General features: G+C 37.3%; 3 protein-coding genes, 2 long non-coding RNA genes and 1 pseudogene across 10 annotated transcripts in view; 2 read left to right on the top strand and 4 right to left on the bottom strand.

Moving 5' to 3' along the window:
* Positions 1–2,232: 2,232 nt before the first annotated feature.
* LOC133730632 (uncharacterized) lies at positions 2,233–4,521 on the bottom strand (annotated as a pseudogene).
* A 10,885-nt stretch (positions 4,522–15,406) lies between these two features.
* Positions 15,407–18,364, bottom strand: LOC133733057 (palmitoyl-monogalactosyldiacylglycerol delta-7 desaturase, chloroplastic-like). The gene is made up of 5 exons (XM_062160668.1): positions 18,000–18,364; positions 17,585–17,725; positions 17,322–17,462; positions 15,929–16,035; positions 15,407–15,816 (listed from the first exon to the last, which is right to left on the bottom strand). The coding sequence occupies exons 1-5, from the start codon at positions 18,294–18,296 to the stop codon at positions 15,579–15,581; spliced, it is 924 nt and encodes a 307-aa protein (XP_062016652.1). The 5' UTR covers positions 18,297–18,364; the 3' UTR covers positions 15,407–15,578.
* Positions 18,365–23,506: 5,142 nt separating this feature from the next.
* On the top strand, positions 23,507–28,959 carry LOC133734156 (uncharacterized). 3 transcript variants are annotated; one of them, XR_009858119.1, is made up of 5 exons: positions 23,507–24,126; positions 24,206–24,367; positions 24,827–24,910; positions 28,199–28,292; positions 28,662–28,959. It is a non-coding gene; the product is annotated as an uncharacterized LOC133734156 (long non-coding RNA). The 3 variants fall into 3 exon arrangements; XR_009858118.1 differs by having other exon boundaries at positions 23,511–24,126; positions 24,206–24,317; XR_009858117.1 differs by having other exon boundaries at positions 23,513–24,126; positions 24,206–24,317; positions 24,833–24,910.
* Positions 28,960–34,860: 5,901 nt separating this feature from the next.
* Positions 34,861–42,031, bottom strand: LOC133731846 (CBL-interacting serine/threonine-protein kinase 3). Of its 3 annotated transcripts, XM_062159274.1 has the most exons (16): positions 41,864–42,031; positions 41,606–41,776; positions 40,541–40,770; positions 39,845–39,907; positions 39,121–39,192; positions 38,771–38,878; positions 38,602–38,682; positions 38,159–38,212; positions 37,939–38,064; positions 37,768–37,857; positions 36,663–36,785; positions 36,423–36,533; positions 36,006–36,119; positions 35,865–35,921; positions 35,711–35,785; positions 34,861–35,267 (listed from the first exon to the last, which is right to left on the bottom strand). In XM_062159274.1, exons 3-16 carry the CDS (start codon positions 40,709–40,711, stop codon positions 35,193–35,195), a joined length of 1,320 nt encoding a protein of 439 aa, XP_062015258.1. In that variant the 5' UTR covers positions 40,712–40,770; positions 41,606–41,776; positions 41,864–42,031; the 3' UTR covers positions 34,861–35,192. The 3 variants fall into 3 exon arrangements, with proteins under 3 accessions (XP_062015258.1, XP_062015259.1, XP_062015260.1); XM_062159275.1 differs by lacking the exon at positions 41,606–41,776; XM_062159276.1 differs by lacking the exons at positions 41,606–41,776; positions 41,864–42,031 and adding an exon at positions 41,349–41,469.
* A 2,225-nt stretch (positions 42,032–44,256) lies between these two features.
* On the bottom strand, positions 44,257–49,404 carry LOC133731847 (COP9 signalosome complex subunit 2). Of its 2 annotated transcripts, XM_062159277.1 has the most exons (11): positions 49,245–49,404; positions 49,059–49,151; positions 48,893–48,971; positions 48,428–48,743; positions 48,209–48,343; positions 46,257–46,444; positions 45,399–45,467; positions 45,223–45,313; positions 44,972–45,106; positions 44,702–44,814; positions 44,257–44,601 (listed from the first exon to the last, which is right to left on the bottom strand). In XM_062159277.1, the coding sequence occupies exons 1-11, from the start codon at positions 49,252–49,254 to the stop codon at positions 44,511–44,513; spliced, it is 1,320 nt and encodes a 439-aa protein (XP_062015261.1). In that variant the 5' UTR covers positions 49,255–49,404; the 3' UTR covers positions 44,257–44,510. The 2 variants fall into 2 exon arrangements, with proteins under 2 accessions (XP_062015261.1, XP_062015262.1); XM_062159278.1 differs by lacking the exon at positions 49,245–49,404 and having other exon boundaries at positions 49,059–49,161.
* A 17,171-nt stretch (positions 49,405–66,575) lies between these two features.
* The window catches only part of LOC133733260 (uncharacterized), an 18,390-nt gene continuing 12,876 nt past the window's right edge, over positions 66,576–72,089 (top strand). Inside the window, exons 1-3 of the long non-coding RNA XR_009857595.1 lie at positions 66,576–66,622; positions 66,979–67,178; positions 67,271–67,315. This is a non-coding gene — a long non-coding RNA (uncharacterized LOC133733260). The remainder of the gene's footprint in view (positions 66,623–66,978; positions 67,179–67,270; positions 67,316–72,089) is intronic.

The raw sequence follows: 72,089 nt of genomic DNA on the forward strand, positions 1-72,089 counted from the left end.
TCCAAAACAGGTCTAAAATGACTATTCTACCCCCAAGATCATTTTTTTATTTTTTTCTCTATCTTTTTCTCTCTTTTTTTTTTCTTCTCTTTTTTATTTTTATTTTTTTTCTGGTTCTCTCTCTCTCTCTCCAAGCTAGTATCCGACCTCTCCCATTTAATTCCTGGTCCCCGATTTAATGGCCTCTGACTGCACCCCCGACGACTCCTACTGTCCCTCCCCAGCCCAAAACTAGACTCCGACTCCGACTCTTCCCCCGGCCCAGCTCCTCAACCTCTCCTTCAACCAGGACCACAGCTGCTTTGCCGTCGGCACCGACCTCGGCTTCGGCATCTACAACTGCGACCCCTTCCGCGAGATCTTCCGTCACGACTTCGGCCCTCGCGGCGCGGTCGGATTGGTCCAGATGCTCTTCCGCTGCAACATCCTCACCATCATCGGCGACGGCCCCTACCCCCTCTACTCCCCCAACAAGGTCATGATCTGGGACGACCAGCTGTCCCGCTGCATCGGCGAGCTCTCTTTCCGCTCTGAGGTCAAAGCCGTCAAGCTCCACCGCGACCGCATCGTCGTCGTTCTGGTCCAGAAGATCTTCGTCTACAATTTCACCGATTTGAAGCTTCTCCAGGTGCAGCGCCGCCTTCATTTTGGACATTTATGGCGAAGAGAAGAAGCCAGAAAGAGATGGGAAATTATAGAGAATAGTGAGGAGGACAAGATCGATCTGTGGAGAGGGAGAGAGAGAAAAGCAGAAAAATAAATAAAAAAAAGATAGAAAAATTAGAAAAAGAGAGAGAAAAAAAAATTAAAAAAGGATCTTGAGGGTAGAATAGTCATTTTAGACCTGTTTTGGACCTGTTGTGTGAGAATTAGAAAGAATAAGGACTATCCAGTTTAATTTGAAAGGCGAGGGACTAAACTGTTTTTCAGGGAAAAGTTTGAGGAGTAACAAGTATTTAATCCCATAATTAATATCATTGTTTACAGAATTAAAGTTTCGTCACACCAAATTTATTATTTTCAAAAGAGAAAAATAAGAAAATTTATAAAAGAAAATAAAAAATATATATATGTTCGAGCCGATGAATATATAGTTAATTAAACTTTCCAATAATCCCTTCATTCATACTTGTGTCATAAATACAGTTTCATGGTCATATGTTCTCTTTTTATGAAAATTAGGTTGGATAAGTATGTAGCGACAAGGTCGTGGCTTGACTGTTATCCGGCTTCTAGGGTTTTGCACCTAAATCCTAGTAAGTCTGATCACATTCCCATTCTTTTGGAGGTCCGGGAGGTAAAGCACAGGAGAAAACGAAGGAAGAAGAGGTTCAGATTTGAGGAGTTTTGGCTTCATGATGACGAATGTCGTGGCGTGGTGGAGAACTAGTGGAGTAGTGAGGAAAGAGAAATTTGCTCCTCAGAGTTTTGCTGCATAGCGGAAGTCATAACAATGGCAAAGCCAACAAAATTTGCTTCCTACCCGTTCTGCTGCCAACAAGCTACCTCAGCTTCAGCCCCGATCATCCTAACCTGCAGGATTAACCCCTACACCGTTTGAATGGTGCACCGGGTTGACACACAACAAACCCGGTAAGCTTTAGCAAGCTCGTATGAGTAACTCAAAACAACTCACACAAAATCACGGGATAAGGCCCGCACAAATCACGTTTCAATCAAGAAACAAATCACACAGTCAAGTTAAGGAACAAAGCAACCATGATTCCTTCTAACATTCTATGTCATTTCCGTCGAAGGGACAACTTAAGTCACCACTCTGACAAAGTACCAAGGTTCGAAAAATCGCTAGGCGCTAGTCGGGCGGTGGGCTGGGGAGGAGCGCCCAGGCGGCTAGGTGGGTGCCTAGGCGGTTTTGTATTTTTTAATTTTTATTTAATTTTTATAGCTTTTATTTATGTAAATAAAAATATATAAATTTATAAAGACTCAAAGAATAATAAAATTGCACTTAAAAATCTAGAATATTCAAATTTTAAGAGAGTCCTAAATAAGCATCCATAAAGATTAAAGACTAAAGTGATAAAATTGCACCTAGAATGTTCAAATTTTAAGAGAGTCCTAAATAAGCATCCATAAAGATTAAAGACTAAAGTGATAAAATTGCACCTAGAATGTTCAAATTTTAAGAGAGTCCTAAATAAGCATACATAAAGACTTAAAGAGTTAAAGACTAAAGTGACAAAACAATTGCAAGCCTAAATAGTTAAATCTCTAAGACTCTAACTCTTCCTCTCCATATCCATCCAAGACTCCTTCGGTATCGGACTCAAACTCAACATCCTCTTCTTCTCCCTCCTCTTCCGTGTCCTCATCCGATACAAAATCTTCATCATGAAGCTCTCTTACCTCTACATTTCTAGAACTTCTCCTAAGCCCACTATCCACTCCCGAAGACTCTCCCTCCATTTCACTAATAATATCCGAGTCATCTTCTTCATCACCACCATCCACAATCCACCCTTGAGCCTTGCTAGCTTCATTACCAAGTAGCACATCTACACCTAACTCTTGAGCCCTTCTCTTTTTGTAGATAATCTTGGCATTGAATTGGACATAGACTAAATTATTCAATCTTGAAGCATCTAGTCTATTCCTTTTCTTTGTATGGATCTACATAAAATATATATATATATATATATATATATATATATATATATATATATATATATATATATATATATATATATATATAAGTTAGTAACAAATCAACCATTATGAGAGAGTATTCTTCTAGGCATTTGAGAGAAAACACTTACTCCCTCAAAAGTACTCCAATTCCTCTCGCACCCGGATGAACTTGTAGTTAAAGAGAGTATTAATCTTCTAGCCATTTTTTGCAATTTGGGTGTTGCATTTCCATAATTGGACCACCATCCAACTACATATGCACAAAGCCACAAACAAAACAATAACAATAAGTAAACAAAATAAATATCATGAGTTAAACAAAATAAATATCATGCCTTGTAATTTTCACAAAATAATGAAATAGTCTTAGTTTCTTACCCGGATCATACTTGTCATCATTCTTTGCACATCCCAACTTAGCTAGTGCTCTTCCAAATCCTCCCCCTTTGCTCTTATACAACAACAATTCTTCATTTGTCACCACACTTTGGGTCTCAAGGTCATCGGGAAAGAACTTCTCCACACAAAGAAAGAACCCTTCCATGACAACATGATCATATTGAATGTTTTCATCCTTGTAGAAGTAATAGGGGTTCAAGAGGTAAGCCGCCAAATGTAATGGACTATCAAGACGACCACGGCCTTTCTTATCAATAATCTCTATAATTGGCTGATAATTGGCCTCTTGATGTTTGAATGCCTCTTTAATGTCTTCCTTTGCCTTGAGTAATTCTCCATACAAAAAGCCCATTGATGGCTTTTTATCCCCATCCACAAGACGAAGCACCTTAAACAAAGGAGCAAACACTTTCAAGCAAAGTGTTACCCCATTCCAAAAAGAGGTGCTCAATACGGTATTATATGCCGCTTTCCCCTTGGCACTCTTAGAATGTTTGCAAGCGGTCCAATCATCACAAGCAACCATACACCTCAACTCACTCTTCTTCTCCATCAAGCTTTGCAAAGTTAGGAAGGAAGTGCAAATCTAGTGACTCCCGGCCTCACTATGTCTCTTTTATTTGTATGCTTCATCATCAAAGCCAATGTCTTGTGATGTGCATAGATAAAGATAGTGAATGCCTTTGCCTTCTCAATCACTTCTTTGAATCTTGGTTGGTTACCAATCCCTTGAAGCATGAGATTCAATGTATGAGTGGCACATGAAGTCCAAAATATATTTGGCCTCTTTATCTTCAACAAATTCCCCGCCGCCATATTGTTAGTAGCATTATCCGTCACTACTTGAACTACATTTTGTGCCCCAACTTCTTCAATGCATTTGTCAACATATTCAAAGATATAGGCCCCGGTGTGTGATTGATCCGAATCTTCCCTTGAAGAAAGAAAAGTAGTGCCTTCCTTGCAATTGACACACAAGTTCATAATGCTTCTTCTTTTTCGGTCACTCCAAGCATCGATCATAATGGAACAACCATTCTTTGCCCACTCTTCTTCATGCTTCTTGAGTGAATTTTTAGTCCTCTCAACCTCTTCCTTCAACAATGGCTCTCTTAGTTGGTATTGAGTTGGAGGTCGGTAACCCGGGCCAAATTGACCAACCGCTTCTACAAATCTTTTGAAGCTATCATTATCAATGGCATGAAATGGAATGCCGGCTTCATACACCCACCTAGCCAACCATTGATGCACACTATGTGTTCTTTCCTTCCAAATGGCATCATTAATGTTTTGTTGACGCGTCTTCTTGCTTCCATCAATTGAAGAATCGGGAGTGATTGAAGATGCAAACTTGTCTATAAGCCCAAGAAAGTGCGGCCTTTTTCTTGACAAACTTGGTTCTTCAATTTCTACATCTTCTACATCATGTGATTGAGAAACTTCAACTTCTTCCCTCACTTCCTTCTCATGCATATCCTTTTGCTTTCTCTTAAGTTTTGCTCCCTTTATTGCGGCTATGCATTTGGCTTTATCGGCATCCGTAGAATTAGGGCATCCGTAGAATTAGATCCTCCGGAAGATGCCATCCTATTTTACCCTATTAATAAACAAACAATGAAACAAATAAAACAAAAACAATAAAACAAATTCAACTAATCAACAATAAAATTCTTCAAGTCTTCAGTCTTTGACAAAGACACAAAGTCGGTAAAAGTCTAAAAGATATATCAACTATCAAGTTATCAACATTCAACAATAAACTCAACCAACAACAAACCAACAACTCAAAAGTCAAAAGCCAACATGTCAACAACAAACCAACAGTTTCATACTTTTATATCCAGATTCCAGAAGAAATTGAAATTCACAGACTAGCAGAGTAACGATGGCATTCATACAAATCAGATTTAGAAGCAGCAATTATCAGCATTCAGCAACAAGAAGATTAGTTATCAAACATTCAAACCCAGTTAGTCAGTTACCCAGATTATCACTTTTCTAGTTTACCCATAACACAGAACAATGAATTGGCATTCATCAATCTTCTGAAACTGTAAAATTGAGCTCAGCCCAGCTCAAATCAGCTACTCCATAGTCCATACACTCTTCTACCATATAAACCAATCAAATTTTCAAACTTTTCTTTCACTTCTCTTCCAAAACAATCAAAATTTCACTTTTTTCTTTCATTAATCAAATTCCGGAGCAAAACACAATCATCAAATCGCATCTGAATTCAATTTCTGAGATTAAAGATAAGAACTTACGAGAACTCCTGAAATGCATGGACGATGGGGTCAATTTTGGGAATGACAACCGGGAGTCTGAAGGCGGCGCGGAGCAGAGGAAGTCTGAGGTGGTGGAGCAGAGGCGCAATGGAGCTGCGGTGGCTCGGGAGGGAGCTGCGATGGCTCGGGGAGCTGCTGTGGAAGGTCGCGCAATTGAGCTTCGGTGGCTTGGGGGGAGCTTCGGTGTCTTGGGGGAGCTGCGGTGGCTTGAGGGAGCTGCGGTGGATCGGGGAGCTACGGCGGCCTGGGCGGCCGTTTTTTAGAACATTGCAAAGTACTATTTGCTAACTTAACCATCAATAAGCAAATCAAGTCTCATCTAGACAATAAAAGAAAGAATGCTCTCGAGACTTTCTTTCAAGATACATACTTATGAGTCTCCAGCAACCTCGACAGTTACTCCCATAAATTATAATGGTAGACAGATTAGCGCTCTAGTTGATCGTGCCCACTTGCCCGGCCAAAGGCGTGATTCCCTATTTCTGGCCTTGGTCACCATCTACGACATGTCACCATCTGTGACCTATGATTTTCAGACCCCATCTGGTCTCAGATCAACCATTGGTCACCATCTGCGACCTGTCACCATCTGTGACATATGATCTTCAGACTCCTTCTGGTCTCAGATCAACCATTGGTCACCATCTGCGACCTGTCACCATCTGTGACGTATGATCTTCAGACCCCATCTCGTCTCAGATCAATCATTGGTCACCATCTGTGACTCTTGGTTCAAGGATCAATACATTTAAAATAAGTCACGCTTGACTCAAAAATGTAACATCCAACGCACTACTTTTCAAACAATAGAAAACATCTTTTTCCACAATATTGTTTACTGAAAAGTCGCCTTCAACAATAATATGAACACAATCATGCATATTATTCATCACACATCACCCACAAGAATATATATATTTCACGTAAATATATATATACGTAGTCATTCGCTCAGGAATGCCTACTAATACCAACTATAGTTTGTAGTTAAATCAATAATGCCAAAACATTAATGGTAACTCCGTTCGTAAATGAACCTTGTGAGATTACTCACCTCGAAATTCCCGCTACGTCTTCACACCACTAGACTACTTACAGAACGCCCTCTGTCAAGCACCTAAGGAAGTACAGCCTTGATTCAGTCAACGAATCACAATTAAATAAAGTCCAAATCTCCAAATCGAACTAAAATCCCCAAAGTGGCGCCAATCGAGGCGAAACCACATCCGAGACCTCCTAAAGTCTCCGGAATACTTCCACGATCGATGTGACAAAACCACAAGTCGATCGGACACTCGGATCCTCACTGATCGAATAAATCAACCGGTATGAAACCATAAAAATCATAACAAATTCATACGAACTCCAAAAATTGCATATTATATATTGAAATGCTCGTATCGATAAGTAGAAGATATATAATACTAGAAAAAGTTCCTTACATGGCCGGAACACGTCCAGAATGCCGCCACAGGTGGTGGCGCACCGCCGGCGGCCAAAACTCAATATTTCACAAAACTCCCAACATCAAAGAACATCATCTCAACTCCAATTACAACTTTCATAACTACATCAAAGTCCAAATATAAACCAATCAATCGAATTTTACCTTAGAACAAATCAGCCCGATTGAAACCCTAGAATTTCAAATCCAAAATTCGACCTCCACGAGTTGAATCGATGCAAGCCACCTTGTGGAAAACATCTACGTCCTCCGAGCTCCAAAAGCCCTTAAGAATCACCGGCAGAGGTGGCCGGAATCTCCAGTTCCGACGAAGGCGATTTCGTCCCCGACGTGGCTTCTTCTCGGCCTTGCAACGCCTCCTACAGCTCGTATTTCACTTCGATTTCTTCTACAAACTTGTAAAGGAGGTCGAGACGAGAAAACCCCACTTTGTTTCACGTCAATCGGTGGCCGGATGAGGAAGAACGAAGCCGGCGAAGTGGAGAGGGCGAAATCGAGGACGGGACCGAAGAGAGAGAAAAAAATTCCCTTTTTGGAAACTTTCCAATATTCTGATATTTTTCCGGAAAAATCCCATATGTACCAAAATGGAAACTTTTTCCGACGGCCATAACTTCCTCATACAAACTCCGATTTCCACATTCCACATATCCACGAACTCGTAACGACGCTCTCTACGACTTTCGTGAAGGAAGTTTTCAGAGAATCTCAACGTATCAACAGTCAACCTTGAAACCCCCCCTAAATCCACACTCTTTGAATAATAATTTGTCCGAAACACTTTCACTCCATCCACGAGCCACGAAATAGTCCTATAACCACTAATTAAATTTCGAAAAATCCTCGGAAAATAATTACGAATTTCCGGGGCATCACATTCTACCCCACTTAAGGAAATTTCGTCCCGAAATTTAGACGTACCACTCCAACAAGTACGAATAAATCATCCCCACATCCAATTCTCATTTCCTCAACAACCTGCTCTTGTCTGACTGTGCAACATACTTAGATCAACAATGGATACAGGTACCCCACCTAGTTGATCAACACTCGGAACCTTTACCACACCGCTTGGTGGTAACCCAATCATTTCATGGATCTCATTCTCGCACACTATCCAACAAAGACTCTGTGACTGCAATACTATCCACAGATCACACAAGAATCCAAAATCCTGCTATCCTAACAGTATCTGTATCACTTCATCAATAATGTAACCCCTACGTTACAAGAATTGCAAATGAAAACGTCATTTCAATTCAAATCAACCAAAGCCTATGCATCACAACTCAATACACAATTTCACCATCCTCGAGCAATAATGAACTCATTTTCAAATATTGCTCACATTACAACGAAGCCACCAATACATATAATATTCTTCGGCCTCATGCAACCCCAGGCAGAATGGTCCATCTCACCGCAATTGAAACACCTCACTGGTGCCACCTACCCCACAGGTACAGCCCTAACAGGTGCAGCTGCTTCCCTAGCTAACGCTTGTTGATGAGTCCTGCACCTCTTCCAGAACTCACCCACATAATCCTTCACACTCTTAGTCCTTTGAACTAACAAGATGAACTCCCTTTCCAACTGCTCCCAGCCTCAAAAACTCCTTTACCCACTTCGACAAACGAGTGGCATCCCCAACATTGACGACCTCCACAATAGGTGGAACGGGCAGCTCAACATTCGATGCCTCGACCTCATTCTCAAATATCTTCAACAAGAGGAGGAATCCTGCCCTTACCTCGGGCTCTATCCCCGCCTCTGGGTCTACCTTGGGCTCTACCCCCGCCTCTGGGTCTACCTTGGGCTCTACCCCCGCCTCTGGGTCTACCTCGACCCCTAGCTCTGCCTCCTTGTGAATCCATCACCCAAGGAGCATAGCAACATGTGGTTAATACATGTATAACCCTCAAACACAAGTATAAGTCAACGCTATGACTAAATCAAGCTTAACACCACGTCAGAGGATACAATTCCATCCCCTACGTCAATCTCGAGTTAAAAATAAAGGTCATCATTCCTCAAAAGTCTTTAACTCATAGAAGCTACCCAAAGCTCCTACACTTACACCTCCGAGCCGACACTACCCTGACGACTCACACCCTAACGCTCACTACATACCCAATAACTGTATCAATACCGAAGAGCATCAGATGGGGATCCGCTGCAGACGGGCCATCACTCGAGGAGTATTGATTGTCACCAAATATGTACTTTACGCTCTGATACCAAACTGCCACGCCCCTGATTTTTAACACAAATAAAAATCGATATATAACCCCATAATTATACAAGCGTGATCGTTCAGTCATCAATACAAAATACATGCAGACATCTTCCCTTTAAACCAAGTACATATTGATACCCTGAACCCACAATTCCAATATTGACCCTCTCTATAGAGTCATATATTACATAAGCTTACGAATTAAATTGCCATCACAAAATAAAACGTAAATGCTCCTCAGAGTTTTGCTGCATAGCGGAAGTCATAACAATGGCAAAGCCAACAAAATTTGCTTCCTACCCGTTCTGCTGCCAACAAGCTACCTCAGCTTCAGCCCCGATCATCCTAACCTGCAAGATTAACCCCTACACCGTTTGAATGGTGCACCGGGTTGACACACAACAAACCCGGTAAGCTTTAGCAAGCTCGTATGAGTAACTCAAAACAACTCACACAAAATCACGGGATAAGGCCCGCACAAATCACGTTTCAATCAAGAAACAAATCACACAGTCAAGTTAAGGAACAAAGCAACCATGATTCCTTCTAACATTCTATGTCATTTCCATCGAAGGGACAACTTAAGTCACCACTGTGACAAAGTACTATTTGCTAACTTAACCATCAATAAGCAAATCAAGTCTCATCCAGACAATAAAAGAAAGAATGCTCTTGAGACTTTCTTTCAAGCTACATACTTATGAGTCTCCAGCAACCTCGACAGTTACTCCCATAAGTTATAATGGCAGACAGACTAGCGCTCAAGTTGATCGTGCCCACTTGCCCGGCCAAAGACGTGATTCCCTATTTCTTGCCTTGGTCACCATCTACGACCTGTCACCATCTGTGACCTATGATTTTCAGACCCCATCTGGTCTCAGATCAACCATTGGTCACCATCTGCGACCTGTCACCAAAGAATACCATGTTAAAATCATCTCAATATTGTGATCCTCTTTTAGCCATAATTTCAAATATATAGAATCATCCTAGACAGTTGAAAGGGCATCCTATGACTCAATACAAAAACAAAAGCAACGAATTTTTTTTTTTTTTTTTTGACATTTTTCAATTTTTTTGTATTTTTCAATATATGACTCAAGATGAAAATATAAATCCCTTCCCCCACACTTAAATATTGCATTGTCCTCAATGTAATCAATCAATAGCATGCAATGAAACACTTAAGCATAAAGAGATGGAATTTACGAAAACAAAGACTCAAAGAAAAACAAAAGATACAAAATAAAAGAAACAGGGAAGAAGAAGCAAATCTGCGTTGAAGGCTCCTCCACAGCTACTTTTGAATTGGGTTGCCTCCCAAGCAGCGCTTGATTTTAACGTCTCCTCAGCCTAGACGTGGTTTCCTCTTGTCCTCAGTTGGTTGGACCTTCAAAGCCTCGTTTTGGGTTTGGAATTGTGTTGCTCGGAAGCTTACCAGCTTCATGAAACTTGGTCATGAAGTCCACCACTTGTCCCATTTGCTTTTTGAGGTCAGCAATGTCCTTGGTGTGGTTCTGTTGTCCTTGAATCAAAGCATGTGTGGAACTAGTCAATGCCTGAGTAGAATTAGTCAATGCCTCTATCGTTTTATCATAGTGAGAATTTGAATTCCCTGAGTTCTGTTGAGGAGGCATGTAAGGTCTTTGAAAGGAAGGTCCTTGAGGACGTTGGAAACTGCCACCAAGAGGGTTCTGAACATTTTCATTGTTGGTCCACTTAAAGTTGGGGTGGTCCCTCCATCCAGGGTTGTAGGTATTTGAATATGGATCATACCTTGGACGTTGGGGACCCCCTTAGTTCCCTTGGTATCCTCCTATGGCATTCACAGACTCCCACCCACCATTCTCAATTTGAGGACATTGATCCGTAGGGTGTCCTTGGGTAAAGCATACCCCACAAGCAGAGGGTTCTCCATGGCCTTGAGTGCTCGCCACCTTGTTCACAAGAAGGGTGAGTTTGTTCAATTGATCCGCAATAGTAGGACTAGTGCTCACCTCATTTACCCTACGAGTGGTTTGTCTCACACCCTCATACTGTTGAGTATTTAAGGCACGATTAGCAATCAGTTCTTTCCCAGCAGCAGGTGACTTATCCACAAAAGCTCCTCCAGCTGCAGCATCAAGCATTTGCCTTTCTAAGGGTAGGAGTCCTTCATAAAAGCATGTAAGTAGGTTATCATCCTTCATCTGATGTTGTGGACATTGTGCAAGTAAGGAATTGAACCTCTCATAGTAGGCAGCATAGGACTCATCTTGTGCTTGCTCGATGCCACTAAGCTTCTTTCTGAGTGTTATGACCTTCGAAGCTGGGAAGTACTTTTCCAAGAAGGCCTTCATCATTGTGTCCCATGAAGTGATATGTCCAGCAGGAAGCTCATATAGCCAATCTTTGGCTCTGTCAGCTAGGGAGAAAGGAAATGCCTTCATCTTAAGAATGTTTTCATCTGCTCCTTGTGGTTGCATGTTTGCACACACAGACTGGAATTCTCTGAGATGCTTGTTGGCGTCCTCCATATTAAGGCCATGGAACATAGGGAGCTTGTGCAATAATCCACTCTTCAGCTCAAACTCTGCATTTCTTCCTGCAGCAGGGGTAGGGTACACAATACTCGTAGGAAGTCCTCCTTGGACCACTGATGTGGAGAGTTCCCTAATAGATGTCATTTTCTCTTCCTTGTCTTCTTCAGGTGGTGGTGACAGAGGTGGTGTACAGTTGGACGAAACCAAAGGTGAGGGTGTACGTGAAGGTGGAGATGGAGTAGGTGTAGATGATGTGGACTCCTCAGAAGAGTAAATCCTCTTCCCTTGCTTGTTAAATGTATATTCTTTGAATTGCAAAGGAGAAGGTCTTCTGTATTCAAGTTGTGGAGGATTCGTCAAACGAGCAAGTCTTTCTTCAATCTCTCGTGCACTAGGGATTTTAGAGGGCTCGGACATTCATGGAAATCCTGAACAACATTAAAATTTACACAAGTTAGTAAATTACAAAATACAAGAAATACAAGTTAATACTTTATACAAGAAAACGTCACTATTCATTATGCAACAAAACAAAAACGTAAAAAGTTTGTACAAGTAAGAAATGTATAAAACAAACCAATTTACACGTGAATATTATGTGCAAGTCTTCTACTTTTACATGGAATTGTTATAAACATAGTTAATATCTCAATTGATTCCAAGTTGTAAGTCGAGCCCAATAGAAACCACTACTATTGGTGAGCTACGATATAGGGATAGTCGCCTAGACATAAGTCTCTTTCCTTTGTTTCAGAAAGCCAGATGGCCAGATTAAGAGGTGAGTGAGAGGGAATACTCATTTTGGTGATACTACGGAGGCTACTCCCTCATTGAGGTTTACGCCCCTATTGGCTACTTCCACATTGTGGTTTACGCACATTCTATAGTATCTCTGAGATCCAATTGAACCCATCACCCAGGGTCTCAACCTAGGACACCATCTGTATAGGATTAGACTTCTTGTGGCCCAAATTTCTAATAGCGTCAACAACAAAGTTAGCTTCACGGAGGACATAAGCGAAGGAAATCGCTTCAAAATTGTTATCTAGACTCAAAATGTCCTTTAATTACAGGAGTACGAAGACGCCAGGGCGAAGCACACTTCTTATTGATGGAGTCAATAATTAATTTTGAGTCACCTTTAACTAGGATCTTCCGACAGTTGAGAATGAGGGCATGAAACAGGCCATCCCGAACAACACTACCTTTAGCAATGGGGACTGAAGAATGACTAATAGCATGAGCACCGGCAAACAAGAGGGAACCATCATGGTCTCTAATAACGAAGCTAGCAACAACTTCTTATTATTGACAACTGAACCATCAAAATTAAGTTTGGTAAAACTAGCAGGGGGGACCAGAGGATAACTTGAGAGAAAAAGCCTGGTTTATTGACATGGCAGGGGTTGTTTCTCATGTAATTCTCACCAACAGAGGCCGCAGAATGGACTATCATATTGGGAACTAGATTAGAGGATTAGAGTGTCTAAAAATGAAATTATTCCTCGCCTCCCAAATTTTCCAGCAGAACAAGAGAAGATTTCCAGTATCAGACTTTTGGTAATCCTTTCTAAACCAGGAATTAAAGAAACCAATCTTCAAAATATTGGAAGTCTGAATTGATAATGCCCGCAGAGCTCCAAACATTGACAGCAAAGGGGCAGGAAAAGAAGAGGTGGTTTAAATACTCATCCCCTGAGCTGCAGAGGGCACATAAAGGATCACCAATTATTAGAATAACGAACAAATCTTGCCCTTGTTTTCAAGCTTCCTATAGCTAAAAGTCAAGAGAAAATTTTGACATGAGGAGGAATATCTCTTTCAGAGATTAATTGACATTTACTTTTAATCTTGGCCTTGTATTACAAACAATTTTCTATCTTTTGGATTTATATTGGGTCCTTGACCCAAAGCACCAAAATTGAAAAAAATTATCTCACTTACCCCAGCAACAGTTTTTTTATTCCCACTAACCCAATTATAAATGAAATGACAGCTTTGCCCTTAGCATAATTAATAAATCACAACCACTGCCACTCATCTCTTTCATCTGTAGATGCGATCTCCTCTCTCTCTCTCTCTCCCTCTCCCCTCCAGAAGGCGCCGACCCGTAGAACTCCATCATCGCCGGCGAGGCCACCAACGGCTTCCTCTCACCGGATCCACCACTCTCACCGGATCCTTCCTTGGAGGATATGACAAGGCCCAGCCCCGATCCGAACCCGACACCTCCAATTCCGATTGAGATCAGAAGCTTAATCTCCGTCTCCGCCGAGATCGAGCTTGTCCTGGCTTACTTAATTGGCTTCTGTCATCTTTTCCAAACACTGCTTAGTTGCAGAAAGGTGAAAACCAACGTTTTATATCTATCTATATCCTATAATGTACAAGCAAGAAGAAGAAGAACGAGATCGAAAGTAGATGAATTACTGTATTCTTTTCGCCAGTGTTCGAAATAGGGGAAGAGGCTGGAAGTGTAGTCGTGGGCAACAAATTCAGAGTGATTTGGAGACTTCTGAGCTTGGAGTTGGATTTTTTGCATCGATCTCAGCGAGATTCCCATATAGTAAAGAAGTTGTAGGGCCTTTGATGCCTTGCATTTGGAGCTTCCTTCGGAGCCTCACGGACTTCAACCAGACTATGTTGTAGAGATGAAGAAAGAAGCCAACCAATCTAAAAAAATCTAGGGAAGAAACGATTCTGAAATGAAGAGAGAGCTCCATTATTTTCTCTCTCTGAGCATTGGGTTTCTAGCTAGCCAGGTAGAGTAGTGATATTTAATTATTTATAGCAACTGAACAAGAGTGGCTTTATATTCATATATAATACTCTAGTGTAAAAGTTACTCCGGGTTATGATGTTATCTATATAAGACTTCCCGCAACTTTTAAAATGTTGTGTTTCAAACTATAAATTGGTATATATTAGTTAGGTAACCCATAACAAGTTAATTAAAGGTCTATTGGGGGACAATAGACGTTTTGAATTGATGTAATCTCCTCTTTTTTTCCTTAATTAAAATTTTATTTGTCTAATTTTAGAGAGATTAGTTCTCATTTCGAAAACCGAAAGTTCTATTGGGGGGCAATAGACGTTTTGAATTGATGTAATATTCTCATTTTTTTCTTTAATCAAAGTTTTATTTGTCTAAATATAGGAAGATTAGTTCTTATTCTGGCGACTAAAAGTCCTATGGGGGGGGCAATAGACGTCTATTGGGGGGCAATACATGGGTGATAGTCGTCTATTGGGGGGCAATAGACCAAAAGTTCTATTGGGGGGCAATAGAGGTGTATTGGGAGGCAATACATGGTTGATAGACGTCTATTGGGGGGCAATAGACCTCTATTGCCTCTTTATTGGTGGGCAATAGATGTGTATTAGGGTAATAAACATTTCCGGTGAGGTTTTCTGAAATGTCCGATGGGCGGCAGCCGGTGACCGAAATCCGGCGAAAGTTGGCCGGAATCCGACGACCGGTGACCGGATTCCGGCGAAAATTGGCCGGATTCCGGCGAAGGTTTGCCCGATTCCGGCGGCTGGTGATGGGCTCCGGCGAAGTCTCCTATGGTTTCTCTCTCTTCCATTTTCTCTCTCTTTCTCTCTCTCTTTAAGTAACAAAGAGGTGAGGGGTAAAATGGTATTAAAAAAAAATTAAAAACAAAAAAAAAAATCTTAATGGGGTATTAGGGAAGACTCCGTTAGAGTGTATTGGGTAAGAGGGAATTAAAAAAACTTAATGGGGTAAGTGGGAAAAAAATCCCTATAAATGGGGTAAATAGACAAAATCCCAAATCTTAAACCATAAAGAGACTGGTGATTGGTGTTACGCGGCCCGAGTGGAATGTATTAATGCAACAAAACCGATTTCCATTATTAGCTATAGTACAAACTGACCATGCATTACATGCAAGAATTTTATTCACCAGAACATACATAAAGTAGAAAATTAAGATTCAGCGGGTAGTGCGTAGCTATCCATATCACATAATTAATTAATAGCAAATTAAGCAAACTAATTAATCTTCGTAGCTTATTTCATGAGAAGCGACGGTTGTTCTGGTCTCTAAAGTTTTGCGTTTCTTATGAGCTTCGGATGGTAGTTTCACATCTTTTGCCAACCCTAGAGCTTCAAGAAATCTTATGACGTACCAAGTCACGTCAATCTGCCACCATTCGAGGCCTTGTCGAGCCGAGTATTCGAAAGCGTGGTGGTTGTTGTGCCACCCTTCTCCAAGTACAAGCAATCCTAACCACCTAATTCAAGAGTTAAACATGAAGATACATGTACAGTGAATCACAAATCTAAAAATATTAATGAACCGTGATTACTTAATTAAAGACCCTTCATTATGTTCGTATTACGTACCAAAGGTTCTTAGATAGATCACCGGTATTCCATGCTTGATACCCCCATGTGTGGCCAGCCGAATTTACTAGCAAAGTGCTGTGGAAAACAATTACCATCCTCACTCCCTGATGAAATGATTTAATTAATTAGTTTAATTAATATAAGAACTTCTTAATGAAATTGCAACAAAGGATTTCTTAATGATAAATATTTGGATTAAATACTTGTTACTCCTCATACTTTTCCCTGAAAAACAGTTTGGTCCCTCGCCTTTTAAATTAAACTGAATAGTCCTTATTCTCTCAAATTCTCATATAACAAGTCCAAAATGATCTGAAATGACTATTATGCCCCTAATTTTCTATTTTTATTATTATTTTTATTTTTTTCTCTATTTTTAAAATTTTTCTCCCCTTTTTTTAATATTTTCTCTCTCCCTCCCTCTCTCCTGGCCGCACAGTCTCTCTCTCTCCCTCGACCTCTCTTCTTCTTCTCTTATTTTTTTAACTAATGGTGCTCTTGTGCTTCCTCTCTTTCAAGTCCCACTCCGACCTTGACAACCGCCTCCTCTACACCCTCAACGAGCCCTTCGACTACTGCCAATGGCAAGGCGTCAAATGCGCCCAGGGCCGCGTCGTCCGCTTCGTCCTCCAGTCCTTCTCCCTCCGCGGCACCCTCGCCCCCCACACCCGCTCCCGCCTCGACCAACTCCGCGTCCTCAGCCTCCACAACAACTCCCTCTCCGGTCCCCTCCCCGACCTCTCCTCCCTCTCCAGCCTGCAGCTCACGCTCACCCTTCTTTGAATCCCACAATGCCACCTCGCCGGGATCGTCGGAGCCTTTAGGGGAGAGTGCACAGTCACAAGGAGCGGTGGTGCTGTCTCCGCCCTCTCCAACAAGGCACAAGAAAACCGGTCTGGTTCTCGGAATATCAATAGCAGTTGCATTTATGTTTGCTGGTCTCTTATTCGTGTTTGCAGTGATCCGAAACCGAACGTCCGGGACTGAAGCCGAAATTAGACCCTCGAAACCGTCCCCAAGTGAAGACAGGGATCCATATCCCGCCGCCGAGGAAGAGAGGTCGAGGGAGAGAGAGAGACTGTGCGGCCAGGAGAGAGGGAGAGAGGGAGGGAGAGAGAAAATATAAAAAAAAGGGAGAAAAATTTAAAAAAATAGAGAAAACAATAAAAATAATAATAAAAATACAAAATTAGGGGCATAATAGTCATTTCGGATCATTTTGGACTTGTTATATGAGAATTTGAGAGAATAAGGACTATTCAGTTTAATTTAAAAGGCGAGGGACCAAACTGTTTTTCAGGGAAAAGTATGAGGAATAACAAGTATTTAATCCTAAATATTTCTTTTGGTCGAAAATAATAAAAAAAATTTTAAAAATGATCTCACGAACCATTCCCCAAACGATGAAGGGAAACCCACCAAGGACATATAGAATTCCTCCAAGAATAAATGAGTGTAAAAAGAACGTATGATGAAGAAACCTATAGAATGGCTGCCTTTTCAAATCTTCAACATTTTTCAGTCCTCCATACTGCAAATTATTTATTTAATAAATTAACTTTGCAAATATATGTAAAGGGTAAAAGAAAAATGTGCAGGTACGTAATACTATATAAAACATTTGGTGTATGCATTTGTAAATTAATTACATACTCTTCTGAACCGCGTATTGCTATCCAAAATCCATCCCATGTGACTAAACCAAAAACCCTTTAGAGGGCTATGAGCATCTTTCTCTGTATCTGTATACTGGTGGTGGTAACGGTGTGTGCTCACCCAGTCAATTGGACTTCCCTGGAAAACCAGAGCCAAGTTGTTACGTATCAATTTAGAAACCCTAAATATACAACTCATGAAAACTTTCATAGTAATATGTTACATAGTTAATTTGAAGTAGGCTAGGTTAAACCAAAAGTAAATATGTGAACTTGATCCTCATTCAAAAAATGGGATTTTCATGAAGGGAAGTAGCAAAATTGGCACACAGCCCGCGCTGCACATAAAACCTCGAAAATAAATTTATGTGTACGTGTTGTAGCTAAGCCATAGCAGGTTGGTAGGTACGTACCTGAGCTGAAAGAACAGCGATATAGGCAAACAAGTACTCGAGAAACTTGGGAAGCCTGAAACTCCTGTGCGCAAGGTTTCTGTGGTAAGACAGAGTTATTCCCAAGCCGGTGGCATAACCGAGAGCCACCATGAGGAAAAACGCAGACCATTTGAAATGAAATGGCGCAAATAAACAAAGAACATGGATCGACACAAACATCGCTGCTGTGACTAGGTCAAGTAAATTCCAGTTCCTCCCTGAGAAATATGCACAAGGCGTATTGAGAATGGCCACCCAGATTCCCAGAAGCCCCATATCTGACTCTGATAAGCTTAACTCTCGCTCAACTGTACTACTGCACCAGTAGCTGCCTCTGCATGAGAAGCATGAGTGGAACTGACCATTATTTATACTGGTGAGCCAAGTGAAAAGAGTTAAATAATTTCAGTACCTGTCAGGCCATGGTACGTACGGTTTGGAAAACTTTTATCAGCTGTTACATATTTTAATATTTATGCATGTGTTAACGTCTCTACTTTTATGCCCAATGATATATAAGTAAGTAAACGTCAGAAAATTAAATGGTATCAATAACTTGCTATATATCGACCAAAGCGTGGTTTTGGTGCACTGTGTACATGAATTAAAGTTACTGAACTATTGAAGCCCGGACCCAACCCGCTTGAGGGAGTTTTATTATATGTTAGAGATACATAGTCATACCACAATTATTTAAACCAATTCGTTTTGGAAATCTTTTAAATAAAAAAAGATGACTATTATTGTTGAAACCAATTAGCTAGGCACCGCAGTATATGCTCATCTGTCAACGTCTCTACTCATGTCATGCCCATATGATATGTTAGGGTAGGGATTACAGGACCATCTCCATCCTCGAGTTCATTCTCCACCGTCATCTCCGCCCCAATTCCCAATAAATATATATTGAGGATTCTCCGTCCCCATCCCCAATAGGGATTAGGCCTCCAAACTCACCTCAAATCTCTAATAAGAATTTAATAAATAAAATAATTTTTTTCTCATATTGCTTTTTTTTTTTTAAATCAAAATCTACAACAAATAAAATTAAACATGATTAAATTCATAAATCATAATTCAGTGAGTGCAAAATTCAAGAAGTTCCTCATCCCAATCTTAGTAAACAACAAAAAGTCTCGATAAAAAACAAAAAACCTAAACAATAAACAAAAATCTCCACAATCAATCTCTCAACTTAAGCTCCATAGCATGCCCATTTTATTTGAATGAAAAACAAGGTCAGTAAAAATTCAAGTTATCTTTAATAAAAGAACAAAAAATAGAAGAATGAGACTTTACCTTTGTGGCAGAAAAACTTTTCTTGCTAGTGGAAGAATTTGCCGTCAATAAGGGAGAAGATATAGATCAAAAGAGACAAAGAGAGAACGATAGGAACGGTTGGGTTGTTGTTTATGAAGTTAGGGTTTATACGGTGCCTTTTTATTGTAAAAGTGTAGCCATTAAAGTAAAGTAGTAAATGTATATATTTGTGATTTATATTATAAAAAATAAATTAATATATATATATATATAAATTAAATATATGTATATATTATTAGGGCAGGTTTGGGGATGGAGATCACAATACCATCCCCAATCTTAGATAGCGGGTTTGCTCCGTGGCGGCAGAGATCATGGCGGAGCGGTCAAGGTGACGTGCGTCGATGGAGCTATGCTGGAACTGCGCGTTGGGCATCGTGTTCGATGGATGCTGGGCTGGAGCCAAGCCAGGCCTGTTGGGCTTTTGAGTGGGCCTTCCCTTGGAGCTTCTTGGATCTGGATATGTTGGGCTGGGGTTTTTGGCCCTAAGTCTAGCCCTATGTTTTTAGCTTTTTGTCTAATTACAATAATTTTTCTTGTATCAGGAATCTAGATTTCTAGCGCCTCTGGCGTAGTAGTAATGGAGAATCCCCGGTACCTCTGCGTATTTGAATGTATAATGAGTAGGTCTATTTTTATGTACCATTGTGGGTACTCCACTATCTTTTTGTCGATCTGTCTATAAATAGCAGCGGAAGGGTATGTAACAGCTTATTCTGGCTTGTGATGAATATATTATTTTGCCCCAAGGGCTTGATTCAAAAATAAAAATAAAAAACATATTAAAGAATTTGACTTTTTTATATATTAGTAGAATTATGTTTAATAGTTATTTACAGTTTCTTATACAACAATTCGTTTAAATTATCCTATTACCCGATTTAACCCGTATTCATCTCCATCAGGGTGGAATATCTGATGGGTAGCCTTACTAATAGTTACCCTACACGATAGGAATTTTTGTCATCCCTACTTTGATGCTGGTGAGATTTGAATCCATGCTCTCTAAATAGGTTAGGTAACTAACATATTATGACTCACTGAAAAGTCAACAGTACGAAAACCTCCCTTTCTCATTTCTTTTCAACGTTGGTAATGTTTGAGGTGCATTTGTATCAAATTAGTCCTCATCATTAGTTGATTTTTTATTGGTTCGATTCAATGGCATCAACATCGTGCTTAATTAACTATGACATGTGTTTATCCTTTGGTTAGTACGTACTCGATCAGGAAATGTCGAATTATTTGTACATCTATGGTTAATCATGGAGAAGATAAAAGATATGAGAAGAAAAAAAAAAAAAAAAACAAAAAGAGAAAAGGAAAAGGAAAAGAAAAGAAAAGAAAAAAAAAATCTGATCATTGCTAATGTCAGCATTAGTTTTCCATTCATTTTTCCTTCTTCCTCACGCGCACAGCTTTCTCCTTTTTTTCTTTTATTTTTCATTTTGTTATTTTCTCTTTTCTTATCTCGTATCAGCTCCACCTTATCTCTCCATTCTTCTCAATTGCCCCACACACTCATCCATAATTAATACCATCCATCTTCTCTCTTCGGCCGACATCACAAAACCACAATTCCATTTCCATTAATTCTTGCCGTTTAGCCACACCACCGAGAACCACACTGGTGAGCCAAGTGATCGAAGAGAGTTAAATCAATTCAATACCTGTCAGGCCATGGTAGGTGAAGCCATTAGTTCTTACGTACAGTTTGGAAAAATTGTAGATGAAATACCACTGTCCGCTGTTAATATTTGTACATGTTGTTAAGGTCTCTGCTGTCATGCCCATTTATCTATGCAAGTAAACGCCAGAAAATTAAATGGTATGACTAATTAGCTATCGACCAAAGGGTGGTTTAGGAGTAAATGAATTGAAGCTCTAAACCAACTCGTTGTAAGGAGCTTTTATTAGGGCTGGCTCAAATTACCAAACCTACCGCAACCGACCGAACCGGAGGTGTCGGCGCCGACAAATACGGCAGCCGGTGGATTGGTACCGGTAGTACCATACCGAAGCTAGCTAGGTACTCGGCTCGGGAGTGGTACTGCATAATGTAGAGGTTCGGTAATACCGAACCAGCCGAAATAAAAGTTTTTGGTTTAATTCCAAAAACTCCCACCCTTTTTGCGTTTGCCATGCATCGAACACTTGCCAACCTCAATGAGAACTCAAGCCACTTACCGTTGGACCACAAGGTGGCTTGTGACCAGTTGTGCAAAAGCACATATTTAATCTCATAAAGAATAATAAGGTTTCACCTTCCATTTCTTCCCGAAACGACTGTAAATTCATTCTTCCTTCTCCTTCCAGAAACCTTCTTCTTCTCTCTCTCTTCATTTCTGACTTCTGTTCTTCTTCCATTCTATTACTTCTTCCTCCATTTTCTCATCGTTTTCCTTATTCATTCTTCCCTTTCTTCCTTCTTAGATTTGAATCAAAAATCAAATCTACAAATAGATCTCTTCTTCTTCGACTGTTCTTCACTTCTTCTGGTTCATCTCTTCTTCTTCATCTTTTTTTTCTTTCTTCTTCCTCTCAATTTCTTCACTTGGCTTATAGATCTAAGGGTTATGAACCTCAAGATTTATAGATATGACTCATATGAGGCTCATTAACCTTTAGATGAAAAAAAACTGCATATTTTGTTACTGGATTTTCGCCGGATCATCGCCAGATTTTGTTCCTCGCCTCCGAATTCCGACGATCGGTGTGTCAAAATACCAACCGATACCGACAGTTTAACTCGGTAAACCGAGGTTTCAGTAACCGAAACTTCCGGCACGGTACCAGTTTCAATTCTGGAGAAACCGAGGGCTTTCGGTCGGTATTCGGCTGACGCCAAAAAAGTCGGCAACCGTGCCGCAGCCAGCCCTAGCTATTATTGTATGTCAGCATAGTCATACCACAATTGATGAAACCAATTTGTTTTGAAAATCTTTTGAATGAAAAAATGAATGTTGGTTGTTCTATATTTGCTCATCTGTGAACGTCTCTACTCATGTCATGCCGATATGATGTGCGAGTTTAGGCAAGAAAATTAAGGAGCGTGGTATATATCGGGCGCCAAAAAGTTGGATCACTAGTGCGTCACATTGATGCGAAATTACCCAATTACGCTTTTACCTCATTAAGTTGGCTTTGCATGGCCAAAAATTAAGGGAGGATCAAGAGAGAACTTCCTTAAACTTGAAAAGTGAGGATGTTTTTATTTTTAGCATTTATTTTAATGAGCTAAAATCATTTTACGACCCTGAACTTTACATCTGAAATCATTTGTGTCTCCAAATTTCTATGATCACATATGCCATTATACTCTCCAATATGATCAACCAAAGCCATTAATAAAGTAATTCATCAATTTCTCCATAAATTGGTGATGATGAGAGTCCACTTAGGGTCATTTTTTCGCTTTAGACATGTAACGGTGTGGTTCTTGCATGATTGAATGCCAAAATCTAGTTTGAGTGGGCAACACTATATGAAGAAATTGATGGATTAGTTAAGGATTGGCTATAATCAATCACATTGAAGAGTACAAGGGCACAAGCGATCATATTAGAAGTTTAAGGGCACAAATGATTTTAGGTATCAAGTTCAGGGTGGTAAAATGATTTTAGCTCTATTTTAATAATCAAAACCACTCATTCTCTAGTTACCCACACACATATGAATCCTACAAAGAATTAGCCAAATCGGAAAATGTTTAACCATTTGATTAGCACAATGTTTGCTTTAATTTTATCTAATGGACTACATTTGTTTACACAATTTCCGGTGACCAAATATCCACTACTACAAAAATTGAATCAGACGACGCATCACAATTTTCCGTCGTCTGATTGATTTTTATTTTTTTAGATGTCGATTTTATAAAATCCGTCGTCTGATAAGGAATTACGAATGAGTTCAGAAGACGTTTAAGGATAGAACCGTTGTATGATCAAAAAAAAATTGAGTGGCAAATTTTCTGCCATGTATGTGGTGCCAAATCTCATATCAAACTCCACATTCCCCCCTAATAGGTATTAAACATTAGACGAGAAAACCCTCAAATTTAAATGGTTGCATTCAGACCACATTTTTACACAAATCTGTTGTGTCATTCCTTGTCCAAATTGATAGGGTCGAGTTTGAAACCCTAACACTCGAGTAAAACAAAAGAACAAACATACCCAAAAGACCAAAATCAAAACCCTCTCTCGACAGACCCAAACTCAAAACCAAAACTCTCTCTCGACTTGCCTCACACTCTGCACTCCCTCTGCTTGGCAAAACCCGACCTCTCTCCCCCTCGACAAACCTTTTCTCGTCAAACCCTATTTCTTCTTCTACAAACCCCAACCAAAGCTCTCTCTCTCTCTCTCTTCTCGACAAAACCCAGACCAAAACCTAATGGGTTATTCGATCTGGGAAATAGTGAAGCCCTTCATCGATGTTGACCTCAACAACTCCGAGCTCTATTCTGACCGCGCTCAGGCCAACATCAAATCCAACTATCTCTCTTGCAATTTCCGAGATCGGCTGTGTGTTTTTTGCTTTGTACAAAGTGAAAGAGAAAGAGATTTGGGTAATTTCTGGGCATTTAAAAAGCTAAATGCCCAAATCGGTGAGTCGCTGTCTCGAAGATTAGGGTTCTCCTTCCGTCGCTTGCCATCGCCTCTCTTCAGTCTGGGTTCAAATTTCAAAATGACGAAGTCGCCATCGCCATTGTCCTCTCTGGCTCTCTCCCTCTCCAGGCTCCAGCATGGTCACACATCGACAAAACACATCGACTGAGCAAGTGAGTCGAATTTCTCATGAATCTGAGTTTCTCTTTCTCACGAATTTCTGGGTTTTCACTTTTCACTCTTGGTTTGCAGTTTGCTCTCTTCAACTCTTCGGTCTCTTCCTGAAGCCGTCAAGCAACAAAGCAGATTCTGGGTTCGACTCTTCAAGCTCAGTCAGTCGCTGATTCTTCAAGGCTCAAGCTCGGTGAGTCGCTGACTCGCTAATTCTTCAATTGAAAGTTTGAAACTATGAATGTAAGAAACTTAGAATGTTTAAGTTGCTGCCTTGCTGTTGCTGGGCATTTTGAATCTCTGATTCTTCGAGCTGATTCTGCATCTGTTCTGGTTCTTAAGTTTCTGATTGGTGTTCTGTTCAGAGATTCTTGTATGAGTTGTATCTGTTTTGGACTTTCCTAGTTTGCTTAATGCTTATTGTATATGTTTTTGTTTAATGAAATTTGGCAGTTTTGCCTATCTTGATTAATAGAACTGCATATGTTTTGAATTAATGAAATTTGGCAGTTTTGGATAGGAATTGATTAATAGAACTGCATCTGTTTTGGTAAATTGAATTGCATCAGTTGTGGACTTGTGGTAAATTGAATTACGCTATGCATGTACTGTGCCACTGCTGAATTCTATATTGGTTTTGGTGATCTTATTTATTTTCATCATTATTTTGGCCTCTACATGACAATGATTTTTGGAATTAAGTTTCAGCTGCTTAGAGAAGCTAGCACTTCCGTTTTGGAGATACTGAAACTTGATGTTATCTCATTTTTGTACATTCCAATACAGGTACTATTTTCAGTTTTAAGTTTTGCAATATTTGATTTCTTGAAGTATATATTCTTGCCTTGGTGTATTGATACGCTTTTTGCAAGCGCGCAATTTAACCCTGAAATATCGTTAGTAGTATAAGCAAATAGGGATCGTTCTATTCCGGGGATTGAGGGTACACCTGTCATTGTCAAACAATTAAACAATTAAAATTAAAACAAAGTATAATATTCACAAATATATTCACAACTATAAACATTTTACACGAAAATGGGGGATTTTGTTTTTGGTTTTTCGAAAATAAAACTAGGTTAACAAAACAATTAAAATGCAAAAACATAAAAATACGAATGGAATGAGAGAACAAAGATCAAAACCGAAACTTATGATTAAAATTGATTCAAACCCTAATATTGTTCATCTAAGTCATGAGAAAGGAGTTGATCATGTGAAACATTCGAAAGCAAATGAATTCCCATTTTTTACTTTTCAATGCTAATTAACCTAAGCGAAAGCACCTAGATTAATCCTATCAAACATGCAATCAAACCCTAGAAAGCTAGTCAATCATGTCATGTTTAACGCATTACACATAGAGAAAGGCTATCAACTCAAGTGTACAACTTAGTATGGAAAAGTCCACCTAATTGCAATTCTCTTTAATTAAATTCGATCTTTGTACAAAACCTTTACTACTTTGATTCAAGTTTACACAAAACGAAAAGTCGATTTCATGTTCTTAAACTTAGCACCAATTATATCGAAACCCTAAGTGTTTGCAACCACATAAGATTAAAATACAAAAGTTATCTATAACGCAAATTTAATTAAACAAACCCACATAAGCAACTCTCGAAGAACAATAATATGAATCTGAAAATTTCATTCAATCATATAAAATTCCAGAAATTAATATTCATTCAAACATATATGTCAACTAAAACAAACCAACGAAATTCAAACAAAGGTTACAAAGTAGAGGTCGAATTACACCGTGGATGGAAGATGAGGATGAATGATTTTCGTTGTGATCCTTGAAGCTTGAAAGCAAGTCTTCAATGGTGGATGGTGGAGGAATAGTCACGGCTCCTTCTTCTCCCTTCGGCCTTGCTTGAACTCTGTGGCTTGCTTTAGAGGATGGAGAGAAAATGGGAGAAGCTCACGGCAACAATATAATTTTTCTGAATTTTTCTAAGGGATATGGAACTTTTTTCAACGTCAAAGAGGTGGGTATATATAGGAGCACGGCTAGGGTTCACAAAGCAATCAGAAATTTCCACATAGCTTCCACCAATGAGAATTCGCCAAGTAAGCTTTGTGATGTAGTCCAACCAATCATAGAATGCGAAGTAATCCGTGTGATGTGTTCCAACCAATCAAAATTCTCTAAAATACCTCCCTAATATTTAATTGCCGAATTTCCTTGGAATTATTCTGATTTTCTTCATGAATTTCGGCTAATATTCCTTTAGGGAATTTAGGGATGCACCTAGACACGTTTTCAGCTTTTCTTGGTCTCCACCTTTTTCTCTTTCCTTTTATTTCTCCCTTGAATCTCTCTTGGCGTCATCTCCTTGATTATTTCTGATTTTCACGTTGGCAATCACACCAAATTATTCCTCCAACAATATTTCCTTCCCATAAAAGTCTCCCAAGAAAATCTCTCCTTGAAATCCTCAATCAATCATCTTTAATTCCCATGTTGTCACCTTGTTTTTCCTTAAGTATTACACGGCAAATTTAATCCCCAAGGAAAATATATTTTCCTTTTTAAAAACTCTTCCTTGATTTCCTCTTGCCATTATATTTTCTGATTTTCCACGTCATTTCCTTGCCATGTCATCTTCATGAAGCTTCTCTTTCCATTTATGAACTCAATTCAGCTTATTTATTCCAAAGACCTGAAAATAGAAGCTTTCTAAAATAAGAAATGGAAACTTTCCTAAACTAAAATGGAAACTTTCTAAAAATGGAAAATAGAAACTACAAAACGGAAACTTTCTACAATTAGGAACTTTCCCAATCAAAGAATGGAAACTTTCCTTAACAGAGTTTTATTAAGGAAATAACGCAGGAAATGTAGGGAAATAGCAGTTAAAACGTAGCATTAAAATGCTCCTATCATGTATCAAACATTTTGTTTTGTAGGTTGTAGGGAATATTGCTCAATTGAACATATAAATATGAATCGGTTGTAGATCTGTTCATATACCATTGATATCAGCACTGTTAAGGAATTATTTGATCATGGTTTTTGTTATACAGAACGCTTACAGCTGCTTATATATATATATATATATATATATATATATATATATATATATATATATATATATTACTTTATGTCCTGCAAGTATAGGAACATCTGATAGGGAAAAAATTGGTCTTTCTTATTTATTTTTAAGATTATGGTGGTGAATATAAAGGCGCTGTAATCAATTGTATCTAGCATATTGAGGTCTTTGTCACTTATGAGGGAGCTTTACTTTGGTGCATATAATCATCTTGGTACCAACCATATCATTAGTTTATGTCTGTGATGTTTTCTGTACTTTTGAAAAGCATGGTCCTAGAATATCAAAGTAAGAGGTTGATTCATTCCAAAATCACGAAAGGTAAGAGGAGAAGTAAAGGTCATGTAAAAAGTGTTGTTATATTGTTCCCATAGTGGCATAGTGCAGTTAATTACTTTTACTGTCTTACAGAACTCGCAAATCTGTTTTATGATTGCAGTCGGAAGTAGTTGCCTTAGATGTTTTTAATCTACTGAAAAGAAAAATAGGATTGTTTTGGTTTCAATCTTCTCAGGATTATTTGGTTGGGAACAAAAAAACAAAAGAAAGAAAGTAGGATCAAGATGCAGTTTTCTCTTTGTTTCTTTTAACTAAATATCTCTCTGTTATTGTTCTTGCATCAGTGTCTCTTTATATATGTCAAGCTGCTACCTAGCTTCATATTTTATACAAAGTAAGGTACCTAAAGACTTCATACGTCCTCTTACAGCTCTATCAATGTGCAGTCATACTATACCCTCACTTATACTAGATGTGCACACCTCCATTTGTTGTGAAGACTAAGATTTTTAGTGCCCATGAAACATATTTGTTTTAACTTTTAAGTGCAGAACCATTTTACCATGCATATATGTCATGAATCATAATTCCATATACAAAGGCATATGTTGTATGCATGTACTTCCACGTGGATGTATGTGTTTGTGTGTGCATTGATGCATATTTTGGCAAGTTAATTACTAGTTTCTATGATCAAACATCTATGTGACTCGAATTGATTGCTTATCTTCAGGTAGTTGGAAAAAAAGTATATAAGGCTCTATCATGCTTCATTGTCAGAGGAACTCTATGCACATACTGAAACCATGCTTTGCAACTCAAGTCAGGTAATTGCATTCTTGACCTCATTAAAGTAAGGAAAAGATCTAACCAAACTGGCTAATACCTTATCGAGAAGGCAGATGCTAAAAGTAGACCTATATTTTCATATGTTTGCATGTGCCAAGGCTATACATGATTATTAGAAAATATGTATCCATACTTTCTCTGGAAAGTCAGCTGATATTGTGGAGAAAACAATACACGTTAGCTATTTCCAGCAGGTTTATTTCACATTCTCCACCTTGCATGTATTAATCATAGATGAGCTAATCTTATGGATTAATAGATGGGAACAATTTCTATACATTGTATTAATGACCAATTTCACCGATGCTAAATGTAAACAAAAAGTAATGTTTGTTTGATGGTTGCAGCTTTTAACATCAATTGAAAACTTCTGCATCTATTCAATTGTTGTTGGAATGGTTATTGGGATATCAGTTGGAACTCAAAGAAGGGCTGCCCATTCTTACTAGTCCCAAGGATCACAGACAGTAGCTCGACTTGTAGACATGGAGCTGCAAGGGTACTCGGCCATTGTATGATGTACAAAATAGCAAAAGTCGACAGAAACAGAGAAATAAGACAAATGTACAAATGACCCTCTTAAATTTGTGTATGAATATTTGGGAAATACTCCCTATTTGATATCAATTTACTGAATTCATTTTACATATGGTGGGATTTGAATTAATTTGATTGTTATATATCTTGACCAACATGTTATACACAATTGTAAAAGCTCAATGTGTCATCTTAAAGCACAGATACATTTAATTGTTAGTCTTCACACCACACTTTTTGCTAAAAGAACTGTCGAATGTATACAATAGTTATGACGGCTACAAAATAAAAACTGTCGTCTGAATATAAGTCACACAATGACCATAAAATAAAACGACATCTGAATCGCAATCACACAACAGTTTTTAAAATCGCCCGTTGTCTAAAGAATAGTACACAACAGCCAATGCTGTCGACAGGCTGCCGGCATGCTGTCGATAGGCTGCCGGCATGCTGCCAAGCCCTTCACACAACGGTTCCCTACAATCGACCTTCATCAGACGGCGCCTCGATATACGACGGTCAGCCTCCATATCAGACGACAGTTTTTGCCCGTCGTCTGTTTCAATTTCTGTAGTAGTGATCTGTAATCTTGGTAGATTTTTTGTATACACAATTTTTTCATAAGAATATAAATGATCAACGGTTGAAATCATTAATTTATGTTATTACTAGTGTAAAACTCTTAAAGTAAGGATGTCCTATCTAGATTCTCCTTCATATACACACACACAGAGGTTTGTACCAGAATTTTGAGATGCTGGGTAATCAAGACAAATGCAGTCGGATAGTTCTTGTGGATAGACAAGCGTACAAGCACATGTTTCACAGGATTGAACGCATCGTCTGTATGGAGTACTGGAGTAGTAGAGCCACCTGATCTTTGTCGAACTTTTTCAATACGTAAAATTAAGATGAACCAATTATCATGATGTCACTAAAGTAATTAACAAATTAACCATATTCATGCGAATTTTAGAGCTAAGCACTTTCTGAAATTGATTAATTAATTAATGATGATAGATAGTTAAGATATAATGCTGCAGCGGAGATTAGAGATATATGAGGCACTGAAATATAGCTTGTTAATTAATTCGATGGACGTTTTTACTTACCTTGTTGCTTGGGTTGGAGGCAAATACACTTCGATAACTGGGTTGGATATATAAGTGTACAAGCGCATGCAGGTTCACTTTCACAAGATTGAATGCATTCTTTGTAAGGCATGGATTCTGATTTTTCTCTACCCTTTTCTGCAAATTAAGTTCACGTCAATTAGTATCTGATCATGCTATTAGATTTAATGGAAGCATTATAGTTACGTACGAACCAGAACCAGAGTCGATGGAGTCGAGGCAAACACAGAGTGATAAATCCGGTGGCCAAATCTTAGTGCAACCACACTTGTAACCAGACTCGGTACATTCTTTGTATGGACTCAAGTTTGATATTTCTACATAAATATTAACCGATCATATGCTCAGTTATTCTTTCTTAAAGTACATTAATCATGCATGTGCATGTATAAGCTTGAAATTCGTAGTAGTGCTAGCTAACTAGATTTTTATATAATCATAGTTCATACCAACTAAAATAGTGATAGTGATGAATACCATAGGTTTCAAGTGCTGGGGAGCTGCGAGCACTCAACATTGTTGTAGCCGCAGCCATCATAAAAAACAACGCCAATGGAGTAACCGTCATACTATTCAACACTTGGACCTCCATTAATTCTTCTTCTTCTTCTTCAGCTTGCCTAGATATTGAGTCCCTGCACCTTCCTTCTTCTATTATTATCTTCTTCAGTTGCAATTATAATAATGGAAACATATATCATCGAGTGCATGCGCAGACGATGCTTCATCCACATACGCGTTGATAATGAGATTAATACACGCAACACGTACATACTAGAAGTTTCGAACACGTGAAAAACACAATAGGATTGTAGCTGATTTAGATAATTCTTTCACGTACGGGTTTCTCTATGTGGAGCCATCGTTTATGAATGGGACGATAGATATAAAGAGGATTAAGATAGAATCGGCTGATAATTCTCTTTTTCTTCACGAGATCAATATATATCCTAAAGCAACATGCACGTAGCTACGCTCCAATTTGCAAAAGTATGCATGCGTTACAAAAGATCATCATGTTGAAGTTAAACCGTCCCAACTATTCCACATAAGGATTATTCATACCAGCGAAATTACATACCGACACTACTGACATATGTAAAGGGCACGACAAAAAGAAGTCATTGTGTTGCACAATTTCTCCAATGCCACAATTGACAAAGATTGCCCCGCAAACAAGGAAAAAGAAAGTCCATGGAGGAAAAAAGGTTCTGGTCATCGATCGATCTAGATCATCACAGTACTTTGATATAATAGTTGAACCAAGTACTGTAATGATCAAGGTTATGGTTCTCATTTACCTGCAGTGTATCTCGTGAATATTGGAAAAGAGAGTTATTTCATCGCTACTTTTATCAGTTTTCTTAACCTGGTCCTCATGAAAAAATACAATAAGTGCATACCCGTGAATTGAAGACATAAAATATAAAAACTAATACATAGAAGTTATGTATTCCAAATTTCAGTTTGTATAGGACGAGATTTTCTCTCAACTAGGTTTTCTCTCCAAAACAAGCGGCCTCCTTGCCGCTCCCTACCCCCAGCCTTTCTCTCACGTCGCTTTCATGGCTTCCATCGACGCCGTCACCGCTAGCTTTGCTGCCTCCTTGGCTCTTGCTGAGGGTGGTCAAGCCCCGGACCTTGGAAAAATTGGTGGAGGCCCAGTGAAGAAATCCTCCCAATATTTTCTTCTTGGAAAACCTCTCACTTGCAAACCTGTGGATTCTGCAACTTTCAAATCTCACTTCCTTCGAACTTAGATGGTGGAAAAGGAGTTTAAGGTACAGGAAAAGATTGACAATCTATTCCTATTCTCTTTCGGATCAGCCCGAGACCGAAATAAGGTCCTCAAAGGTGGAGTTTGGTGTTTCGATCGTGCTCCAGTCTGCCTGGAGGAGTACGATGGAGTTCTACCCATTGCTGAAGTTTCCATGAAACATGTTCGAATCTGGGCTAGGGTTTCAGGTATTCCCCCACTGTATGAAGAGCCTGATAACCTTGTCCTCATTGGGAATCTCTTGGGGGGTTTCCTGGATTATGACAAGAAGGAGTTTCGAAAAGGATCAATGCGCATCTTCTTCATGCATGACATCTCCAAACCTATTCTCTTGGAGCGTACAATCTTCTTGGATACATGGATTGAACCAATCTTGAAGTTTCAGTTTGAGCATCTCAAAGGTCGGTGTTCTCAATGCGGCCTGCTTACGCATTCGGGGGTCAAATGTCTGGCACCCAACTCAGCCATCTCCACCCCTAGGGTTATACCGTTTGGTGGTCCTCCAACTGCGGGTGGAACTTTCTCCTTTACAGCCCAGGCCAGCCGAGAACTCCCACAACTCTCCTCTACCTTGCTCAAGAAGAAAAAGCCTGTCATCCGAAAGCTAGACAGATCATTATCAACAGTTGATCCATCTGCGAGTTCCGTGGCCGATATGGCTGCTGAGGAATCTGATGAACCTATAGGAGTTCAGCAGACAGAGCAGGTTGAGACCGATGCTTCCGGTTCGGCCTTCAAGGTTAGGAATTCCGAATCTAGCCCACCTGTTCATACTGCACCAGTGGAACCTAAGGTGTATAAGAAAAGAAACAGGACTGGAGGTTGCACTCCCTCCCCAAAGAAACTCAAGACAATCCTGGGTGGTAAGATACCCATACTGCGAGCAGAGGCCCTAGGGTTGATTGAAGCTGTTAATGAGAGTGAACAAGGAATTCTGAAGAAGAAGGTTGGAAGACCTCTGGGAAGCAAGAACAAACTTCCTCGCCCTCAGAAGAAGTTGAGTGGGACTTTGCGTCTGACTTACCCTTCTGTTGAAGCTGCTCATGAGATTAGCCCTAAGAATAAGGGCAAGGGAAAGCTCTAAGCCTCCCGTGTTCGATACCTAGCATTTGATTCTAGTCTATTTCTATTTAAGTTTAGTTTCTCTGATTGTACACCAATTGAGGTCCTTGGCAATTAGGGTTACTCTAGAAAGGGTTTAGATAGTTGTTGGATTGTCTCCTTATGCTAGGTCTAAATTTTGTGCTCAAAGATGTTCCCCAATGAGGGTTACCTGTTATGTGCTTAACAGCTTAGACCATCTAGGCTTTCATTTGGTGTAAGACAGCATATGATGTACGTGCCTTCTGGCCATGGATAAGTAATGAAATTATCTACTTCTCAAAAAAAAAAAAAAACTTCTATTTATTCCAATTATTGATTTTCGTCCACTCACGCTAATGTTTTCAATTACTTTCACCTGGGCCCTTTGGTTTCAAATGCCCAGTCTGCAGATTAGATAGTTCGACATAGTAGGAGTTGAGGCATAGCATCAGTTGCTGTTGTATTTTATATTGTAAGTTACTTAGTTATACTTTTATAGTTGTACCTTGATTTCTTTTTCCTTCTTTAAACTGCTCTAGTAACCTGTGGGATTAATATTTTAGAATTTGGGAGTTATATTTGTGTATTTGGAGATATGTTAAGTTTCGAATATTCTGTTGATTTTTGTGGAACTGTTGGACTTGTTTTACTTGTTATGAAGTTTAATGTGTTGTGAAGTTAGTCGTGATTGTGGGGAGCATGTAGACTCCAGGAGTTGAGGATGGTGTTGATTTTTAGAAGTGTAAATTGTTTTTCTACAGGTTTTGGGTGGTCCATCTTTTGGGTGTGATTCTGCTGAAATTTCAGCCAATTATCCTATGATATCAGTGAGATTCGAACATGTGACCTCTACAGGTTCGAATCTCACTGATATCATATTAGGGGTTTCCCTTCCATAAAGCCAGAGTATGGCTTTGGTATTGGTTATGTTGGTGTGCTAGGTAGCCTTAGTGCGTTTTTATTTATCCCACCCCAATTATCCTATGATATCAGTTAGATTCCACCATGACCTCTACATGTTCGAATCTCACTGATATCATAGGATAATTGGGGTGGGGATAAATAAAAACGCACTAAGGCTACCTAGCACACCAACATAACCTATACAAAGCCATACTCTTGCTTTATGGAAGGGAAACCCCTAATATGGACAGATTATGCAGTCTATAAATATATACTAGTCTTTCTCCACACATACTCTGCATGTGTAAGTTATTATTATTTTTTTTCAGAAAATAAAAAAGAAAAAATCGGAGTTAGTTATTGTAGAGAAAAGATAATATGGACAGAAAAGTGGGTTGTGGATACTTTATTTATTTATTTATTTAATAAAAATATATTTTGTAAATGTCTTAATTATCATTCTGATTTAATTAATTCTCAAAGTTTATTAATTTTTTAGAGTCATTTCTATCAAAATTCTAGATTTTGGCTAACAAAACCCTCTTTTCTTAATAATAGTATAGATATATATTAATAACTTGCAAAAAATGGCTTTTCTAGCTTGAGAAAAGTCCATAATACCCCATGCCCACATCTTCAAAAAAAAAAAAAAAAAAATTCTTAGAAGCTCGGAATCGATCTCGCTCTGTTTTGCTAGCCTGTTTTGTTGTTTGATATGTTTTGAAATGGATCATTCTTGCTGTTGAGACATACCCACTCTTGTCTTTTGGCAAATTTGACAAGTCGACTCTCAAAGATCATCTATGGATTTGACACGAAACTACCTCAAATACGAATGAATGACGATGGGCATAATGGTATTGTGGACTTTCCTGAAGCCTAAAAGACTATTTTTGTACTAGTTATTGAAAGAGACCATTTTTCAGTTAGGCTACGTAATGCACCCATTTTAGGGCTTTCCCTTCTTTTGCAGCTAGGTTTGTAAGACAGCATACCCAAGTTCCAGCAGTCAATATTAATGATTCTGTTTGCTTTGTTGAGCATGAATTGCAAAGTTTGTCTACGTTTGGCAAAATATATTTTATATTATGACGAAACAAAAGCCCCGTATACCGATAAACATCGAATAAATTGTTCTATTCTAAAACCACAAGCACGAGAACTATCAATAATCATCTCTCGTGTCTGACAATGAGGTATTGAATGGTAAAAACACGCATTTACACCTTGATTCGAGTTTTATGCCTTCCGATATTTATACCATGGAAAACACAAGTCAGGACCTGTTGCTGTAAATATAGAGAGAGAGAAAAGAAAGCCACCCAAGAAAAAAAAAAAAAAAAGGGGAAAAAAACCAAAAAAAAAAGAATGAAGATATAGAGCAATAAGGCAATCGGTGATGTAGCATCATGACAAAATTGATTACAATTATGACGCTGATTTTATTTCATTTCTAGCATGTCCTCCTCAGTCTTCCAAACAACATCATCCAAGCAGATTGAGAGGTTCTTATAGAACTGCAAGGAAAGATATATATTAAATTATGTCACATTCGTAGCACTAGTATTCAAAAATTTGAATGCCTTACTGAACAAAAAGAAAAAATGAATGTCTGGTTTTGTAGTACTATATCACCCATATGATAGTTTTAATCACCACGGGGTGAAACAAATTAAATAATTGAAAATTTTGAACAGGAAACTTAAACCTACTTTTTGAGATATAAGCATCAATAATTAGAACCCTAAAGTTACAGGGTAAATAATCAATATGCAATATAAAATCACAATAGTAGAGAGAATGATTTTTGTAAATAAAATAAATAAATAAATAAAAAGAACCAAGGAAAAACAAGCATCCAGTATCCATGTAATATGTCACGATTCATGACCAAGTATATACACCTGAAACAGGCATCAAAGTATATATACATATACAAATGAAAATCAAGAGAGGATACCTTGTGGAACTCCAATGTGTCCCCTTTGGCTTTTCTGACCTCAACCATATGAAGAGAAGGTGCAACTTGAAAAATCTGACCAATGGCAAGGGTTCGTGAAAGGTGTATGATTGATAGTGATTTATTAAAGAAGTTAAATGGCATTGTCGTGTACCTCTGTGGCAACATTAAGGTTTCCCTTTCTCCCAGCTTTCATGTTTTCCAGCCTCAACTGAGAAAACAAAACACAGATTACAAAGTCTGAAGTCTAAACTCCTCAATTCAAAACCTGGATGTCACCTGTATGAATTCTAACCTTGTAATTTTTCTTCTGTACGTCAAAACCAAGGGGCTTTGCAGCTTCTTCAATTTTATGAATTATCTCGTTAGCAGGGCATCTAGATGTGAACCTTGTTTCTCTCTTAAAACCCTGCAAATTGTGGGCAAATTTGAAACAAAATAAAAAAACAGAAAAAGTAATAATAATAAAACAAAAAGGAGTAAATAAGGAAGAAGAAAAAAAACACAAGAACGGTTTCACTTCGATGCTTTTTAGGATTCACTTATTGCATCATATTCTGTGTTGCAGACATTCATCACACCATTTTTTCTCTCATGTAAAACATAGAATGCTGAGCCAAGACTAATTGAAATTTCAGCTTTTCGTCCTTGTAAATTGTAATGGGAATATGGATGTGCCTAATGAAAGCCAGAAGCCTTCTAACAAGCTAACCTGTTCTACATCAAACAAATTCCCAAGGTTCAGCCCCTTCGACATTGAAATTAACTCAAAAGCATTCATAGCTGCTGGTTGTTCTTCCTTCTTTTCTGTTACATGGTGCTCCTGTCATGAGACCGAGAACTTGTGTTATAAAACTTTTAGAATAGCAGCAATTCATGAATTTTTTAACATTCTTTATAACCCAAAGATGTAAGAAACTTCAATTTTATGGATATAAGCATGTCAACATACTTCTGAATCCTTAAAAACAGCTTCTACATCATCCAAGTTTGTATCTTCTTTCTCCTCAAACATAAGTGACTTGAAATCTTTCTTGAACCATTCGTCTTCCAGAATTTCAGCAATAGTGATACGCTGCCATAGAACAGAAGAAATAATTCATTGTAACTAAATGATGAATTGGTGGTGAGAAGACATTTAGGAATTTCCAGACTAAAAATTGGTAATGGAGAGTTTTCAGTTATGGATGTTAATGTTTGAATTCTATTGTTTAGTTCACAATATTCTAGATTACTGAGGCATGTCCCTGCAACGTACGCTCTCTTGTTGTTAAGGGAAGAAAGCGATGAGGTAAAGGAAATTTATCAGCACATGTTCAAAAAGGTCGGATTATGCATGCTTAAAGTACCCAAACAGTCAGGTTGTTATGGATATGAAGCTAAGCAAGTCTCCAAGAACTGCCTCACCCCTCTAAATATTTACAAAGAAAAAGGGAATGTTAAAATTAAACATCTACAAAGGAGGAAGCTATCATGGAACATCAAACTAAAGGAAAATAAATAGGGATGAATTATAAATAAAAATAAAAAAAATCATTTCTTTTACTTTTCTTCTCTTTCGCCTAATAACTAGATATATATTATCATAAAATTCAGCTCTTAATGTGTAGATTTCTTTAATTATCTCCCCTACTTTGTAAGCTCTAAAAGAATAGGATGAAATAAAGTATATTAAAAAAAGATGGAACCATTATGACATAAAGCCGAAAAACCCCCTTAGGAAAAGGGAACCCCCACTACGACAATGAAATGTTGCAACATTGATCCTTCAAGCAAGGATGAAGTCATAGTTTGCCAAAGATACATACTTATATAGGATGTACATAATAACAAATACTACTATCCTATCAAACACCTTGCAGTCACTTCCAACTCATTTTAATCACCAGTATGTAGAACCATTGGGTTTTAGCACGAACATGTTTTTCGCATGATTATTAATCATTGTGAGAGGGAAGTATTATAAACAGTGGAGCAATAGTAGACATCAGATTTCAGATAGTAGAGTCAGTATGGAAAGCCACAAGCTTATCAATAAAAAATGCTTAAATGCTTACCGTCATAGGGTTGGGATCCAGAATTCGAGCTATTAGTTTCATGGCACCAAACGACAGCCAAGGGGGACATGTAAATTCACCTGCTGAGATCTGCACAGAGCACGAAAAAATGTAAAACTGAGGATGAAGAAATGATAGATGGTTTTAGTGTAGAATAAGTCAAATGCTCACTTTTTTATAGAGGTTTATAAGATTAGAATCATCAAACGGCAAGTAACCTGCAAGCAATACAAACAGTATCACTCCACATGACCACAAGTCCGCAGTTGCTCCATCATAGCCTCTATCATTAAGGACCTATACGCAAAAACGGTTGAGTTAGGATTAGGGACCAACAACGTACAAAAATACGTATGCATAGACAAAGCTTGGCATGAACGATTATCCACACCTCAGGAGCAACGTAATTTGGAGTTCCACAGGTAGTGTGAAGTAAGCCATCATCCTGCCAATTCAATCTTAGAGTAAGAAAAAAATGCAGGACCCAATATGCACGATGCAATTTGAAAAATATGCCAAGCTAATTACAATAATAGGTACATCAAAGTTTATGACAGTGATGAAAGTCTACACTGACAATCAGAAGGGGTGAAAGCTCGCAAAGGTATACTAAAGGTCTTCCTCTTTGCAACCAAACAGCTCTGAATTCCAGAAATTCTTATAAAATGTAAAAAAACAGTGAAGATGTAAGTAAAAATAATTGCAAATTTAGGATGTGTGTGTGTGTGTGTGTTGAACTTCCACACAACAAAGGTGAACATCTATCAGAACAAATGGGTAGTTAAAGATGAATGGTGAGAGCAAGTGGAATGCAGTTCACACTATTATTTATACCCTGACTTGTTGAGACAGCGCACTCAATCCAAAATCAGAAACTTTAAGGTTCCCATAGGCATCCAATAGCAAATTTTCTGGCTGCAAGAAATGACATGAAAATGAATGATTATTAATTATCAATTTCCTTTAGTCATTGGTGATATCAATTTCTGCAAAGGTCAAATACCTTCAGGTCTCTGTGATATACTCCTCTGCTATGGCAGTAATCAACTGCATTAATAAGCTGTTGGAAATATCTACGTGCTTCATCCTCTCTCATCCGACCATTGTTTACCTTCAAAGCAAAAGAAGTCTCCGTCAGAAGATATGCAAGCTCTAATAAATAATCAGAAGAGCTTGAATCTAACGGGAATAAGACATCCATGTACAGAAATGAGTGAGCGGCACAACTTATAATTAAGGAGAATCAATGATAAATTGGAATAGTTAAACAGCAGTCATAATTTGAATGTGTTATTTGACTAGTAAAGCAGATAAGGGTATAAAAATGAACTGGCAGAGACTTCAGGCACTCACAATTTTGTCAAAGAGCTCTCCCCCAGTAACAAACTCCATAACTATAAATATCTTTGTCTTGCTCCCCATGACCTGAAAATGCATAAAATTATGCATAAAGAGAATGTAGTATAAGGAAATCAAGTCGAGGAACAACCAAAATGTTGTGCTAGTTTTACTAATTCCTATATGAAGTTGTCTTTCCCCTGCAAGTAATCCCTTCTCAGCCCTCCAGCCTATTGCCTCATCTTGCGCATTCATACCATCACCTACGTGGTGTTTTTAATAGTAGCAATCATGTATACCAACCTTCTGTTTGTTTTATATTCACTATCGTGCAAGATGAGGATCGGACCAGAATGAAGTAATTGGTCATATTTCCCAATAGCATAATAACCATTTAAAATTAAGAACATGTACTTGAGATGTTGAGAATATATACATCCCACATGGGAAAAATGGGACCATGCCTATGGGTTTATAAGGGTTTGGGCCACTCCATCCATTGTCAATTGGTTTTGGATGTGAACCTCAAATTACTTTATCATGAGATAACCTGCTAGGTGGATATGGTGTGTGCAATCGCAAATGAATGCACAGAGAGGGGAAGGTAGATAACCTGCAAGGTGGATATGGTGTGTGCATCATCTGTGTACAAGCGCAAAATACAAATGCACACATGCAAAGAGTGAGTGAGAGAGAGAGAGAGAGAGAGAGAGAGAGAGAGAGAGAGAGAGAGAGAGACCTCATACAACTGAACAACATTTGGATGCTTAATCAGCTTCATTGTTGCTATTTCCCGTTTAATCTGTAAAAACACATAGAACAGACCTCGATTTAAACCAAGTCAACTTCTTATAGTATACTTGCATGATTTTTTTATCCTGTTCTGATCATTATAAATTGCTTTGCGGAGACAGATCGCCCCAAAGGTATTTGAAAATGACAATAAAACGATCAAATAAAAAAATCTGAACCATCTAACACTCTCTTGGTACACAATGTTATTATTGAACTAACATATGACACCACCCTAGGGGTGTGAAACAAGTCATGGAATTTTTTCTGCCAAAAGAACATTTGAAAAGTCTTCTGATTTATATGGGAAAGCAGTTGAGAAGTGATAACTGACTTGCCAAGCCCTAATAAGAAGAATTTCTGACAATTACATATTATTGAGCTTAATTTACATTACCCTAGGGGTGAGAACTACGTTATGAAATTTGATCTGCCAAAACAACATCTGAAAACCTTTTTATTTTAATGGGAAGGTAATTGAGAAATGTAATTGACCTGCCAAGCACTAATACTGACATAGTAATGTATTGTTTTTATCATCCCAATGATAAAAAGAAAAAATCCACAGGAGAGAGAGAGAGAGTGTGTGTGAGTGTTTGTCTATGTGTGTGTGAATTGCAACCAAGAACAAATACATATATACCTGTTCAGCCATCTTGTGTTTGAGAACCTTCTCTTTGTCAAGAATCTTAAGAGCCACAGGTTCCCCAGTCTCAGAATTTCTAGCAAACTTCACTTTTGCAAACGTTCCCTCACCAATTGTCCTTCCCACCTCATATTTACCCACTCTACGCTTGATTTTGGGTTGACTCATTTTTTATTTCCTAATTCAATATCTGATCTTGCAGCTCTGTTGACTGTTATTGTAAATTCCTGCAATGCATATCAGAAAACTTATGAGTTGGACCCATTTTACTGTGAAACATAATTAGATTAAAGGAGGAACTCCGAAGCAAATTTCTAAATGATACTGCTACACCCTTTAAAGTTGCAATGCAATAGAACAGATGAACACATTGAATTATATCAAAAACCATTTCTCAATGAAAGAGTGTACAAAAAAATCCAAGTGATGAACTATAAAAGAAATTTCGACACCATTTCCATCCTCAATAAAAAAAAAAAAGCTGTGCGTATACCACTATGTCCAAATTCTTAAGTTATTAGGAAGTGAACCCACAACTCTCTTATACCCTAAATGCAGGTCTTTGTCCAGCATTAGAGCCCAAGAGGAGGGAATGCAGGAGTTGGAGGTGGTCAAAAGAAAGTAGGAAGCACAATTGTTTGCATCTAGAATGAGATAAGTAGAGAGAAGTTTGAATTAATGGTGTTCCAATGAACCCTTAATTCTAGCTAAAACCCTAACAACCACTGCCACTATGAAGGACAATAATTGGGGAAGCAGAAAAAGGGAAAGATGATTGTGAGCGAACAAAAAGCAAACGCAGTACCTAATTAGCACACTTTTTTTCCAGGAGAGGGAAGGTTTAAGGTGACTGAAACATAATCCCCAAATCTGGCTACTCATTTGCTATATTATGAAGAAACCCCAATTCCAACCAGACAGAATGACAGATACACAACTAGTAGTAGTAGTAGCAGAATGGTGTTGAGATCCGCCATAATAATAACAGACCAGAATTGACCACCCCTACTGGATACAATCATGCAAAGATTATTGAGCACAGAATCCAAAACACCACCATACCTGTTAGTTAAAGACACAACATGCACTTGCAGTAGTGCTGTTCGAATTTCAGAATTGACCCAAATTGAACCACCCAATCCCTAAATTAAATTAAATGGTTGATTGAACAAGCCAAGAGCTTTATAATTGTTGTTAGTCAAGGACTAGTGGATGTGAGTTGAGGAGGAGCATCTACATCTACATCAATTTATACATATGCATGACGAAAAGGTATTTAATAATAGAATAGAATAATAATCACGTGGAAAAGACAGAGACCTGAAGATGAGTATGACTCTGAGTTTATGAGAGATAAGAAGAATTGGCTGGCAGCTGACCGACTCGAACTAGTGCTGATGATTATGCAAAGCGAAATTGGCTTTTGCGTTGCTCAAAACACCAAAACCAGCACCAGCGGCACCTACTCTACTGCCTATCACACCCACACACACACACACTTTTCTGGACAATTTTATCCTTTCCTCTTTCTTTCTTTTTTTTTTTTTTTTTTTTTTTAAACAACTATTTTATAAGACCCTTAAATATTTGTTCTATTACATCACTCATTAAATAAGCATTTGCTGTGGTCCAAAAGATAATAAAAAAATAAAAACTTTTCATCCAATGCGATACATGTGTTTGTGTGTATAGATTTTATTTTTTAACCCCACCCTTCTCCCTCGGATACTTAATCTCTTAAGACCTTGTTTGGTTCGCGAAAAGTAAGTATCACGAAAGAAAACTTGATCATTTCTTGCATTCCAAAAAGAGAAGGAAATACTTTCTGAAAAGATAGGAAAATAATGGGGAAAATGGTTCCTTCCAGACCCCAAGGCCTTGTTTGGTTCACGGAAATGAAAGAAATTCATTTGTCTTTCCCATGAGAAAGAAAATAAAATTTCCCAATAACTTTTCATTCCGATGTTTGGTAACGTTAGAAAAGTTAACAGGAAAATTATAAAAAAGTTTAATTAATGGAACAAAATAATGTATTGTGAGTAATAAATGCAAGGAAAAAGGTGGGAAAGTGATTCCTTTGGTGTTTAGAATGAACCACTTTCTCCCTTATTTTTCCTTCCTTCATGATAGTATTTCCTTTCTTTTTGTATCCCAAACGCAAGAAATGAACAAGTTTCATTTCCTAATGCTTACTTTCCACGAACCAAAAGTGACCCAAAGGAATCACTTGAAATTTCATTGCATTTATTACTTACAACATATTATTTTATTACATTAATTACAAAATTTTTAAGAAATTTCCTAATAACTTTTCTTATGTTACCAAACAACGGAGTGGAAAGTTTTTGAGAAATTTAATTTCCCTTCCTATGGGAAAGACAAAGGAATTACTTTTCTTTCCATGAACCAAACAAGGTCTTAAATGTGAATCCATTATCTTACTACCCCACTAAATACACACCTATTGGTGCACATAGATGAACAAAATGAAAATGAAAATTGTGAAAAGAAATACCCGTATCCATTATTAGACCAATTATTTCTTCGTAGGAATTAAAAAAAAAATTACATTATCTAAGACAATATTAGTGATTCATTATAGAATTAATTTGAAAAGAAAAAATTAGAAAACTTTACTAGCTCTCTTTGTAATTTTGCATTTTAGAAATCACCTTCTTTTATGTTGCAAAGTTGCAATGTGCTTAGAGCAACTCCAACAACTTCTCCATATTTCGATTTTTCTCTATTTTATGGAAAAATGAGCATCTTTTGCTCCAACAAATTCTCTATAACTATCCCCATTTTAGGGATAGTGAGGAAAGAGAAAACGAAATTCCCTAAATTTACAGCAATCTCTAAAATTTTAAAGAAGAATTATGGAGATTTTAGAAATTGCTGTAAAATAGAGAATCTATTAGAGTTTGAGAAGAAAAGTTGCTTAAAGTTTTGACTTTTTCTTTCCTATAATATAAAAATTATAGAAAATTTGTTAGAGTTGCTCTTAATGCACTCCGCAGCTTCCATATGTTGGGTAACTTGACTGACAGTTGGTAGGAGTATTTTTTAATTAGAAAAAAAAAAAGGATAGTTAATAGTATAACGGTGTGAGTTGGTGTGGATTATTAGTTGAATAATAATGCATTTAATATAGTGTAGCAAGGTGAATAATTGAGGGAGCAATGCATGGTGGTTGATGGTGTTATGAAGCGCAAGAGAATCTGGTCCATGTGCTTATGTGTGTGTTGCGGTCTTTCTTTCTTTATTGGTAGAATGAATGACTGACGGACGCGGTTGGCCCAAATATCACTAATTTCCATACCTTTCCATCCCTTCACTGTCCATTTCCATGTATATGCCTTCTTTCTTTCTCTACCCCAATTATTTGTAATTACCTTCTTCTCCAATTGAACAACTCTCTTTCTCAAGCTCTCTAATATCATTCCATATTTCTTGGACTCGCACATCGAAAAAATAGGGTACTCATCAATCACATTGCAGCAGTTGATGGAGGCTTAATAGATTTGTTGAATTAGAAAAGCAAAGAAATATGCAACCAGGTTTACCTAAAAACCCATATGCTAAAGAAAAAGAACCGTGGATCCATATGCTAGAGAAAAAGAACCCATATGCTAAAAACCCAGAGAAAAAGAACCGTGGATCCATTGGGAAAAGAAAAAAAATAAATCAACAATTGGAATTTTACCCGGGTCCAACATAAAACCAAGTTCTCTCAATTGTCATAAAGCGGTGTAGTAAGCACCAAAATACTTTACAAAGTATTTGTCATTTAACGAGCCTATAAATTCTTACGGGTAAACATCTAAACTATAAGGCTCATAATATTCACAGCTCACCAAGCATGACCTCAAACAGGTAAAGAAGTTGGAAGTCAAATCAGCCATGACATGATGACATAGAAAACTGACAACACACAGAATGAGGTCAAAAACAATGTGTGCGATTGTTCTCAATATACTCGGTTACCAATTGTTTGGTAAAGAGACCTCAGCTGCGTGTTCCATTTATCTACGGCAGCATACTTCTTCATTCCCTTTGACCTGCAGTGTTTGCCAATGACATTTACAGAAAAAATTTAGTTTTCTTACTATAAATAGTAAGCCTGGACTAAAAAAAAAAAATGCACTCGAGTAAACAGACCTGTCACCACGCTCTAAGAGCCGGTTCACTTGATCAATATGTCCATCGATTCGGTTATCCAATATTAGTGAAACCAAGAGCTGCTCAACATCTTTCTCAGGGACATTGAGTTCCTGAATGTCAAAACAATTAAGTTTCCAGGTGATACAACTATGCTTTGGCACCAGAAATGGCTATAACTGAACCATTCAATTGTTTCCAAGAAATTAATATTTAAACAAGCACAACAGTGCATTGTCTACAAGTACAAAGTATAAAATCTGGGTTCACCTTTGATATGAAAGGAATTCGGATCCGTGTGTACGGCTTGATTAGTTTAAGCAGAACTTGAGTTCTGACATTCTTCAACAAATCTTCAATATAGTTTCGAATGAATGGATCATCCATAATTGTCCTCCTATTACTCTGAAGAAAATAAAAGTAGAAACTAAATTGAGAGAAGCAAGACAGAAAGGAAGAGCGAAACTTCACACACAAACAGAGGACAACTTAGCACCCTATATAAGGTACAATTAATACACCTTAAGAATTTTCTCAAACTCTAAGATCTCATTTCGTTGATATGCTGCTATGAGATTTGTCATTGCCAAGATCTCAGGATCATTTTTATACCTGTTGAACAGAAATAGTCAAAACAGCAGAATGAAAAGAAAAAACTAAAAACACTTGAAAGAAAATGAGTCTTTTCACAACTCACGGCTTTGCTTCTTGACCATCAAATGGATTAACCTCGGACTCCATCAGCATATTAGCCAGAACTAAATATCTGCCAGGCCATGCACATTAAAGATGAATAAATTAATAGAATTTTTTTTTTTTTTTTTTTTTTTTTTGTGAAATATAGGAAGTACTAACAGAGAAATATATCCAGATATTACATGCATAGTATATACAGCCTAGGCCCAGTTCACTCAGCTGAAAAAAAAACCTAAGGCATCAACTAAAGGGAATTAATAGTTGCAAGTTGTAGTAGCCCTCAATTTCAAACTAGTTTGCATCCTGAAGTTAACAGTTGCATCAGCAAGTTGCAGTGGCCGTCATTCTCAAGATTCTTAACATAAGTAAAAGCTTGAATTTGCATCCATACCAAACACATATCTGACCTTAAAATATATAGCTACTAAAACTAGTAATCAATCACACAAATATTTTAAACAAGGCCCTAGGTAAAATAAAGACTAATTGCCTTATATCCCAAGTATATAGGCTCTTAGTCCAAATGTCTTCCAGTGGATCACGTAAAAGCATCTTCATTATTTTCATGCATTAGATGATGCATTTAACTTATAGTATGACTTCATACCTAATCCCTACTTATAGTATGACTCCAAAGTCAATGGTGGGCTGATATTTCAAACCACCATGAAGTTTACTAACCTCACAACTTGCTCTTTACTCATTATAAATGACACTTCAAGACCATTAGTGGACGCAACGCCAACAATTGTACACAAGGAAAAACACAGACGAGAGGTGGGGGAAGATAGAGAGAGTAAAGGCCGGGCATTTATAAATATATTCAAATGAATGAAAAATAATGGCAGCAAGAACATACTTCAAGCATTGAATACGCCTCTGGTTCCCAGCTTCATCATAGTTCTTAAAAGCTTCAAAAAAATCTGTGGCGGCCTCTGCCCACTGACGCTCTGCCATATGCATCTTACCGCCACACTCACGAATAATTCCCATGATCCTAGGATGAGGAATTGCAGACTTGATTGCAAGAGCTTTTTGGTATAATTGCTGCAATTGATGTACAGTCAGATGCTGCTTGAGCATAAAGGTAAACAGAAGCACAAAAAGTAAAGAAACTATGGAAAGTATTATACTGGATAAAACATTACTACAACGACAAATTTAAGGGCCCTTGTTGAACGTTTTCGTAATATAGCAACTAACTTGATCCACTAAATTGTCACAAAAAACTATCAATAAGTGCCTCTGTGATAGTAAGTGCCAATGATCCATTATATTGTCACAACTCACAGCTATATATCAATTAAGTGCCTCTAAAATAGTAAGGTCTAACAACAAGATAAATAGTGGAAGGATCAAGAACCTTTTTTGCTTCTTTAATTTGAAAAGATTGATTTATTTCGATCTGCCTCATTTTGTAGTCACAACCTCCTGGGTGCCAAATGATTGAAAGATATGAACCTGACAGGTTTGGGGTAATGTGTATTTCCCTTTACAGAGAAGCACCAGTGCAGGTGGGCGCCCATGTGTCAATATGGAGCGGCTGCACATAAGTAGAGCCCCTGCACATGGTTACCAAGGGAAAAAGTGATCCCTTGGGGTTCATGGCATGTCTTTCAACAATGAATTGCCCCTCTTGGTATCACACATCCTTTGAGGATTCAATTTGGAATTAAATTTGAGGGTGACACATTCTTCCACCCTTTAGATTTTTAATGTCTGAATGTTTTAATGTTGATAATATGACTGAAATGACTCTGAGGTATACAGCATAAGCTTTGCATGCATGCAAGTTTTTTACTGTTTAGAATCCCGTGGTACATTTATGCTGGGACCTGTAGGAACCTACATGACTTAAACCCAACGAGCAATCGACAACTTAGGCAGATGGACCTCCAAGCCAATGAACACAATGTAAACCATAAGAAAGATAAATCTAACACCATTTTACGAGGAGAAATTAAACCGTAGGATTAAGGTTGGAGGATAATTGAGTTCTAGGGGATGCACTCCAAGAGACCCTATATTCTATAATATGAAAAAGATTTGTACACATACCCAGCTATATATACTAGGTTAAAGTAACCCAAATATTCTAGCCCCACAATCACATTAATCCTAGCCCTCCAAAACACTTGAATCTCATCAATCTAATCAAAACAGGAAGGAGAACAATAGAGATTAGACTGATAAAGAATAAACAATAAATCCTAAGATAATGTGGAAAGCCTCTTGCACGCTCCTGCATCATTATTTGCAAGTGCTAAATAACATTATCCAGAACTTAAGGATGTGCAAGTAAACCAATCAAGCTTGGTTGTGACTTCAGGTTTGACTCACCGGGTAAGCAATCAGACTTGAGACAAGCTCAGCTCAAGCTTCACTCAAGCGTTAAACTTCAGGCCTTACCTTGGCCAGCTAGGAGTCTACCGAAAGAAGATTAGATAACTTTGATGAGCCAACGAACATGTTGTTCTTGAGCCTGACTATGCCTTGGAAAGAGATAATAACAATATTATACTTGAATTGATGCCCAACTTGAAGAACACTCACTTCAAAAACTAGGTTACATAAATTTAGACTAATTGAGCATTCCCAAAGCACAGTTACTATGCCTCATTTTGGTTGACCATAGAAGAAAATGGAGAACAGAGTAAATATTTCCTAATAACTAGCTTGCAAAACCAGACCGGTGATTAAAATGGTAACTAAACCAATCCAACACATCACAGAGAATAGAGAGAGATAGAAACATAGTTCATAGAACACATTGAAACAGAAAGGCAGGTTAATATGACATTAGATTCTTACCTTGAGCTTTTTGTTATTTTTAGTCTCAGTGTACATTTGAATCTCAATTGCATAAACCTCCAAAAGTTGACTTCCTTTCTTTTGATCATCTGTACCATCTTCTTTTTGACAAGACTTATGGAGTTCCTTGAGAATCTAATAGTGCAAAAAAGGTCACTCTCAGCCTTTCAAGATCACAAATTCACAACCATCATAGGTAATAAGATAAACAGGTATTACCTTACTCATTCTCCCATATTCGCCCATATCAAACCAAATTTTGCAAAGCTTAAGATTTGTCTTGAACCAAAGCCTCTCATTCTTTGCCTCTTCAAGGGCCTTTAGAGTGGTCTGATAAAACTCTTGCAGGAGACCAAAGTTTTGACTCGCTGATCCAGAAACAAAATCCATAATGTTGTTTATACATTTCTCACTGTAGTTTCGCGTTACAGCTGATTTGATGTATGTCAACATCACCCTGTACGAATCCATCATTTCTTTATACCTCCCGAGACGATAATAGATCTTCACAGTCTGTTTCAAAGCTTTAAATCCCCTGCAACAGCACCAACACGCGAGTTCAGAGAGTAATCCAATTCTTCATCTTTCTCAAGTTAAACAAAACAAAACAAATTGAAAACAGAAGATCCTGAGCTATTAGAGGTTTCAAACTCGAAAAAGAGTGCAATTAGTGCTTGTACTCACCACTCGGCCTTCTCGGGCTCCATGCCAACTACTTCCTCAAATCCTGAAAGTGCTCCTTCTGGATCAGTCTCAACCAAACCTGAGAGATTGAGAGATAGTACTCACACAATGTCACCAGAATTAGAAAACCCTAAAGAGGAAGCGTACAAGTGGAACTGCAAAATACCTTTAGAGTTGTAATATTGATTCTCGATGTCAACGTCCTGTTCCTCAGGCTCCTCATCCGAGTACTCGAATCCGTAATCCTCCATATCAGCATCTGCACACATAATGCTGGATTAACCGACTCGCTTTCTATCAAAACTATTAACAATTTTTTTGTCAATCACAATTATCGGGTAGAGAAACAGACCGGAAGCCATGACTGCACCCAACTTTGAGCTTTCAAACCGTTGGAATTCAGGGAGCCACTGCCAAGCAGAACAAGGGTTTCAAACGTCCCCCGGTATAAGTCCGCTCCGAGTCAAATATCGTTTGTTTTTTTTATTTTTATTTTTTTTCGGAAATGGGGATCAATTAAGCTGCTTCAAAACTAGCACATAAGGCTGAACTTAGTACCTACTAATAAGTGTGATGGACATACCCAAACAGACAATAAAGAAATGAAACTTAATTTCCCACTTGGCTCAACAAGAACCAGTATAAGGAAATTAACCCTTGTAAAACAACTAAAACAAAGGCCCAAAGAATAAGCTCACTCCAATACAGAAAACCTAGCTATTGCAGACCACCTCGCGCCGCCGACCACGGAGAGCCGCCGGAAGCAGAACACCAAGTAGTTCCGTACTGTATATCCGATGCCAATCAAAGCCCAGAACACAAATCATGTGAAATCCAACAACCCAAAGGATAAGATCCCTCAAAACAACACCATACTCTCCACCATAGAGACCCATACCAAGAAAGCATTGTGGCTACCGAAGGAGGACCGAGAACCAGAACCATGGAGAATGGGGGGTGATGAACCCATGTGTGAGCACCCATACTCACCTAGGTAAGTGCCTTGCACTTTCTTATCACAGCCACCATAGCTTTCATGGAGTTTGGGAGTGAAAAGGGAAGAACTGTTTAGGGGTTGGGTATACATTGATCTGGAAAGATGTGGGATTGATTGACAGAGAGAAAGAAAGAAAATAAAAGATGAGGAACAAGGTCCACCGAATCTGAACAAAGCCAGAGAAGAACAGGACAAGGCCAGATATAACCACAAAGGTGAGAGAAGAACAATAGTCTTTAGGATGCTGAAAGAGAAGAAGGAGTGACCTCCCCCAACTCTTAAGCCTTCAATCTAGATCCTGAAGGATCAAGATTTGGGCAAAAGAGAAGTGGGAGGGGGGAGTTTCTTCTCAGATCTACTTTCTCTCTCTACTGTTTAGAGAGAGAGGGTCTCAGATAGGAACGAGACAAATACCTGACTTTTCAGTACTGCAATACCTGACTTTTGTTTGTTACTCAGTACTGCAATACCTGACTTTTCAGGGGAACTCCTCAAATACCCTAATTTTAGATGAATTATTGGGGCCAATTACATGTAAGGCCATTTTTAAATGTTTTTTTAGGCCTCATCAAAAAGCCCGCGGATCAAGTGGGCCGATGGAGACCCGCCGGCCCTAAGGGCTAAAAGCCCGGCCCGGCCCGTTAAAAAGCCCGCAAAGCCCGCCTCGGGTGGGTAGTGGGCCGGCCTGCAAAAAACCCGCAAAAGCCCGGCCCGGCCCGTAAAAGCCCGTAAAATATTATATATATATATATATATATGTGTGTGTGTGTGTGTGTGTGTGTGTGTGTGTGTGTGTGTTTATATATATATATATATATATATATATATATATACATGGGTTCTTGGCTGCGGACGTCCGTACCTAATGATTAGGTACGGATTTCTCATTTTTCCCCACTTTCCGATCATAGTTTCACATCTTAATCGTTCAGTTTTTAGGTCCTAATGTATAGATCATCCCTACAAAATTTCAGCCAAATTTGTGATCGTTAAGGCATCCAAAACTGCAATTTACCATTATAAATACGAACGGTTCCGGTTCGACAAATTCAGTCCTTTCGTGTAAATTGCAGTTTTGGATGCCTTAACGATCACCAAATTGGCTTAAATTGTGCAGATGTGATCTATACATTAGGACCTAAAAACTGAACGGTTAAGATGTAAAAATGTGGCCGGAAAGTGGTCGAAAAAAAAAAATCCGTACCGAAATTTCGGTACGGACATCCGCACCTGAGAAAAATCCTATATATATATATATATATATATATATATATAAACACACACATATATATATATATATATAAACACACACAAATATATATCTATATGTGTGTATATATATCTTTATAAACACACACACATATCACACATATCTATATCTATATGTGTGTGTGTGTTTATAAAGATATATATACACACAGATATGTGTGATATGTGTGTGTGTTTATAAAGATATATATACACACATATAGATATATATTTGTGTGTGTTTATATATATATATATGTGTGTGTTTATATATATATATATATATATATATATATATATATATATATATATATGTAGATATGTGTGTGTGTGTTTATAAAGATATATATACACACATATAGATATATATTTGTGCGTGTTTATATATATATATATATATATATATATATATATATATATATATGTATATATATATATATGTATATATATATATATATGTGTGTGTGTTATATATAGATATATCTATATATGTGTGTGTGTTTATAAAAAAAAAAAAAAAATATATATATATATATATATATATATATATATATATATATATATATCAATATATCATGTGTGTGTGTGTTTATATATATATAGATATATATATATGTATAGAGATATATATCTATATATATATATATATATATAGATATCTATATATATGTGTGTGTGGAAGTTCTTATAATTCTATATAAAATATGTGTGTGTGTGTATATATATATATTTTAAATATCGGTTGACTAATTCGATCGGATTCGAAAATATGGTGAAATTTGCTAAATTTTTTACCACACTCATAATTTATTGTAATAAACTCATCCAACGGTCGGTTTTTCCATTTCATTTGAATTGATAGAGGTTGCTCTTAGGAGTGTATGATATATAAATATAGGTTTATAAGAGTAACTACGTTTGACCTAGTTGATCGAATTCGAAACGATAACCAAATTTGCTAGATTTTTTACAACCACCATAAAATATTACAATCTCTCAATCGAGCGGTTGGTTTCTCCAAATTCATCTTCCACTTCATGGTTGTTTTAGAATGGACCTCAACAATTTAAATGCAATGTATAAGTCATACAACTTTAGGAAGAAAATTGGTATAGGCCAATGTGTTTGTAATTAAAATTAATTTTTTTTATCTTATGTCCATGCACATCCATCGATGGAATATATACAAACGTGATGTGAAAAAATAAGCACGTTTCGCGGTTGTCACGCTATCGGTCAACCAAGAAAACATATAAGTGACTACGGTTGACCAATCTGATCGAATTCGAAAATATGGTGAAATTGGCTAAATTTTTTATCACACTCATAATTTATTGTAATAAACTCATCCAACGGTCAGTTTTTTCATTTTCTTTGAATTGATAGGGGTTGATCTTTGGAGTGTATGATATATAAATATAGGTTTATAAGAGTAACTACGTTTGACCTAGTTGATCGAATTCGAAACGATAACCAAATTGGCTAGATTTTTTACAACCACTATAAAATATTACAATCTCTCAATCGAGCGGTTGGTTTCTCCAAATTCATCTTCCACTTCATGGTTATTTTAGAATGGACCTCAACAATTTAAATGCAATGTATAAGTCATACAACTTTAGGAGACAAATTAGTATAGGCCAACGCATTTGTAATTAAAAATTGAAATTTTTATCTCATGTCCACACACATCCATCGACGAAATATTTACAAACATGATGTAAAAAAATAAGCAAGTTTTGTGTTCATCACGCCATCGGTCAACCAAGAAAACATGCAAGTGACTACAGTTGACCAATCCGATCGGGTTTGAAACTATGGTGAAATTGACTAAATTTTTAACCACACTCTTATTTTATTGTAATAATCACATCCAGCGGTCAGTTTTCTCATTTTCTTTGAATTGCTATATGTTGCTCTTTGGAGTGTATGATGTATAAATATAGATTTATAAAAAATTAGTGCCTTTAAAAATTTATTTATCAATAAATTAGTATCTATATATAAATAAAGATTTTTTTTTGGGTACAATATAGAATTATAGATATGTTATCTTTGATTGTATTTGATCATTATCCAATGAATTTCCAAAGCTTGATTAAAAAAAAAAATATTTGTGTATTTAAATATTTATTTATACATAAAGCCTGCAAGGCCCGGCCCAAAAAAGCCCGCAAGGCCAAGCCCGGCCCGGCCCGAAAAAGCCCGCAAAGCCGCTTTATATGGACGGGCTTGGATCCGTCTATTTTTAATAAAGCCCGGCCCGGCCCGGCCCGCTATTATTTAAAAATATAGCAAGGCCCGGCCCGGCCCGTTGACGACCCCTATGTTTTTTTAGTTATATTTTTGAGAAGTTTTAAATACACACTCCTAATTACTTAATACACACTCCTTACTCAATACACCTATCATTTAATTTCTCATTCTAACATTTTACTAAATACACAACCCAAATTACCTAAAATATCCTTAAACTTAAAAATCATGAAATACACTATTATTTAACATTTGATTAGTATATATAATTGACCATATTAATTACTTGTGTTAGTTATTGGGAAATCCATAAGGATTTATTATTGTTCCCTTCAAAGTTCAAATAGATGCTTAGAAATATGTTTTATATTATTTGAGTTCTTATCCACTAAACATCCTTTTGATCAAGTATAAAATTTTGAGTCGAACATTCAACCAAAATTGTATCAGTAGTTTCTCCACAATGGCGGAACTACGAAGTTATCATTGGATGGTCAAACACATTAACAATTACAAAGTTTTATACCTGTGATGTTTTATATTAGATAATAAATTGTCTAATAATCACTTTTAGATAAAAAAAATGAACTAAAAAGTGGGAGGAAAGCGATATGTTTTAAAAATATTTAATGCTATTGATTTTGAAATTCTAAATTACATGGTATCTCACCCCATTTAATTACAATTCATTTACGGTGCGTTTGGATGAGAAAATTATAAAATCCGTAGGAATTTATAAATGATGGAATCTTTAACTCCATCAATCTAAAATTCCATTAATTGCAATTTCTATTGTTTGGTTGCATCTATTTAGGATTTGAAATGTGTAATAAATTAAGAAAGTTTAAAACAAATAAAAAGATCAAAATAGGAAAAAGTCTTGTTTTGGAAATAAAAATTGAATACTGCAAAGAAATTCGTAAATGACACCTATTTTGGTGGAAATTGAAGTGAGGAATTTAAATAACGAATTCCTTCGTTTTTTTCCACAGAGAAATTTAAAATTTCCAATCTGATAATGCCAAACGAGGGAATTGGCTTTTAGGAATTATGAAATCCTCACTTTCAATTAAATTCCATCATTTTTTCTCTCATCCAAACACGCTCTTAAGGAAAATTTAAATTAGATGGTTTCTAACTTTATTCTTGTTTTAAATGAGGATGCCATGTATAATTGTGTTTATAATTATAGAATAATATAAGGAACATATGATTATTATTATTATTTTTCTTTTAATACATAGATGTATATTTTAGTCATTTAACCTACCTATAAAATCTGATTTGAAATATAAAATAATAGGGATGTGTATTAAGTAGTTTGGGGTGTGTATTTAAAATTTCTCTATATATTTTTTTTCCCTCATAAAGTCATTAGATTAAAAATTGTGTTAAATTTTAGATATAAAAACCAACATATTTACGTAAATACCACTAGAGTAAAATGTCAACAATCATTTTCTCTCTCCTCTCCAGCCGACCCCCGTTCAACTCCGGTGAGTCTCCGACCGACCACGGTCAACTCCGACGGGTCTCCGACAACTTCCTGTACATGAGGTCTCTGGTGACTACAAAAGCTACTAACACCAAAATCTATTGTCACTAGTAACAAAATATACTCTTATGAGATTTCTGGCGACCTCTGGCGAGGTCACAAAAGCTACCGTCACCAACAAAAGTTACGCTCCCCAAAACCAAAATCTACTATCACCAATGCAGTGCTTGACAAGTGAGGTAAGAGCTTCGGACCATGAATGTTTGTTATTATTTGTAGGCAGCGAGGAATACCATTTTTATATATTAATGCAATTGATTTCTATAAATTAGATTGTCAACATTACTGCGGCCTACCTGTCTGAAGACTCTAATCCTAACTGGTTCATGTCATCATTTTTCTCTGTGAGTTACCACCACAGGACTATTTATTGTTAAATGGAGTATGTATAGCGTCTAGATCTATTCAACCATTGTGCAATGGCTATTAACATGTTTGGGTGACCTTTTAAACATGAATGTGCTAAGAAGTTTTTATAAGGAATTAGGGTCGAAGGTCTGATCTCATATGATGTGTCTACTTGTCGTCTATGCACATATAAGGGATGGTTGTCTGCATGTGAAAAGGTATATATATTTGCATCTATATGTCATCTAGGCAACGTTTAAAATTGGACCGCAAACTAATGTATGACCCATATTCAGGGTTTTGTTCCGATTCACAATGGTGTCATGAATCAAGGTTTTTGGTCGTCATGAACTTGCCAAAAGTGTTGTGTGAGATTTGGGATAGCAACCCTCACAGCAATGCGAAGCAACGCCAAGAAGAATACGCATGTACTGTGGTTGGTTTCTATGTCTGACCCTATAATCGTTATATTTAGCATATGTTTAATTATTTTTTAATTTTGGTCTGCACAATGATTATATCTTTGATTGAACAATGCAATAATTGGTTATTTCGTGTCAAATTATAATTGGTTTAAGTGCATCAAGTGTCCCTTTTCGATAAGGTGTTTGTCGAAGAACTACGAATGTTGTACAGCAAATTAACCTCTCTTTTCATTAAATACAAGCAGCACATCCTTATACAATGTAACAACCATGACTCTGGTATATTCTTGGTTAGAAACATGTAGTATTCTTGGTTATCTCGTCTATGCATATGTAACAAAGTGTAGATATTCCTTTCACACACAAAAAAAACAAAGTGTAGATATTAATTGTAAAGTTTTGTGGCACTTAACAGGTTTAATTGAGGTTAAATTTTATGAACTTTCTGTTTCCTAGCAATTAGTTCAACTCTAGGGACCAGAGGCTGAGGATTGCACTTGAGATTGTAAATCACACAAAAATGATGTACTGCATTTAGTGTGGGCAGCAGCTGCCGAATAAATAGTGCGCACTCCACTTCCAACGACCAAGGTGGAGTGAACTCCGTTCTCATCCCCAACCGCATTATAGTTGCCGTAATCGTTGGTATTAAGTTCAAACCGCGGTGTTCACAGCACTGAAATTGGTTTTCATAATTTATAAATTTGTAATTGAACACTGCTATTGACTTTGTTTTGCCATGTTGTATAAAAGTTCATGAACATTCCGCATGGAGTATGGATTTCATGAACAATTTTGCTTATGTGGTTCCTCGTAATCTGCTATGACTGTGTAGTTAGGTATGTTGAAATTATATTTTGTGAATTGATAGCTCCATTATCTGAATTTGTGGCGCAGTTGGTTCAATTGTTTTTATGAATTGTGTACAATTTGTCACCCTTCTCATATGTTCATAGATTGAAAATCTATTAGTCTTCATCAGATAAATTTTGAACAAGAATTCCTTAATTATTTATGTCTCTAATTATATGATGAAGATAGGTGAACAACGTAAACAAAAAACCTTATTACGGAAAAGGGAAAATGCTGGGAATAATAAATATGATACATAATCACATAGTCAAACATTAACATCCACGACACTATATCAGGGAGTTTCAATACATACCCGGCTTTTCTTGATATCTAAGAAGTCTCCACAAACTCGGTAATGAACCATCTCTCATTCATCTCTCATTTACAAGCGTTTTGATTGTATTACATATACCATTTATAGAATTATTCGTATTGTAAACCTCTACTCTAATACTTTGTATTGTTTATATTTTGTTATTAAAGTTGAAAGTGTGAGAGCTGAAAGATCGAAAAAAAAAAAGTTACGAATAAGCGGTTATGAGCATATTAGTTTTATGTGGTATTTAAGGTTTAGGGTTTGACTTAATAGATTGAGACTCAGACAACGGAATTAGTTGAAATTTTGACCATAACCATTTTGATAAAGTCTATTTTCTCCACATTGTTACTCATGGAATGTATACTTTCGATACAACTAATAAACAAATTAGACCACATTAGTAGATATATAAAGATTTTGTGCGATCCAAACAATTGAAATTGAAAATCTATAAATTTGACATTAGCCATCTATTTATAGCGTATTAATAGGTATTGCGTAAAAAAAAAAAAAAAATTAACCTGATCCGCGGTCATCTCGACATAAAATACAACAGTCAACCCTTTATACGCTTATACTTCTCTAAGGAGAGCTGAATTACGAGGAGATAAACTTCCCGAAATTTTTACATTAGTTGATACAACTTATACCCAAGAGAGTGTGAGAGCTAAAGATCGAAAAAAGAAGTTATGAGTGGTTGTGAGCATATTAGTTTTAGGACTAAATTCTGCTTACTACTCTGTACTTTCAAGGGTTCATCAGTTCAGTCCCTGTACTTCTAATTTAATCAGAAAAGTCCTTGCACTGTCCAATTTCATCAAATCAATCCAATCCATCACCACTGCATCAATTTTCGGGGAAAATTTCCAAACTACCCATCTGCATTCATAACATTGATGCGTCTGCGGGCTGCCTAACAATGGGTAGTTTGGGAATTTTCCCTGTGAGAAGGTCCCACGTCAGCATTTTAACAGCGAAAATTGACGGAATAATGACGGATTGGATCGATTTGATGAAATTGGAGAGTGGAAGGACTTTTCTGATTAAATTAGAAGTGTAGGGACTGAACTGATGAACCCTTGAAAGTACAAGGTAGTAAGCAGAATTTAATCCTTAGTTTTATGTGGTATTTGGGTTTAGGTTGACCTAATAGATCGAGACCCAAACAACGACGAAAATAGCTGAAATTTTGACCATAATCATTTCTTCTTATCATGATAGTATCCAACCGTCAATTTTGATGAAGTCTATTTCCTCCACATTGTTACTTATGAAATGATGTATACTTTTCAATACGACTAACAAATAAGTTAGACCACATTAGTAAACATATAAGGACTTTTGTGCGATTCAAATAATTGAAATTGAAAATTGATAAATTTGAAATTAGCCATCTATTTATAGCATATTAGTAGGTACAATGTAAAAAAATTAACCTGATCCATGGTCATTTCAACATCAAATACATCAATCAACCATTTATACACTTATACTCTCCAAAGGGAGCTGAACCACGAGGAGATATTTTCCGAAATTTTAATATTAGTTAATATAGCTCATGCACACGAGAGTGTGAGAGCTGAAAGATCGAAAAAGGTGGAAGTTACGAACGAGCGGTTATGAGCATATTAGTTTTATGTGGTATTTAGAGTTTAGGGTTGACTTAATGATTTTTTTTTTTTTGATATATTAATAAATCTCAGGCCAGAAAGGACCATTACATATCCTCCCTCTACCATCTCTGGGTAGATAAAGAGTTTGTGGTAGTAGCACAGTGATACATAGATTAGATCCAATCATTTGACGGTTCCACGCTCATAAGAGAGCCTATAAACTATTAACTACTACATAGTAAATAGGCCGAGTAAACTAGACTCGATGACGCTTACTAAAAAACTAGAAACATAGCTCCCTCAACAAATAGGGAATTATTGGAATTAAATAGCAAAAAAACTATGTAAAACCCTAGTAGCCCAAAATAGCCCCAAAAAGCCCAACTCCAAGCCCAACAAAGACTGGCCTGACATGACCCAGTCCCCGTCCCTCACCCAGCAGCAGCACAATACCGGAAACCAGATGTACGCCGCCCGACCACGCCGTACTCGATCGGTGATACTCCGATCAACGTCGCCCATGCGCCTCCCAAATCACGAGCTGCACTGAGTTACGTCAACCCAAGCCTCCATGCCCCGCAGCATCCCGAACTCGCCCCACAACGAATCCAATCCACCTCGACCCGCAGTCACCGATCTCATCCCACCATGATCTTGCTTCGCCACAATCCGGCATCCCACGCACATAACCACTGCGCACACAGACGGAGCACCAGAGACCACTACCAAGACAACCATGCCAAGACTAGGAGCACGGAGCCTTCTGGAGAACTTTTCGAGCCAATAGCATCAACACCCCGTCCGGCGGACAACCGCAAAACATCAGCGAGGCCCGGAGGCCAACACCAACATCCGGGCGCCGCCGAACGAGATCGATTTTGAGAGAGCGGGAGAGCCGACTTTAGGGTTTCTCCTTGAGAGAGAATATGGATTATTTTACTCATATTCTCCTTGAGAGAGAATATGGGTTGACTTAATGATTGAGACCCAAACGACAACGAAAATAGCTGAAATTTTGACGATAACCATTTATTCTTATCACGATATCATCCAACGGTCCATTTTGGTAAAGTTTATTTCCTCCACATTGTTACTCATAGAATATATACTTTTCAATATAACTAATAAACAAATAAGGTCACATAATGCATCTATACATCAAGTAGACTAGTTCAATACAAATGTAGACTACCTTGATACAGAGGTAGACCAATTCAAGCTAGTCTACTTATTCATGGAGTCAGTGTACATTTATATCAAATTTAGTCTACTTGATGTATTGGTACATTAATGTACCGTAGAATTTTTCTTGAAACTAACTTGCTTATTTAATTTTTTATAATAAAAATTACACATTTTAGTAGTTAGTATAAATAAAATTTAAGTACGAGACTGAATTGACTTCCTTTTTTTCTGAATTTTTCTGTCAAACTAAACGGCTTTAACCATGGATGACCAGTTCTCCACCCGAGGGAAAGGGGGCTGGTTAGGGTTTGAACAAGGGTACAAAAAGCAGGGACGAGATTGAGCCAAAAACTTTACCTAGGGAAACAAGACTTCCTATCCAAAACAGTTGATGCAAACGTGTCTCAATTGATAGACCCGCTTCCGAATTCCACATTGGAATTAGAGGTGGTTTTGTATAGACCAAGTTAGAGAAAGATTTTATCGAAAAGTCGACATAACCTCTCCTAAAAATGGACTACCTAAATTCAAGTAAATCAACAATACACTTCTAATGTCATAAATCTTCAATAACTTCCAAATAGGACCTCATGTCCTTCACAAAAACATCCACCACCAACCAAAGTATGAGAGTTTCTAACCCGACAATTACATTCTAAGAATCCAATACTCAATCTGACATGGGTACATGCAACAAATAGGTTGCCCTGAGCTCATTGGATCTATTTGAAAAATGATGGTTGAGAATGTAGACCTAATGAACTACACGGTAGCAACCCTCTCACTTTGGATGAGTTTGATAGGAGCATTTTAATGCGACGTTTTAACTGCTATTTCCCTACATTTCCTGCGTTATTTCCTAAATAAAACTCTGTTTAGGAAAGTTTCCATTCTTCGATTGGGCAAGTTCCTATTTGTAGAAAGTTTCCATTTTGTAGTTTCTATTTTTCATTTTTAGAAAGTTTCCCATTTTAGTTTAGGAAAGTTTCCGTTTTTCATTTTAGGAAAGTTTCTATTTTTGGTAACAGTTTCTATTTTCAGGACTTTGGAATAAATGAGCTGAAATGAGCTCATAAATGGAAAGAGGAGCTAGCCAACGTTGGAGGGAGTAAAGACAAGCCACTAAGGGCTGCATAAATGAGCTGAAATGAAGAAAAAAAGCTTTCCTGTTTCAACCAGGAAACTCCACTCAGAAGAGGAAACCCTGCCAAAACAAGGCTCTTGAGCCAACCAAGAAAGGAAATCGGCAAAATGATGTGTCATGGCATGAGAGAAGCTTCTTGAAGACATTTGATGATGACATGGCATGAAGGTGGCACGTGGAGGCCCAAGAACTCTCAAGAATGACTTGGATTTTCGGCAAATGGATAAAAGCCCAAGGAATTAGGGTTTTGTGATGCATGTGAGATATTTTTGGAGACCTCAACCATGTTGCCGTGAAAACCTAAGAGGAAGAGAGAAAGTTGGCGTCAAAATGAATCAAGATAAAGGTGATTGACGCCATACAAGGAAGGATATGTCTTGGAGATATTCTTGGAGGATTTAATTGGGAAATTGCCGTGTAAATGGAGAGAGAAAAAGGGGAATCAACGTGAAAATCAAAGAAACCCTAAGAAGATGACGCCAAGAGAGATTCAAGGGAGAAATAAAAGGAAAGAGAAAAAGGTGGAGACCAAGAAAAGCTAAAAAGGTGTCTAGGTTCATTCCTACATTCCCTAAAGGAAGTTTGGTCGAAATAAAAGAGAAAAATCAGAATATTTACAATACCATTGGTTGAAGTGATGTGGAAATTTCTGATTGCTTTGTGAACCCTAGCCGTGCTCCTATATATACATCTCATTCTAGACGTTGGGAGGTCCTCTCTTTTTACATTTTAACTTTAGAAAAAATCAGAAAAGTTCCTTAGCATAGCCGTGAGCTTCTCCATCCTCTAGAGCAAGCCACGAAGTTCAAGCAAGGCCAAGGAAGAGAAGAAGAAGCCGTGACCTATTCCTCCACCATCCACCTTTGAAGCTTGCTTTCGAGTTTCAAAGGATTCATCGTTATTCACCCATCATCATCTTCCATCCACGGTGTAATTCAACCTCTCCTTTGTAACCTTTGCTTTGAATTTTGTTGGTTATGAACTAGTTGACATATGTGTTTGAACAAATATTAATTTCTGGAATTTTTATGATTAATTGAGAATTTTCAGATTCTATTATTGTAATTCGAGAGTTGCTTATGTGAGTTTGTTTAATTAAATTTGCTTTACAGAAAACTTTTATATGTTTATCTTATTTGGGTCGACACTTATAGGATTTGCATGTAATTGGTGCTAGGTTTAAGAACATAAATCAACTTTTTGCTTTGTGTAACTTGAATCAAAAGTAGTAAAGGTTTTGGACAAAGATCGAATTTAATTAAAGAGGATTGCAATTAGGTGGACTTTTCCATACTAAGTTGTACACTTGAGTTGATAGCATTTCTATGTGTTTCATGCGTTAAACATGTCATGATTGACTAGCTTTCTAGGGCTTGATTACATGTTTGATAGGATTAATCTAGGTGCTTTCATTTAGGTTAATTAGCATTGAAAAGTAAAAAATGGAAAATTATTTGCTTTCGAATATTTCACATGATCAACTCCTTTCTCATGACTTAGATGAACAATATTAGGGTTTGAATCGATTTTAATCATAGTTTCGGTTTTGATCTTTGTTCTCTCATTCCATTCGTGTTTTTATGTTTGTGTGTTTTATTTGTTTTCTTAACTTAGTTTAATTTTCGAAAACCAAAACAAAATCCCCCCTAAATTCGTAAATAATGTTTATACTTGTGAATATCTTTGTGAATATTACTTTGTTTTAATTTTAATTGTTTAATTGTTTGACAATGACAGGTGTACCCTCAATCCCCGGAATAGAACGATCCCTATTTGCTTATACTACTAACGATATTTTCAGGGTTAAATTATGCGCTTGCTCTAAGCGTATCAGAGTTCAGTCGAGTCATGGGAGTACATGGAGGGGGCGAAGAGGTTGAATTGGGTTTATCCATTGAAAGTACGGCAGTATGTGAGCTGATGCACGACAACGAAGGCAAAATCCAAGTCTAGAATTAAAGAAAATTGTTCGTGATCGCCCACAAGTAGCCAACACATTTAGGATTGCATATGCATTCTTGGCGCACATTGCATTGTTGACTCCAGGCACCAATGACGTGGTAGACAAATCCCTCTTGATTGCACTAATTGAGACAAGGCATGTGGTAAGGAAAAACTAGGTTTCATTATGTTTGAAACGGCTTATAGAGTCTCATATTTCAGAGAGAAGAAAGGAGCCCTATGGTGGGGGGATGTGTGTTGTTTCTCCAAGTCCTATACCTTGATAAGTTTGGGGAGGCATGCATGGGACTAGATGAAAAGATATAGGTCTGGGCACGAGCCGGAACCGCATGTCAATTTGCTAGGCCCGGGACCAAGCCCATTTTTTTCAGGCCTAGCTCAAATAATGTTTTTCAGTTATCGGGACTGTGAAGGACCAGACCAAATAGGCCCGGGCCGGTCCTGCCGGGTTTTCGGGCCCAAAAGTCCAATTTTGTTTACCTTCATTTTCTCCACAATTTCATCATGTTTATGAGTTTTCTAGGTTTAGAAGAAGAAAATAACATCATACAAATCACAAACTAAGCTACAAAATGAAGAGAATAACAACCAAACTTCATAGCTTCTTCAAAGTTACAAAGTACAAACAAATGAAGTTTCAAAGTTTAAATTCGAACCGTATGAATGAAGAACGGAAGAAGTGAAGTTTCCAACTTTCCAACTTCAAAAGTTCAAGGTTTAAATAAAACCGACTGAAGAATTGAAGTTTCAAACAGATCAAAGTTACAGACCAAATAAAATTCCAAACCAAATTGGCAAATAATATTAAACTAATAAAGTTTCAAACCACATTCATTTGCTTCCAAGCCTCCAATTGCTGCCATCAAATGGTGTCCAACAAACCACGTTCATCCTACAACCATTTCACATTATGCAGATCACATTATTAGTTTACAACACACATCACATTAAAATCTTACAACAGAAGGAGTTTCTGGCAGAAAAACTAGCAAGCTGATCACAACAGAGAAACTAGCAAGCTGATCACATTAAAAGTTTCATTTCAATACAACAGATGACAAACATTTTAACTGACATTTCAATACAACAAATCCAAACCTTAAATATCAAACCTCCAACTACATTATAATTGACACGATGAGATTGATTGCAAAGGTTTTAAAAGTTTGTTGACTATATGATAAACAAAGGGAAAACAGACACAAAGCCAAAAACAAAATTATGTAAACCATGAGGTGATAGTGTGTCTGTTAGATTGAGCTGTAAACAACCATTTCTCATGTAGGATTTCAGCATAGAGAAATAAATACGAGCCTGCCAATGGAAGTAGCTCCAAGGCCACAAATCAATGGAAGGTGAACTCTTTCCATGTTGATCATGTCATCAAGGTTTGTTTACCCAATCAAAAAAAAAAAAATTGCTATTATTTAAAATAAAACTAAGCTAGATCCTCCCCCACATATACAGTATTAAGAGGGTGTATTAAGAGGGTGTGGATCTGACCACATATATATGCAAAGAAAGAAGGCAAGCAGAATTATTTTATAAACACAATGGAGAACTAAAGAGAATAATCCTCCTAGCATTTTCTTGTTTCGTGTGGCCATTATGTTGCATTTTCAAAACAACATCTCTTATGTTTTTGGATAAGTACTAAAACTAAACTATAGAAAGTGTGAGCCAACTATACAGGAAGTGTGCAAGACCCCTAAACTAATAAAATAATGATTGCAAAGAAGCAACTAGACACATTTGATATGGCAACAAGCTAATGCAAAGAATCAAATCACAACAGATCAATTTATAAACAGCCCATATAAGCAAGCACAACAAGCAATGTAAAGCATAGCAAAGCAAGCACACATCCTGCAATGGCCCAGCAATGTTTCATTTGATCACAAGAATTTGCCAAAAAAAAAAAGCAGAATCCCCAAATCAGTGAGTTAATCCCTTGACGCACGACACTGGGAAAACTCCTTCCCTTTTCTTCACCGCCCCGACAATTCCTCACGTCTATCAATTGAGTGCTTCCACCGTCTAATCTCCCTGTAACATTGAGAAATCATGTCAGAACTGCCAGAGAATAAGCCAAACGATCAAGCCCTCACCGCCGTCTCGATTCTGCTTCGGCTCCGAGCTCTCTCTCCAATTCTGGGTTCGTGTGATTCACTGAGATCTGAGGTATTTGGGTCGGGGTGAAAGATTTGAGATTTAGTTGATTTGTTTATGTGGGTTTGAGCTGAAGAAGGCTGCAGAACGCAACACAAAGGGTCAAGGTGCGAGTTTGAAGGCTGCGATGAGTTTGAATGTTGAGTGTTGACTGACTAAGACTTCATACTTACTTAGGGAGTTAGGGACAGTAGGGTTATACTTCGGGCTTTTGGCCGTGTAAATAAATGGGCCCAGGACCGGCCCGTTTAAATGAAAACGGTCCGGGCTTTAGTTTTTTCTATATATATTTTTTTCAAAGCCCGGCCCGGACCTGAAGGTCCGGATCGATTCGATCCAAGTTTTCGGGCTAAAATGCCCAGGCCTAGAAAGATACTTCCATTAATGCTGTGGGGAAAGAGTGAGGTCCAACGGCTTGTGGAAAAAATAACAAAAGTAGGAGGACACAAAAATCTCATTTTCATGATCAATACTATCAAGCGTAGGAAGAAAATGATGTCAACCAATAATAGGGACGGTACCTTGGGGCTAGGATTAGATAGATCAGTTCATGAAGACATCTACGAGATTAAGGTGAACCTTGGTCTTGTGGTGGCTTAGGGACATCGTTGGCAGGCTTCATCCCGAGTTTAATGAACTCATTAACAAGGTTGTTTAATGAACTTATTAACAAAGTTGAGAGATTAATGGAGTCCTTAACCAACTTAAGGCAGAGTGTGTGATAAAGGTCATAGAGGAAATGAGGAAAATAGGGGAATGGGGGATCAAGTGGTACCTAAAAGTAATACAGATGACATTGATACAACTGCAAAAAGAATGGACCCAAAGGCATAGTTAGAGAACAAGGTAAACCAAAATCATCCGAAAAGTGCAAGGTTGGGGTCCTTGAAGCTGTCACCAACCGAGTAATCCTACCAGAAATAGAACGATAATGAGTTTCAGTTTTCTATCACTTATTTCAATTTATTTACCGTACAAGATGAGCACACTACAACAAAAGTCCTCATTTCCGACAGCACAGAATTGCCCTCGCAAAAAAACTCCTTTTTCGACCACAAAAAATGGTCGTCGGAAATGTTCTGTCAAAATATATTTTATTTCCGAGGGACAATATGCTGTAGGAAAAGAGTTCCAATTTTGTCGGAAAAACAAAAAAATTGGCGGGACCTTTTGGCGCCGGTATTATTTTCGACAAGATTTTGTGTCGTCGGTAAGATAGACCTATTTCCGAGAGGCAGTTGACTTTGTCGGAAATGATTTCTTAATTTCGAGGGCAACAAAGTACCCTTGGTAATGAACAAAATATTTCCGACGGCTAGTGACCCTTGGTAATATTTCTCTAAATTGTATTATTTTTATAAAAATATTATGTCAAAGAGGAGAATTGAGCATGAGATCTCTAACTTTTCAAAATTAATCTTACCATTTTTCCACAGGTCACTTGATGACATATTATTAGTTTATTAGAATTGATGCATTATATGTTAAAGACAAAACAATTTTATTATATATTGGTTATAAGGTAAGATCGGATAAATATATATATATATATATATATATATATATATATACAGATCCTATCCAGAGCGATGCCTCGCTTTGAAATTTCAGAGGGCATGTCCAGCAACCGCTACTACACCGCCGTGTTCCAGAGGTGCGCTTCTATTTCTAATTGAAAGTTCAATTTTTTGAATCCCTAACCCTAACCCAAATAATTGGTTCTGGAAATTTCAATTCTACTGTTCTGGGGTTTGTTTCGATTGGTACTGGGGTTCTCAATTGAATGTTTTGTTTGTTTAGTTTAGGTTGGGTTGCTGATATCTGGGGTAAAATTTATATCTTGCTGAATAAGATGAGTAATCAAGTGCACTAGAGTTGTTCGAGAAGATGTTGGAACCTTTTGTGATCTTTGTTTATATGCATTTTTTTTTGGTTTATTTAGTATATTAATTTAGTGTATTACTTAACTGAGTTATTGGATTGATTGTTCAATGTTTATGTTTTGAACAGTGAGAATTGGTAAGAATGCAGAGCATTGGTAATTGCAACTGCTTTGGCATACTCCCATTGTGACATTACATGTAGATGATAAGAATATAAATGCAGAGGCAATTGCAACTACTTTGGCCTACTTGTACGACCACCACCCCAAGCTCAGTGATACCAATGCCTTTCGTGTTTTAGCTGCTGCTTCTTTTCTTGATCTTCAGGTATCACATTCTTGTTATGAGTGTGCTTCCTGATGAGTAATGGCTTGACTTTGTGTGTAATTGGATTATGTGTTGCTATACTTTGGATGTAGGTTTGCATATCCGTGAAATTTCTAGTTGGTGGTGCTTCCTTGAAGGTATACTCCTTTCAACTTTTAGCTTTGAAATTTCTAAAATAAAGGTTGAAATTAGTACATTAGACAAATCTTATTAGGCACGATGTTTGATGTATGATATCTTCCTTTTTGGATGCATGATACGCTCAAAGCAAGCGCATAATTTAACCTTGAAAAGATCGTTAGTAGTATAAGCAAATAGGGATCGTTCTATTCCGGGGATTGAGGGTACACCTGTCATTGTCAAACAATTAAACAATTAAAATTAAAACAAAGTATAATATTCACAAATGTATTCACAAAATATAAACATTTTACACGAAAAGGGGGGATTTTGTTTTTGGTTTTTTCGAAAATGAAACTAAGTTAACAAAAACAATTAAAATGCAAAAACATAAAAATACGAATGGAATGAAGGAACAAAGATCAAAACCGAAACTTATGATTAAAATTGATTCAAACCCTAATATTGTTCATCTAAGTCATGAGAAAGGAGTTGATCATGTGAAACATTCGAAAGCAAATGAATTCCCATTTTTTACTTTTCAATGCTAATTAACCTAAGCGAAAGCACCTAGATTAATCCTATCAAACATGCAATCAAACCCTAGAAAGCTAGTCAATCATGTCATGTTTAACGCATTACACATAGAGAAAGGCTATCAACTCAAGTGTACAACTTAGTATGGAAAAGTCCACCTAATTGCAATTCTCTTTAATTAAATTCGATCTTTGTACAAAACCTTTACTACTTTGATTCAAGTTTACACAAAACGAAAAGTCGATTTCATGTTCTTAAACCTAGCACCATTCATATCGAAACCCTAAGTGTTTGCAACCACATAAGATTAAAATACAAAAGTTATCTATAACGCAAATTTAATTAAACAAACCCACATAAGCAACTCTCGAATCACAATATATGAATCTGAAAATTCTCAATTAATCATAAAAATTCCAGAAATAATACTTTGTTCAAACATATATGTCAACTAGTTCATAACCAACGAAATTCAAAGCAAAGGTTACAAAGGAGAATAGGATTACACCGTGGATGAAGATGAGATGGATGATTCACGTTGTGGATTCTTGAAACTCGAAAGCAAGCTTCAAGGATGGCTATGGATGGAAGTGCTCACGGCTTCTCTTCTTCTTCTTTGGCCTTGCTTGAACTCGTGGAGATGACTAAACGTGAAACTAGAGGATGGAAAGGAAAATGGAAAGGAAATGGAGAGACAAAGAAAATGGAATGGATGAAGGAATGTTCTTTCTTCTTTGTTGTAGCCTCTATTTATAGGCTACCAAGCAAAACTATTTGGATTTAAACAAATGATGATATGTTAGGTTTGAGCATTTAAACATTAATGGAATTTATTAGGTTTGAATATTTAAACACTAATGGAATTTGTTAGGTTTGAATATTTAAACACTAATGGAATTTGTTAGGTTTGAGTCACTTTCTACTCATTTTTCCTTCAATTAATTCTCCACCAAGACTTCAGATTTTGCCCGTGACTTCTTCATATGAAATGATCCATCATGAGTGTAGATCATTCTGTAAAATTTTCAGAATTTATCTCCATGTGTTTGGGCCGGAATTTCTGCTGGACTCCTTACAGGTCCAGTTTTCCAGTTTTGCTTCTGCAGAAAATTGGGCTGACTGTTTGAAGGCCTTCCACTTCTTTTTGGCTCTTGCACTCTTCATAAGAAATGTTTCTTAGGATGTCTAGAATGGATCTGGAAGGTTTCAGCTCATTTGAAGTTCATTTGGTCAGGTGGTCGCTCCTTCTTCCTTGCTTGGCTTGGTTTCTCCTAGCCGGAGTAGGAAAATGTGTAAAGTTGACCTTTTTAGTGCATTTCCATTTTTCTCCATCATTTTATGGACCTAACACTTATTTCATCATCATCTACTCCAATGTACCTAAAAATAAAAATTGAATTAAAAATCGATTCGTTAAGGAATTAACTAAGCAAAATGTGAGGAATTAACTATTAAAATACCACATTAAAATGCTCCTATCAAATTCCCCCACACTTAGCTTTTGCTAGTCCCTTAGCAAAATCAAAAACTAACAAACCAAAAAGACTATGACACAAAACAAAGAAACCAACGAAAAAATTGACTAAGTATGGAAACAAAAACACAAAGACTCAAAGAAACCAAAAACGTAAAACACAAAGCAAAACACAAAGAAGAAAAAAAAAAAAAAAAAAAAAAAAACGTCACACATAAAAGAGTAAATTCAAAGACAAAGACCATGATGTTGACATCACAAAGACCTCTATTGCCCTTTAACATATTGTCTCAGAAATCTCATACTTTCAAGACACCAAGATTAGCACTTAACCAAGAATCACATCATCAAGATATTCAAGAGGTAATTACAAAATATAATCCATATATAAGCATGTAAGACTTGGGAGTAAACAATGGTGGTGAGTGGAGCTCAACATATTTCAAACAAGTCATGATTCAAACCTCACATGGATATATCACTCTTTCTTCTCTAAGATTCAAGGCTCATGCTTAAAAGCTTATAATCACTCAATTATATGTGAGAGAAAATATTTTGAGGCAATCAAATAGCTCACATATATAAGAAACAAAAAGCACTTTGTGAATATAATTTTTTTTTTTTTTTTTTAAAAGATCTCATGAAAGATATCAACTACTTGCACGAATGGACCCAAGCCATATGTTCAACTCTTGTAACTCATCTCCACATCAAAGGCTGTCCCATCTTAAGGATCAAGAAGGTCTTCTCAAAGGTTGTAATGGGGCTAAGGCTCAAGGTTTTAAGAAATGAAAGGGTAAGGAATTTTAACAAAGTATCCTAAAAACCTAGCAGAGCTCATGTTGATGTAGAGAGACTTCTAGAAATCCACCAAGGCATAACGTCATACTCATGAGGCTTTATAAAAGGGCTTAATGTCTTCATCTTCATTCTAAACTCCCTTTGATTCTAGTGAATTGGACAAAGACCAAATTTTTCGATAGTGGGCCTTCAATTCAAAACAATCTCCAAACTCACCAAGTATGGGGGACTAAAATCCATAAACATTCTTTTTTTTTTTTATATTTTTTTATTTTTATTTTTTTTTATTTTTTTATGGACAAGTCTACCCCCACACTTGAATTTTCACCTCTTCTTAATCCTTGTCACCATCATGTAGTAAGTCTCAAAAGATAGCTCCACTAAGTTTTTAGAACAAAGGGTAGGATTATAACTATACTAAGGTTCAGGGGTTAAGGATTTTTAGGGTGATGAAAGAAAAGGCTTAATGTAGGCTCAAAGGGTGTCACGCCCCGGATTTTGAATGATGAATTCAAATCCGAAACCTGAATAATTACAATTACAAAAAAACCAAATCTCGAAACTTCGAGTTCATTATTACAATTCACTCTCACAATATATTATAAAGCTCAAATGAGCATAACACACCTCACAACTTACAATTGTTGTAAAACTCTAACAATTGCTCTAACCGCACGATCACCGTCCTGGTTCTCCTGTCCTGTAGGATTACCCGCTACACAATTTGAATAGTGTACCGGGAGTTGCAACAACACAAAACCCGGTAAGCTTTTTACAGCCAGTATGAGTAAACAAGAAAGAACTGTTGATTTATTAGATTTCAAGACTACCACAAACCCACGTTACTTTCTCACTCTCATATATATATATAGACACTTATGAGTTACTCTCAATTTAGCTCATAAGATCACTCACTCTCATATATACATATAGACACTTATGAGTTACTCTCAAATTCGCTCATAAGATTTCCCAACATTTGGTAGACAGACTCATATATATATATAGACCCTTATGAGTTACTCTCAATTTCCCTCATAAGGTTACCATATATATATTGACACTTATGAGTTACTCTCAATTTCACTCATAAGTTCACTCCACATTTGGCAGACAGACTAGAGCTCTAACTGAACGTAACCACTCGTCCGGCCACAGACGTGATTACGATTTAATACTATTAATAACCACCAGCCCGGTACGAGAGCGTGATTCACTAATAGATGCCATGGTCACCTCGTGACCTAGTGATCTCCACAGATCACAACAATTTATTGTTCCTCAACAATAAAACTCAACACCTCTCACAATATATTGTTTCTCAACAATAAACTCAATATCTCTCACAATATATTGTTTCTCAACAATAACTCAACACAACTCCAACAATACATATTATTTCACGTAATAATATATATACAGACATTCACACAGGAATGTCTAGTAACACCAACAATAGTTCATATGATTGCAACAAAATAAAGCAATTAATTGTATTGGGTTCGTAATATGAACCACGTGAGGTTTACTCACCTCGATAATCCCGCTGCGTCTTCAATTCAGCTCAAAATACGATCCACAATCGTCCACCAACTCAAACCGTCAATCACCTAGTCCAATAATGATCTTGACTTAGCCAACAACTCAAATATGAAATTAAACGACGATCCAACGCTCAGATTCAAATTAAACGATGATTCAACGGTCGGATCTGAATTTAATGATGATCCAACGGTCGGATCCTCACGGATCGCCTTTAGGATCATCCTCCAAAATTATCACGAAGATCCAACGGTCAGATCTTCCTGAATCGCCTTTACTAACATCTCCACAAAATTATATGAAAATCCGACGGTCAGATTCTCACGAATCGCCTTCCGAATCACTATTTCTCAATTATACGAAGATCCAACGGTCGGATCTTCGCCCGTGACCTCACAAGGTCACCGGGACAGTCATACGATCAACATATCCAAAAT

The sequence above is a fragment of the Rosa rugosa genome, chromosome 2 (genome assembly GCF_958449725.1).
Source record: "Rosa rugosa chromosome 2, drRosRugo1.1, whole genome shotgun sequence".
NCBI lineage: Eukaryota > Viridiplantae > Streptophyta > Magnoliopsida > Rosales > Rosaceae > Rosa > Rosa rugosa.

Excerpts from the sequence above, each read along its gene's own strand:
- LOC133731847 (XM_062159277.1), bottom strand. Across the intron at positions 48,972-49,058 it reads TCAATATTACAACTCTAAAG|GTTTGGTTGAGACTGATCCA; the intron begins GTATTTTGCAGT and ends TCAATCTCTCAG. Across the intron at positions 44,815-44,971 it reads GAATTCCTTTCATATCAAAG|GAACTCAATGTCCCTGAGAA; the intron begins GTGAACCCAGAT and ends TTTGACATTCAG.
- LOC133731846 (XM_062159275.1), bottom strand. The coding sequence starts at position 40,711 with ATGAGTCAACCCAAAATCAAGCGTAGAGTGGGTAAATATGAGGTGGGA. Across the intron at positions 37,858-37,938 it reads TTATAAACCTCTATAAAAAA|ATCTCAGCAGGTGAATTTAC; the intron begins GTGAGCATTTGA and ends TGCTCTGTGCAG. Across the intron at positions 35,786-35,864 it reads ACCTTAATGTTGCCACAGAG|ATTTTTCAAGTTGCACCTTC; the intron begins GTACACGACAAT and ends GCCATTGGTCAG.
- LOC133733057 (XM_062160668.1), bottom strand. The coding sequence starts at position 18,296 with ATGGGGCTTCTGGGAATCTGGGTGGCCATTCTCAATACGCCTTGTGCA. Across the intron at positions 17,726-17,999 it reads TCGCTGTTCTTTCAGCTCAG|GGAAGTCCAATTGACTGGGT; the intron begins GTACGTACCTAC and ends CTGGTTTTCCAG. Across the intron at positions 15,817-15,928 it reads GATCTATCTAAGAACCTTTG|GTGGTTAGGATTGCTTGTAC; the intron begins GTACGTAATACG and ends CTCTTGAATTAG.